This window comes from Delphinus delphis, chromosome Y, assembly GCF_949987515.2.
Source record: "Delphinus delphis chromosome Y, mDelDel1.2, whole genome shotgun sequence".
NCBI lineage: Eukaryota > Metazoa > Chordata > Mammalia > Artiodactyla > Delphinidae > Delphinus > Delphinus delphis.
In genome coordinates this window covers 870,328-920,919 of record NC_082705.1, presented here as the reverse complement: position 1 = coordinate 920,919, position 50,592 = coordinate 870,328, and the positions used below count along the sequence as shown (strand labels likewise).

The 50,592-nt window shown below is 36.4% G+C and overlaps 1 protein-coding gene across 2 annotated transcripts; it reads right to left on the bottom strand.

The window, feature by feature from the left end:
• Positions 1–21,309: 21,309 nt before the first annotated feature.
• Positions 21,310–39,792, bottom strand: LOC132419253 (eukaryotic translation initiation factor 1A, X-chromosomal-like). 2 transcript variants are annotated; one of them, XM_060003242.1, is made up of 7 exons: positions 39,588–39,792; positions 35,465–35,548; positions 33,566–33,669; positions 32,459–32,509; positions 27,854–27,935; positions 26,549–26,640; positions 21,310–24,428 (listed from the first exon to the last, which is right to left on the bottom strand). In XM_060003242.1, exons 1-7 carry the CDS (start codon positions 39,601–39,603, stop codon positions 24,423–24,425), a joined length of 435 nt encoding a protein of 144 aa, XP_059859225.1. In that variant the 5' UTR covers positions 39,604–39,792; the 3' UTR covers positions 21,310–24,422. The 2 variants fall into 2 exon arrangements, with proteins under 2 accessions (XP_059859225.1, XP_059859224.1); XM_060003241.1 differs by lacking the exon at positions 27,854–27,935.
• Between the last annotated feature and the right edge of the window lie 10,800 nt (positions 39,793–50,592).

Genomic DNA, 50,592 nt, shown 5'->3' with positions numbered 1-50,592 from the left:
AGTAATTAAGGAAGATTATCAATAGAAATGCAGATTACTGTAACAAGAAAGTAGACATTATAAAGTGGAACCAATAAAGGGTAGACAACTCAACTGCCAAGATAAAAATTGAGCTAAAAGTAATAAATAGCAGACTAAATAATGTAGAAGAAAAAATAAGTGGTCTTGAAGATAGAATAATGGGAATTACCCAATCAGAACATCAGACAGAAAGACAAGTGAAAAAAAAGAAAAGAAAAGAAAGAAAGCAATATACAATAACATGGGATAATATAAAGCATACAACCTATACATAATAGGGGTTCTAGTATAGAAGGAAATGAAAAGGGGCTTGAAAATGTACTTGAAGAAATTGTGGCTGAAAACTTCTCAAACTTAAAGAAGGAAAGATATCCAGGTATGAAAAGCACAGTGTCCCAAATAAGATGAACTTAAACAGACCCACACCAAGACACACCATAAATAAAATGGCAAAAGTTAAAGATAAAGAGAGGATCCTAAAAGCAGCAAGAGAAAAACAAAGAGTCAGTTACAAGTGAACCCCCCTCAAGGCTATCAGCTGATTTTTCAACAGGAAATTTGCAGGCCAGAAGGGAGTGACATGATGTATACAAAGTCCTGAAAGCAAAAAACTCTTAAACTAGGATACTCTATACAGCAAAATTATCATTTAGAATAGAAGGAGAAACTAAGAATTTCCCAGACAAGCAAAACTCAAAAGAATACAGCAATGCTAAAATTATCCTAAAAGAAATATTGAAAAGTCTTCTGTAAGTAGAAAGAAGCAAGAATCTATAGAAAAGGGAATAACACAATAGGAAAGGCAAAACTACAAAAGGATTGATCACTTAAATAAGTCAGTTCATAGAGTAAAAAAAAAAACAGAAAATTGTCAATGTGATTATAATTACAACTAACAACAAAAGAATAAACATGAAGATGTAGACAAGGACATCAAAATCGCAAAATGTGGGGAAAGGGAGTTAAAAAATGTACTCCTTTAGAATGTATTTGAGCTTATGTGGCTATCAGTCTAAAGCAAGAAGATACAGTTATGGGTTAACATAGTTAAAAACCAGGGTAACCTCAAATCAAAAAACATACAATAGATTCACAAAAAAAAAAAAAAAGAAATGAACTCAATAATATTACAAAAGAAAAGCATTAAACCACAAAAAAGAAAAACAGAAGCAGAAAGGAACAAAGAGCTACAAAATCAACTGGAAAAAAGTTTAAAATGGTAATAAATATATATTTATCAATAATTACTTCCAATATCAATGGACTAAATGCTCTGATCAATGGACTAAATGCTCTGATCAAAAGAAATTATTTTAAGCATCTTTTCTGACCACAGTGCTATGAAACTAGAAATCAACCATAGAAAGAAAAACAAGAAAGAAAAAAAAAAGATTACATAGAGACTAAACAACATGCTACTGAAAAACCAGTGGGTCAATGCTTAAATCAAAGAGGAAATCAGAAAATACTCTGAGACAAATGATAATGAAAACACAACCTTAGAAAATCTATGGGATACAGCAAAACAGTTATAAGAGGGAATAGCAACACAGGACTTCCTCAACAAAGAAGAAAACTCTCAAATAAACAACCTAACCTGTTACCTAAAAGAATTAGAAAAAGAAGAAAAAACAAAACCCCCAGTCAGCAGAAGGAAGGAAGTAATAAATATCAGAGAGGAAATAAAACAGAGATAAAACTAGAAAAGGTCACTAAAACAAGAGCTGATATTTGAAAGGATAAAAAAATTTTTTTTGAAAGTTCTGGCCAGGATCACCAAGAAGAAAAGAGAGAGGACCCAAATAAAATAACAAATAAAACAACATATACCAGAGAAATATAAAAAGAAAGAAAGAGAGAGAGAGAGAAAGAAAGGAAGAAAGGAAGGAAGGAAGGAAGGAAGGAAGGAAGGAAGGAAGGAAGGATGGAAGGAAGGAAGGAAGGAAAGAAAGAAAGAAAGAAAGAAAATACTACAAACAATTACATGCCAACAAATTGGACAACCTAGAAGAAATGGTCAAGTTTCTAGAAACACACAGCCTGCCAAAATTGAGTCAAGATTAAACAGATCATTTGAACAGATCAATCACTAGAAGTGAACTAGAATGTGTAAGGAAAAACTCCCTGCAAAGTCCAGCATGGGATGGCTATACTGGGGAATTCTACCAAACATACAAAGAAGTCCTAACTAACTTTCTCAGACTATTCCAAAAGACTGAAGACAAAGAAACACTCCCAAAGTCACTCTATGAAACCACCATCACCCTGATAGGTATACCAGACAAAGACGCTGCAAAAAGAGAAAATTACAGGCCAGTATCTTTGATAAACATAGATGCAAAAGCCTCAACAAAATATTAGCAAACTGAATCCAACAATAATAAAAAGGATTATGCACCATGATCAAGTTGGATTGATTCCAGGATCACAAGGATGGCTTAACATATGCAAATTAATTAGTGTAATACACCACATCAACAAAAGAAAAGAATAAGCCACATGATCATCACAATAGATGCAGAAAAACCATTTGATAAATTTGAACATCCATTCAGGGACCATATCTCAATCCAATAAAAGTCATTTATGACAAATCCAGAGCCAACATAATACTCAACAGTGAGAAATGACATCCTTCTTGCTGAATTCTGGAAGAAGACCAGGATGCCCACGCTTACCACTTCTGTTCAACATAGCATTGGAAGACTTAGCCACAGCAATCAGGCAAGGAAAAAAAAAAAAAGAAAGAAAAGAAAAGAAATAAAATAAAAATAAATAAGTAAAATCCAGATTGGAAGGAAAGAGATAAAACTATCATTACATGCAGGTGGCATGATAACCTTTATAGAAAACCCTAAAGACTCACACAAAAACTAATAAAATAATTCAACAATGTAGCAGGATAAAAAATTAATATACAGAAATAAGTTGCATTTATTTACACTAACAATGAAATATCAGAAAGAGAAAGTAAAAAAGCAATCCCATTTCAAATTGCATTAAAAAACATACCTAAGAATAAACATAACCAAGGAGGTTGAAGACCTAGATACTGAGAACTGTAAAACATTGTTACGGGAAATTGAAGATGATTCAAAGAAATGGAAAGATATCCCATGGTGTTGGATTGGAAGAACTAATATTGCTAAGATGGCCACATTACCCAAAGCAACCTACAGACTTAATGTGATCCCTATCAAATTACCCATTACTCTTTTCACAGAACTAGAACAAGTAATCCTAAAATTTACATAGAACCACAAAAGATCCAGAATTGCCAAAGCAATCCTGAGGAAAAAGAATAAAGCTAGAGGCATAACCCTCCCAGACCTCAGACAATACTACCAAGCTACATTAATCAAAATGGCATGGTACTGGCACAAAAACAAAAATATAGATCAATGGAACAGAATAGGGAGCCCACAAATAAGCTCATACACCTATGGTTAATTAATCCTTGACCAAGGAGGGAATATATGCAATGGAGATAAGACAGTCTCTTCAGCAAGTGGTGTTGAAAAATCTGGACAGCTGCATGTAAATCAATGAAGTTAGAACATACTGCATACAAAAATAAACTCAAAGTATTTTAGAGAACTAAATATAATACATAACACCATAAAAGTCCTAGAAGAGAACAAAGGCAAAATATTCTTGGACATAAATTGTAGCAATATTATCTGAGATCAGTCTCCCAAGGCAAAAGAAACAAATGCAAAAGCAAACAAGTGGAACCTAATCAAACTTAAAAACTTGCACTGCAAAGGAAATCATCAACAAAATGAAAAGACAACCTATGGAATGGGAGAAAATATTTGCAAACAATGCAATTAACAAAGGATTAATTTCCAAAATACACAAATAGCTCATTCAACTCAGTATCAAAAAAAACCCCAACACAATCAAAACATGAGCAGAAAACCTAAACAGACATTTCTCTGAAGAAGTCATACAGATGGCCACACAATTGTCAACAATGAAAATTATTAAAGAAATCAAAACCACAATGAGGTATCACCTTACCCTGGTTAGAATGGGTACCACTGAGAAAATCTACAAACAACAAATGCTGGAGAGGGTGTGGAGAAAAGGGAACCCTCCTACACTGTTGGTGGTAACAGTAAACTGGTGCAGCACTATGGAGGACAGTATGGAAGTTACTTAAAAAACTAAAGTGAAAGCTACCATATAATTCAGCAATCCACTCCTGGGTATATATCTGGAAAAGATAAAAACTCTAATTCAAAAAGATACATGCGGGCTTCCCTGGTGGCTCATTGGTTGAGAGTCCGCCTGCCGATGCAGGGGACACGGGTTCGTGCCCCGGTCCAGGAAGATCCCACATGCCGCGGAGCGGCTGGGCCCGTGAGCCATGGCCACTGAGCCTGCGCGTCCGGAGCCTGTGCTCCGCAACAAGAGAGGCCCCAACAGGCCTGCGTACCAAAAAAAAAAAAAAAAAAAAAAAGATACATGCACCCCTATGTTCATACCAGCACTATTTACAATAGCCAAGACATGAAAACAACCCAATTGCCCATCAACGGATAATTGGCTTAAGAAGATGTGATATATAATACATAATATATATTATATATAATGAAATACTACTCAGCCATTAAAACGAATGAAATAATGTCATTTGCAGCAACATGGATGAACATAGAGATTGTCATGCTAAGTGAAGTAAGTCTGACAAAGACAAATATCATATAATATCACTTATATGTGGACTCTAAAAAATAATACCAATGAATTTATTTACAAACCAGAAACAATCTCATAGACACAAAAAACAAAGTTATGGTTACCAAAGAGGAAAGGTCGGGGCGGGTGGAAAAGGAATATATTAGGAGTATGAGATTAACAGATACCAGCACCATGTATAAAATAGATAAACAACAAAGATTTACTGTATAGCACAAGGAAATTACATTCAATACTACAGTCAAAAAGAAAAAACCCAGTTATTGATATACTAGATTTGTGTTTATCTCTTAAACAGTTCTAGTTTCCACCTTACACAGAATAATCAGGGTGAGTGGAAAAACTCTAAAGTGAAATAAAGAATTTTATCAGTTAAAAAAACATTTTTGTAATAACCTATAATGGAAAATAATCTGATATATATATATCTGAATCACTTTGCTCTACACGAGAAACTAACACTACTGTACTTCCAGTTAAAAAATATATAGAAGATGTAGTACTTCTTTTCTCTTTTCTTCTTAGTTTCGAGTATTCTCTCCCTCTTTTTTTTTTTTTTTTTTTTTTTGCGGTACACGGGCCTCTCACTGCCGTGGCCTCTCCCGTTGCGGAGCACAGGCTCCGGACGCGCAAGCTCAGCGGCCATGGCTCACCGGCCCAGCTGCTCCACGGCATGTGGGATCCTCCCAGACTGGGGCACGAACCCGTGTCCCCTGCAACGGCAGGCAGACTCTCAACCACTGCGCCACCAGGGAAGCCCCCTCTTTTTTTTTTGAGAGAGAGAAGATAAAATGTAGAGAATTTTATATATATAGATATATATAATTCAGTGATATATATATTCATTTCAAGTTAATTTTTGTGATTGTATGTCATACGTATATACAATAATACACATACATACAATCAAAACCTACATACAAATACATATGACACACAATCACAAAAATTAACTTGAAATGAATTAAGAACTGAAAAATTAAACTTAAAGTAAGAAAACTCTTACAAGAAAATATAGGGAAAAAAGCATTAAACATTAGACTTGGTAATGACTTCTTGGATATAACACCCAAGGTACCAGCAACAAATTAAAACTACTAGATAAAAGAGAAAACATCAAACTAAAAATGTTCTGCATAGTGAAAGACGCAACAATATAAAAAGGCAACTTGACAAGTGGAGAAATATTTTCAAAACACATATCTAATAAGGGATTAATATACAAAATATGTAAGGAACTCAATAGCAAAAAACAAAAATAACCCAGATTTTAAAATGGGAAAAGTATGTGAATGGACGTTTTACCAAATAAAACATACAAATGGTCAACGGAGACATGAAAAAGTGCTCAACATCACTAAAGAGGGAAATGCAAATTGTAACTACAATGATATATCCCCTCACAGTTGTCAAACGGTTATTGTGAATAGAACAAAACAATAGTTGGTGAGGATATAGAGAAATTGTAAGCCAGGGACACTGTTGGTGGGAATGTAAAAGGTGCAGCATTATGAAAAACAGTATGGGGATTCTCAAAAATGAAAAATACAACTATCATATGATACAGCAATCCCACATCTGGATATATGTCCCAAGGAATTGAAATCAGAATCTTGAAGACATATATGTACTCCCATGTTTATTGCAGCATTATTCACAACAGCCAAGATACAAAAACAACCTAAATGTCCATCAGTGGTTAAATGGATGTGTTACATACACATAATTGAATATTATATTTAGCCTTCAAACAGAAGAAATTTATGTTTCATATTTATGTGAAGACATGCATTACTGTGGCTAGTGAAATAAACCAGTCACAGAAGGACTAATATTGCATGATTGTGCTTATATGAGGTATCTATAGTCTAAGTCATAGAAACAGAGTAAAATGGTGGTTTCCTTGGACTGGAAGAATGGAAAATGCAGAGCTGCTATTCAGCTATACCAGTTGTCAGTGATGTAAGATGCACAAATTCTAGAGATCTGCTGCACAGCATTGTGTCTATAGTAACAATATGACATTGTATACTTAAAATTTTGTTGAGGTTGATTTAGTTATTTTTACTGCAATAAAAAATAGAATAAAATAATATTTATGCAGAAATCCATAGGCCTTAGAATGGCTAAGATAATCTTGAAATGATTAATAAAGTGAAAGGAACTATACTTTTGATATTAAGCCTTATAATTTTATTAAAAATAGAGGATATAGTTCCATCCATGCTGCTCCACACAGATCCAAAGAGCTTCTTTAGTCTCACCAAGTGCACATCCTGTTGCTCCTAATTCTAAAAGTTCTTGTGGTGGTTATGACCATTGTTTTGTAAGGCTTAATCCCAGCCCAGGATGCCTCAGACATGTCCAGTGCCTCCAGAATAAATGGAGAGAGTTTAGAACATCCAGGAGGAAAAATTCCTTTATCAAACACTGACGTGTATAATTCCGGAGCTGGTTTTCTGCGACAATTCAGAATTGCCTTCTGCATGCAAAGAGTGCCATCATACTATTGTTGCTGCACCCTTGGAGAGGCCTCTGAAATTTCTCATGTCACGGCCTCAATGCCAATAATCCCCTTCATGAACCTCCATCACTCTGCACTAACAATGTCCTTTCAAATAATAATAAAATTTAAAAGAATAAATAGAAATAACTCCAAAAAATGCTTAACTGATTTTTTTTTTTAGTATTGCAAAACCACCTCCAATTGAATGGAGTTAAGTCTTCAGCAGATAGTGCTAGAGCAGTTGGGTGTCCATAAGGAAAATTATTGTCCCTCCAAATCTCACACCTTACTAAAAATTAGCTCAAAATAGATCACATAATTAAATGTAAAACTATACATTTCTAGAAAATAAAATGGGAAGAAAAATCTTTGCCAACAAGAGCTATGAATTCTTGACACCAAATTATTCATTAAGAAAAAATTGGACCTCATCCAAATGAACTTTTGATCTGCAAAGGACTATATGAAGAGGTAAAGACAAATTACAAGCTGGGAGAAAATATTTGCAGATCACATATCTAACAAAGGACTAGTGTCTAGAAAATATAAAGAGCACTTAGCACTCAATAAAAATATCAAATTAAACAATGATTGTAATTATATTAATTATGCTTGCATGGTTTCTGTAAATTGATGTTTTATCATGCTTTAACATTTAAAGATGGCTGTCAATTTTATTAGGGACATGAGATGTTCACCTGGTCTTCCCCACACTATTATTCAAGTATGAGTTCACAGGAGCACTACTTTTAAAGAGTGCTAAATAATCCAGAGCATCTTTTCTTTCTTCGCCTCCTTTTTCCTGTGGAAATGATAGCAAAGTGCTTGCCCATAGTTTTCCCTCTCTCTCTCTCTTTCTCTCCTTCTGCGTCATGACTGACCCCAGTGTTTTCCCACTTTGTTCTGCATGGTAAACTGTTTTCCCTGGGGAGCTGTGTGTGGGAAACTTCTAAGATTTCAAGAGAACATAGATCAAATCAAGATTTCTCCTTGATCTATATTTGGGCTCCCTATATCTTAATCAAACTTCAACTATGATGAAACCAACTGGCATAGTGAACTTGAAGGAGTGGCCCTAGACAGAGAAGAGAATGCCGGTATACTGCTCTTACTTTTTATGTGGGTTTGCCAGACAACAGATGCCACTTGCACAGGCACCACTGTTTGCTGCCATTTTTGTGCTTTGACTACTGCTTGTTTGTTTGTACAGCTATTGCCTCACCGTCTCACTCAAAATCGTGAAACTTTTAATAAGAGTTTTCCCCATGTGTTCCTCTGAGACAACCCTTCTTGTTACTGGTAACTTTGAGATCAGGGTGGACAAAATTCTGAGACACTTCATCTTGTTACTGATACCCAAAAGGGAGTGGAGTGGTACTTCTCTCCAAGTGTCTTATGACAGGCTTAATGAGCCAACCACACAGCACTATCTGGACTATGCGTCACTTTACTCAGACAACCTGTGATGATTTATCTTTGTAAAAGTACTGAGACAATTTATAGACTGGTGCAGAAATGGTGGGAGAGTATCCTCTGGGTTGTTTAGGACTCCCAAACAGAATTAGTATAAGGATACTCCCCTCACAGACTAGCAATGACACACCAGCAGGGACATGGTGTCATAGCTGCCATCTGTTATGTTGTTGATTTGCCTGTTTCAATGTGCCCCATCCCCTGGTCTGGTGTGACATGTGGGATTCCATCCATGGAGACTAGAGGCACAAAAACTCACGGAGAGAAAAGAAGTAGGAGGCCTTCTCCTAAAATTAGTTCCTCCAAAAGCATGTGCTCAAGTTATAAACTCCCCGAGGAGTGCAAAAAATTCAAGCCAATGTGTCTGGAATTTACTGCTGCTGCATATTAGAGTGCCAGGGATCTTCTGCTAAAATCTAAGGGGATCAAAGATATTACCAAAACAGAGGGTATCTTGACTCTCCTGATGTTGAGCCAAATCTCTCTTAGGTTGACTGGGACAATCTAAAGAAGTGAAGCAGCCAGCTGTGAGCAGAGCCACAGAAGACTACTAGTTAATCTGATATCTTTTTCACGTGTTAAAACTGTTGAGGACAGGCCAGAGATACAGAGATGAATTTCACCCATCTTGAGACTTCATTATCTGGGATTTTCTTTAAAAAGACAATTGAAAATGAGTCTGTACTCTTCTTTACCATGTAGCCTGAATCATGGCTCTCAGATCATGAAGTGAGACTAACAGCCAGTCTAAACCAAAACCCTAAAATGTGCACCTTACTAAGGCAGTCATGAAGTTTCCTCTGTCAATTCTTACACAAAAGTGTATCCTGCTCACGTGGGCTGACCCTGTAAAAGCAGAGCCAAACCCCAGGAGGAAGGTGAAACTGAGGAGATAGAGAAGAGTGTCAGAGCATTACAAGGCAGAGCCTCTAACCTTCAATTATTTTGCTTTCAGCTTTTATGTCACTGGAGATGGTCTATCCTACTATTATTATTACCACTGAAAGAGATGCTCCCTAGAACACTCTCCAGGTTGCCGGTGCACAGGACATCCCGAAGACTCTGAAGCCTAATTTTCAAAGCCTAACACAGACATCTCAACACAGAGTAAGAATTGTTTCTCCAGGGTGCCCCACCGAATTACGGTGCTGTTCTACTCTCCCATATTGCGTCCTTTCACATTTTCAAGGAAGACTTGGGGCCCATGAAAGAGATCCTGATCAGACTCTGAAGTACACACTTACCACCTTCCCCCTCATTAATTCTTAGAATGCCAATCTTGAGGTGGCCCAAAGAATTCTTGGCCTCTCTTCTGAGGCAATAAACCAAAGCTCATGTAGTAATTGAGAGAAGTCTGAGACTGCCTAACAATTTAATTTCTGGCCTGCCAGCTTCGATGGTCTAACAATTAAACAAGGTGCTATATAAATTTCAACTCAATCCAGATCACAGCTCCCTTGGGCCATGGCCTCAGCCATGACGAGGGTATGAGGTGTTCCTGCAAAAGGAGAACCCCAGCCTAGTATCCCTTATCCTGACTTACTGCTAGGAAAATGGTGGTTTTCCAGTGTGGTTTTCCAATGTATGTCCTACCACCTAGGAAACTTCCCCTAGGAAAATGGTGGTTTTCCAGTGTATGTCCTACCATCTAGGGCCAATCACTCAGACACAAATTTGGTGCTTCATTGGAGCCAACTAATGATGAATATTTTATTGGTCTTTTAAACATGGGCATCCAAGTTACAGTTATTCCCACACATTGTGCTCTCTTTATAAAACAGGGGACACACACCCAATTTACTACAGGCATACTTGAATGCACCATTAAAGGAATCTAAATTAGCCCTACATTTAACCACTGGGACAATTAAACTTACTAAGTTGCTTATGTGTGATGGTCCGTTTCTTGCCATTTTATGCACAGAACTCTTATTATCAGACAAGTTCTTCACTGGAGCAAAATAAAATCCTCAGTTCTCATGGTGCGATCAAATAGGAAACTGTGTCAACACTTTGTAATCTCTTCTGAAGCAAAGTACTATGGCAATTTGGGCCCACTCTCATTAAAGAGCTGATTCCTGAGAATGTTCTAATTCCTACTACCCTCCCTCCCAGTTGCCATATTTGACCTATGCTAAAAATACATGTGAATGACACCTTCAGTAAACCATCACAATTTACAGTGGATCCACCAACTAAAGCACCAGAATCCAATATTATCTGAGAATACTGAAGACATCCAGAGAATTCTGCATGATTACCTTGTAGTCACAGAATATGCTTTTTTTGGTGCAGAGTAACGCGGGCCTCTCACTGTTGTGACCACTCCCGTTGCAGAGCACAGGCTCCGGACGTGCAAGCTCAGCAGCCATGGCTCACGGACCCACCCGCTCCGTGGCATGTGGGATCCCCCCGGACCAGGGCACGAACCCGTGTTCCCTGCATCGGCAGGTGGACTCTCAACCACTGCGTCACAAGGGAAGCCCTAGTCAATATGTTTTATTCAGTTCTTATCTCCAAGTCCTCAGAGCCACAGTTAACCTTCACATTTGAAGGCACGCGTTCATTTGCTTTACAATAAGTTATGTAATAGTCTGGTTGTGGCACATAACATCTGCCAACAGAACCTTAATTCACTGCTCCTTCACATATACACCTGTGGTACTATGCAGACGATATTCTTTTAAAAGTACTCATGTAGAAGGCAGTGGTCCAACACCTTCACTCACTTTTTTTTTTTCATCTTTATTGGAGTATAATTGCTTTACAATGGTGTGTTAGTTTCTGCTTTATAACAAAGTGAATCAGTTAGACATATACATATGTTCCCATCTCTCTTCCCCTTGCGTCTCCCTCCCTCCCGCCCTCCCTATCCCACCCCTCTAGGCGGTCACAAAGCACCGAGTTGATCTCCCTGTGCTATGCGGCTGCTTCCCACTAGCTATCTATTTTACGTTTGGTAGTGTATATATGTCCATGCCTCTCTCTCGCTTTGTCACAGCTTACCCTTCCCCCTCCCCAAATCCTCAAGTCCATTCTCTAGTAGGGCTGTGTCTTTATTCCTGTCTTACTCCTAGGTTCTTCATGACTTTTTTTTTTCTTAAATTCCATATGTGTTAAAATACAGTATTTGTCTTTCTCTTTCTTACTTCACTCTGTATAACAGACTCTAGGTCCATCCACCTCACTACAAATAACTCAATTTCGTTTCTTTTTATGGCTGAGTAATATTCCATTGTATATATGCGCCCCATCTTCTTTATCCATTCATCCAATGTTGGACAATTAGGTTGTTTCCATCTCCAGGCTATTGTAGAGTTACAGTGAACATTGTGGTACATGACTCTTTTTGAATTATGGTTTTCTCAGGGTATATGCCCAGTAGTGGGATTGCTGGGTCATATGGTAGTTCTATTAGTAGTTTTATAAGGAACCTCCATACTATTCTCCATAGTGGCTGTACCAATTCACATTCCCACCAGCAGTGCAAGAATGTTCTCTTTTCTCCACACCCTCTCCAGCATTTATTGTTTCTAGATTTTTTTGATGATGGCCATTCTGACCAGTGTGAGATGATATCTCATTGTAGTTTTGATTTGCATTTCTCTAATGACTAATGATGTTGAGCATTCTTTCATGTGTTTCTTGGCAATCTGTATATCTTCTTTGGAGAAATGTCTATTTAGGTCTTCTGCCCATTTTTGGATTGGGTTGTTTGTTTTTTTGTTATTGAGCAGCATGAGCTACTTGTAAATTTTAGAGATTAATGCTTTGTCAGTTGCTTCATTTGCAAATATTTTCTACCATTCTGAGGGTTGTCTTTTGGTCTTGTTTATGGCTTCTTTTGCTGTGCAAAGCTTTGAAGTTTCATTAGGTCCCATTTGTTTATTTTTGTTTTTATTTCCATTTCTCTAGGAGGTGGGTCAAAAAGGATCTTGCTGTGACTTATATCATAGAGTTTTCTGCCTATGTTTTCCTCTAAGAGTTTGATAGTTTCTGGCCTTACATTTAGGTCTTCAATCCATTCTGAGCTTATTTTTGTGTATGGTGGTAGGGAGTGTTCTAATTTCATACTTTTATATGTACCTGAACACTTTTCCCTGCACCACTTATTGAAGAGGCTGTCTTTTCTCCACTTTATATTCTTGCCTCCTTTATCAAAGGTAAGGTGACCATATGTGTGTGGGTTTATCTCTGGGCTTTCTATCCTTTTCCATTGATCTATATTTCTGTTTTTGTGCCAGTAACATACTGTGTTGATGACTGTAGCTTTCTAGTAGAGTCTGAAGTCAGGGAGCCTGATTCCTCCAGCTCCGTTTTTTGTTCTCAAGATTGCTTTAGCTATTCAGGGTCTTTTGTGTTTCCATACAAATTGTGAAATTTTTTGTTCTCGTTCTGTGAAAAATGCCAGTGGTAGTTTGATAGGGATTGCATTGAATCTTTAGATTGCTTTGGGTAGTACAGTCATTTTCACAATGTTGATTCTTCCAATCCAAGAACAATGGTATATCTCTCCATCTATTTGTATCATCTTTAATTTCTTTCATCAGTGTCTTATAATTTTCTCCATACAGGTCTTTTGTCTCCTTAGATAGGTTTATTCCTAGGTATTTTATTCTTTTGTTGCAGTGGTACATGGGAGTGTTTTCTTGATTTCTCTTTCAGATTTTTCATCATTAGTGTATAGGAATGCCAGAGATTTCTGTGCATTAATTTTGTATCCTGCTACTTTACCAAATTCATTGATTAGCTCTAGTAATTTTCTGGTAGCATCTTTAGGATTCTCTATGTATAGTATCATGTCATCTGCAAACAGTGACCGCTTTACTTCTTCTTTTCCAATTTGGGTTCCTTTTATTTCTTTTTCTTCTCTGATTGCTGTGGCAAAAACTGCCAAAGCTATGTTGAGTAACACTGGTGAGAGTGGACAACCTTGTCTTGTTCCTGATCTTCGTGGAAACGGTTTCAGTTTTTCACCATTGACGACGATGTTGGCTGTGGGTTTTTCATATCTGTCCTTTATTATGTTGAGGAAAGTTCCCTCTATGCCTACTTACTGGAGGGTTTTTATCATAAATGGGTGTTGAATTTTGTCGAAAGCTTTCTCTGCATCTATTGAGATGATCATATGGTTTTTCTCCTTCAATTTGTTAATATGGTGTATCACGTTGATTGATTTGCGTATATTGAAGAATCTTTGCATTCATGGAATAAACCCCACTCAATCATGGTGTATGATCCTCTTAATGTGCTGTTGGATTCTGTTTGCTAGTATTTGTTGAGGATTTTTGCATCTATGTTCATCAGTGATATTGGCCTGTAGTTTTCTTTCCTTGTACATCCTTGTCTGGTTTTGGTATCAGGGCGAGGGTGGCCTCGTAGAATGAGTTTTGGAGTGTTCCTCCCTCTGCTATTTTTTGGAAGAGTTTGAGAAGGATAGGTGTTAGCTCTTCTGTAAATGTTTGATAGAATTCGCCGGTGAAGCCATCTGGTCCTGGGCTATTGTTTGTTGGAAGAAGATAAAAACCCACCTGACCTAACAAATGAAGAAGAAATAGGCAGTCTACCTGAAAAAGAGTTCAGAATAATGATAGTAAAGATAATCCAAAATCTTGGAAATAGAATAGAGAAAATGCAAGAAACATTTAACAAGGACCTAGAAGAACTAAAGATGAAACAAGCAACGATGAACAACGCAATAAATGAAATTAAAAATACCCTAGAAGGGATCAATAGCAGAATAACTGAGGTAGAAGAACGGATAAGTGACCTGGAAGATAAAATAATGGAAATAACTACTGCACAGAAGAATAAAAAGAATGAAAAGAACTGAGCACAGTCTTAGAGACCTCCGGGACAACATTAAACACCTCAACATTCGAATCATAGGGGTTCCAGAAGAAGATGAGAAAAAGAAAGGGACTAGAAAATATTTGAAGAGATTATGGTTGAAAAATTCCCTAATATGGGAAAGGAAATAGTTAAGTCCAGGAAGAACAGAGAGTCCCATACAGGGTAAATCCAAGAAGAAACACACCAAGGCACATATTAATCAAACTGTCAAAATTAAATACAAAAAAAATATATTAAAAGCATCAAGGGAAAAACAACAAATAACACACAAGGGAATCCCCGTAAGGTTAACAGCTCATCTTTCAGCAGAAACTCTGCAAACCAGAAGGGACTTGCAGGACGTATTTAAAGTGATGAAGGAGAAAAACCTACAACCAAGATTACTCTACCCAGCAAGGATCTCATTCAGATTTGATGGGGAAAATAAAACCTTCACAGACAAGCAAAAGCTGAGAGAGTTCAGCACCACCAAACCAGCTTTACAACAAATGCTAAAGGACCCTCTCTAAGCAAGAAACACAAGAGAAGGAAAAGACCTACAATAACAAACCTAAGACAATTAAGAAAATGGGAATAGGAACATACATATCAATAATTACCTTAAATGTAAATGGATTGAATGCTCCCACCAAAAGACACAGACTGGCTGAATGGATACAAAAACAAGACCCATATATATGCTGTCTACAAGAGACCCACTTCAGACCTAGAGACACATACAGACTGAAAGTAAGGGGATGGAAAAAGATATTCCATGCAAATGGAAACCAAAAGAAAGCTGGAGTAGCAATTCTCATATCAGACAAAATAGACTTTAAAATAAGGAGTATTAGAAGAGACAAAGAAGAACACTACATAATGATCAAGGTATTGATCCAAGAAGAAGATATAACAATTGTAAATATTTATGCACCTAACATAGGAACACCTCAATACATAAGGCAAATACTAACAGCCATAAAAGGTGAAATCGACAGTAACACATTCATAATAGGGGACTTTAACACCCCACTTTCACCAATGGACAGATCATCCAAAATGAAAATAAATAAGGAAACACAAGCTTTAAATGACAGATTAAAACAAGATGGACTTAATTGATATTTATAGGACATTCCATCCAAAAGCAACAGAATACACATTTTTCTCAAGTGCTCGTGGAACATTCTCCAGGATAGATTATATCTTCGGTCACAAATCAAGCCTTGGTAAATTTAAGAAAATTGAAATTGTATCAAGTATCTTTGCCAACCACAATGCTATGAGATTAGATATCAATTACAGGGAAAGATCTGTAAAAAATACAAACACATGGAGGCTAAACAATACACTACTTAATAACGAAGTGATCACTTAAGAAATCAAAGAGGAAATCAAAAAATACCTAGAAACAAATGACAATGGAGACATGATGTCCCAAAACCTATGGGATGCAGCAAAAGCCGTTCTAAGAAGGAAGTTTATAGCTATACAAGCCTACCTTAAGAAACAGGAAACATCTCGAATAAACAACCTAAACTTGCACCTAAAGCAATTAGAGATAGAAGAACAAAAAAACAAAAAAAATAGTTAGCAGAAGAAATCATAAAGATCAGATCAGAAATAAATGAAAAAGAAATGAAGGAAACGACAGCAAAGATCTATAAAACTAAAAGCTGGTTCTTTGAGAAGATAAACAAAATTGATAAAGCATTATCCAGACTCTTCACTCATTTCTGCAACACCTTCAAGACAGAGGCTGGGCTGTTAGCTTCCATATATACAAATACTTGGGCATTACGTGTCCTGAAGGTAAAAACAATTCCAAACACTAACAACTAACAACTCATATTATCAAAACCCCCGCAAACACTTAAATAGGCAAAGTCTCTAGAAATGTTTACCTTTAGGAAATAGTACATCACTAATGTATCTATTATTCTCTATCCATTATATCACATCACTAAAAAATAAATGCTTTCCACTGGGGATTTCTATAGCAGCACACCCTTGAATAAACACAAGCCACCCATCAGGATTTGTCTCTGGTCCTGCTGGAATCTGACTTCTGAATTAAGGCACTGGCCACCAACATATACCATGGCTATTGGAGTTTATGGACCAAGCAGAGTCCTAAATGGCTGCACAATAGGCATTAGCATAGTGACTGTTGTGTATTTATGTGGGAATCGGTTGTGGCAGGAAAGGGAGGTAAAACTGTGTTGGGTTAGAAGAGAACTCACATGGCAAATAAGAGGAGATGTGCCCAACTGACTTGCATGGCTGAACTTGGAAAAGATAAAATTTCTGCAATCAAGGAAAAACAAAAGTTTTTAGAGTATTCTTTTTACTTAACTGACAATTTTAGGGTTTAAACCACAAAATTTTCTTAAGTGGGAAAGTTCTTTAACACTTTTTAAGAAGAGTTTCAAATAGAGCTACCATATGATCCAGCAATCCTACTCCTGGGCATTCATCCAGAGACAAACATGTTTCCAAAGGATACACACACCCCAATGTTCACTGCAGCACTGTTCACAATAGCTAAGACACGGGAACAACCTAAGTGTTTAACAACAGATGAACGGATAAAGAAGATGTGGTACACACATACAATGGAATATTACTCAGCTACAAAAAAGAATGAAATAATGCCATTTGCAGCAACTTGGGTGGACCTACAGAATATTATGCTTAGTGAAATAAGTCAAACAAAGACAATTACTCTGTATTATCACTTATATGTGAAATCTAATCTAAAAACTAAAACAAATGAATACATAAAATAAAACAGAAACAGACTCACAGAGTGCAAACTAATGGTTACTAGTGGAAGGACGGGCGGGGCAAAATGGGGTATGAGGTTAAGAGACACCAACTACTGCATTTAAAATAAATCAGCAACAATGATATATGTACAACACAGGGAAATATAGCTGTCATTCTGTAATAACTTTAAATGGAGATTAATCTATAAAAACAGAGTCACTATGTTGAATACCTAAATCTAATATTATAAATCAACCACACTTCAATAAAATGTACTCAATGGAAGCAGCTATTTTATATTTTATTTTCTAATTGCAATTAGTTTGCGTTTGACTTTTGTTATATTATCCCAGATATAATATGAAAGAAAACATCCTATTAAATTGGTGCTAATTAGTTTTCATTAACTATAGTAAAAGGACTTAGTAAGAACTAGAGAATAACAGGCCAGAGCTATTAATATTAAATCCATAAGCTATTACTAAGCATATAACACAGTTGTATATCCCTCATAGCCATTTTATGTAACAAATTCAAGCAGCAGAGAGAACTCCATCTTCATATTCATCTTGAGTTGAACTAGATGAGATTGGTAGCAACTATTTTCAATATTGTCTTGACACAAATGTACAAATATATACTATACTATGTACATCAAATTGTAAGAATAAAAGATGTAAACAAAAGAATGGTCAGTGTATAATATAAAATGTGCATATATTACACAGACCAACATATCAAAATTGAAGAAATTCTAAAAGCAAAATTTAAACAACCAAAGGATCAAAGAACAAGAAAGTTACAAGATACTTGAAAACAAATAATTATAAAAACACAACGTGCCAAAAGTTGTGACACAAAGACAGCAGTGAAAAGAGGGAAATATAAAACTACAAATGCTTACATTACTAAACAAGATCTCAAATCAACAACCTAACTTCAAAACTTAAGAAACTAGAAAAAAAAGAAGCTAGGAAGAAACAAGAAAATAAAGATTAGAATACAGATAAAATACAAAATAGAAAAGCAATAGAGAAAATGTGGTTCTTCCAAGAGATCAATAAAATTGAGCAAACTTTAGCTATACAGACAAAAGAGAAAGATATAAGACTCAAATTCCTAAAATCAGAAATGAAGGTGGGAACATGATTATTGACTCCATGGGGGGAAAAAAAGATTATGAGAGTACTATGAACAATTGTATGCCAACAAATTGGGTAACCTAGATGAAATGAACAAGGTCCTAAAAACAGGAAACATATTAAGAATAACTAACAAAAAGCAGAAAATCTGAACAGAACTTTATGTAGTAAGATTGATTCAGTAAAAAAAGAAAAAAAAAAAACTCCCAAAATAGAAAACCTGATAACTTCACTGGAGAATTCTACCAAACAGTTAAAGATTAAAAACATCAATTCTTCTCAACACCCACCACTGAAAATGAAGTGTGGGGACCACTTCCTACCCTATTCTATAAGACCAGCATCACCCTGATACCAAAGCCAAACAAAGACACAAGAAAACTATAGAACACTATTCCTTATGAATGTTAATGACAAAATTCTCAACAACATACTAGCAAAACAAATGCAGCAGCATTTAAAAAGGATTGTGTCCCATGACCAAATGGAATTTAGACATGGAATGCAAGGATGGTTAAATATACAAAAAAAAAAAAATCAATGTAATACACCACATCAACAGAATAAAGGGTAAAAAACACATGATCAATTGATGCTGAAAAAGGATTTGACAAAATTCAACACTTTTTCACACAAGAAAATAGGAATAGAAGGACACTGCCTCAATATAATAAAAGCCATAGATGTAAAACCTGCAGTATACATCAATCATACTCAATGGTAAAAGACTAAAAAACTTCACTCTAAGATCAGGAACAAGGCATGGACACCCACTTTCACCACTTTAGTTCAACCTAGTACTGGAAGTTCTAGTCAGAGAATTTAGTAACAAACAAAATAAAAGGTATCCAAATTGGAAAGGAAGAAGTAAAACTATCTCTTTGCAGATGACACGATCTTATATGTAGAAAACCCTAAAGATTCCACAAACACAAACAAATGTTAGAACTAACAAATGAATCCAGCAAGGTAGCAAGATACATGTCAACACAGAGGTATCAGTTGCATTCCTATGCACAGTGAACAATCTGAAAAAGAAATTACAAAAACAATTCGATTTATAATAGCATTTAAAAAAAACTCAGTAATTAAAGAAGTAAAAGACTCACACAATTAAAACTACAAAACACTGCTGAAAGAAGTAAAGACAAAAATAAATCAAAATACACCCCATGTTCATGGATTGGAAGACAGTATCTTTTAGATGCCAAATACTACCCAAAGTCATCTGTAGATTCACGGCAATCCCTATAAAACTCCCAACAAATGTATCTGCAGAAACAGAAAAAACCATCCTAAAATTCATATAGAATCTCAAAGGACCTTGAAAAGCTGAAGCCATCCTAAAAAAACAAAACAAAACAAAAAATCCAGAACTGGAGGACTCACACTTTCTGATTTCAAAACTTACTACATAGCTACTATAATCTAAACAGCACAAAGAGAGTTATATACACCAGAAGAGAATAGATCCCAGAAATAATCATTTGCAAAATGGTCAAATAATTTTTGACAAGGGTGTCAATATTATTCAATGAAGAAAGAACAGTCTTTCCAATAAATAGTGGTGAAGAACTGGATATCCACATTCAAAAGAATGAAGTTACACCCTTACCCAACACCACACACAAAAATTGAATTAAAATGCATCAAGGACTTAAATCTAAGACCTAAAACACTTACAAGAAAACATGGAAAAAGTTTCACAACACTGGATTTGGAAATGATTTCTTGGGTATGACACCAACAGCACAGGTGGCAAAAACAGACAAATCATGCTTCATGAATATTTTAAAATTTGTGCATTAGGAAACATTATTAACAGAATAAGAGTGTAATCCACAGAAAGGAAGAAAACATTTGGAAATCATATATCTGATAAGAGGTTAATATCCAGAATATACAGAGAACTCCTAAAACTTAGCAATGAAAAACAACCCAATTCAAAAAGAAGCAAAGGAACTCCATAGACATTTCCAAGAAGATACACACATGGTCAATAAGGATATGAAAAGATGCTCACCATCACTAATCATTAAGGAAATACAAATCAAAACTATAATGATACCACCTCACACATATTAGCATGACTAATATACTTATTAAAAAAGACACACACCACACGGTACTCACACCAAAAATCAGCAAGCATTGGGGAAGATGTGGAGACATTGGAAACTTTGTGCACTGTTGGTGGGAATTCAAAATGGTACAGCCCATGTGAAAAACAGAGTGGTTCCTCAAAAAAATTAAAAACAAAATTACTGTTAAGTTCCAGCAACTCATTTTGGTTATATATCCAAAAGAATTGAAAACAGAGCTTCAAAGATACCTATCTGTATACCCATGTTAATGGTAGTATTATTCACAACAGCTAAAATGTGGACATAAGCTATGCGTCCTTTGATGAACGAACAGATAAGCAAAATGTGGCGTTTACGTAGAATGGAATATTATAGACCCTTAAAAAGAAATTCTCACATATACTATTACATGGATTAAAACTTGAGGATATCATTTTACCTGCATGATGCATTTGGAGTATACAGAATCACAGATAGAACTCTAATGGTGGTTGCTAGGGGGTTGGGTTGGGAGGGGAGAATGGTATCACTGTTTGATGAGTACAGAGTTTCAGTTTTACAAGATGGAAAGTGTTAAGGGTGGTGGTGATAGCTGCTCAACAATGTGGATATATTTGATACCCCTGGACTGTATATTTTTAAATAGTGATGATGGTAAAAATTTTATGTGCATTTTACCACAATAATAAAAAAGAAAAAAGAACTTCATTGTTATTTTATGTCAACCAAAACCTAATGCTGAATGTGATTAAAACATGTATAAAATACAAATAAAAGTATCAACAATGTGTTTTATTCAAAACATGTGTTTACTCATTTGTGAATACTGACAGCATATAACTAATGAAGGAACACTTACTCAACATAGCTAGGATTAAGTTAAACCAATCACAAGTTTTGTAAGCAAGTATATTTTTAGTTATGATACCAAGATATGGCAAGAAAATCAATGGTCATTCCTTAATAAAATACAAGACTGTCCACAATGCAGTTTATAGGTTCCTTAAGGCTCAAAGAAACGATAGCCAACTAATTATATGTTGCCAGCCTTCTTACACAAAAGCTTATGCATTTATTAACCACCTTAATAACACAACATATTTATACTGTATATACATATGTCCTATAAGTAGAATAAACAATGCATCAAAATGCAACCCTACCAAATTTACTATACAAAAAGTTAATCAGTACCCCATCACTATAGTCAGCTGTTCCTTGGTATCTCCTGAAGATTCCAGGATTCCCCCCAGTTGTCAGAATCTAAGAACATAAAATTCCTTACATAAAGTGGCATAGAATCTCTAGATTACTTACAATACCTAATACAATGTAAATACTATGCAGTTGTAAATAGAATAATAATAGTGTGTATACAGTTGCCAGTATGTGGCAAATTCAAGCTTTGCTTTTTGGAACTTTCTGGAATTATTTTAATATTTTAGATCCACAGTTCAATTCATGGATGCAGAACCCACAAATATGTAGGACTGACTAAAAAGGTTACTTTTCTTGGCTTTCAAACATTTTGATTTCCTTTCGAGACACAGTTTATGTGACTGTATTGTGGTTATCAAAGAATGTAACAAGTTTTTCTTCCTTTCATTCGTTATTTGAAATATTATCAAAACAACAAATCTATAAAATTTCTAATAATGTGTATCAAAATAATTCCATGGGAAAATGCACATAAGCTACATCTTCGATCCAACTCAAGATGAAACACTATGCTGCACTGGTACTAAATAGCAAGAAAAAAGTATGTTACCAGTATCTTACTTCATTCAGACTGCTGTAACAAAACAGTACAGATTGGGTGGTTTAAAAACAACAGAAATTTCTCACAATTCTGGACATTGGAAGTATAGGATCAGGGTGCTGGTATGGTTAGAGTTCTGGTGAAGGTTCTCCTTTGATCTGCACACTGCTGAGTTCTTGCTCTGTCTTCTCATGGCAGAAGAACCCTAGGAGGTTCCCTTCATAAAAGCAGTGACCACATTTGTAAGAGTTCCTCCTTGGTGCCTGATGACCTCCTAAAGGCCCCACTTGCCAATATCATCGTCTTTAGGGGTTGGGATTTCAACATACAAATTTTCAAAGGACATAATCAGACCACAACAACTAGCAAACACAAACTGGGAGTAGAGCAAATCTTGGGACAAACCATATTTATTTGAGGAAGTCAAGAGAAAAGCTTTTTAAGTAGGTTCTCTACCTACAATGAACTGTATCACATATGCAGATTCTGATATTTTTGGCAAAATGTTGAAGATATGTAAACTTAATATACCTTTATGTACAAAAGACTAGTTGACTGCCCATGAAGACAACCACTAAGTCACCTTTTCAAGCTTGTTTCTTAAGATTATTAAAAACTAGTCCTTAGTCTCAAACACATTCATCACCTAGGTAAGTGTTCAGGAACTCACAGATTAAGAAACACAAACCACATCTGTGAAACTTCTCTTCTTCTTAGATTTAATTATGTACATATTCTGGCCTCAGATTTTGAACCTAGAGTTTTCACACTTGGGAAGTAAAATTAGAGCAAAGTGAGATGAAACCATATGAAGGTTTATTTTATCCCCCTTAGTTATATTTATATTACTGAAACCAGGTAAAGGCGTATTCCCTGTATATTAATTTTCACTGCTGAAAAATTCTCAGACAAAAAATATGTTTCACAAATTACCTGATGAATCTTTTCTTACTAAAGTTGTATAAAATTTAACTGAGGCTGTTTAACTAGCCTTGCCCTTAATTTCATCTTACTATAGTTGATAACTTCAAAACAAAACGTTAAAAAAGGTTATGATCTAAACTCCTAGTAAAATATAAACACAAAAAAATTGGAACGCACATAAAAATACACCAGTAACACAAAGTAAGGCCAAGATATACTCAATGCAACATTTTATTGTATTTCTTAGCTGTGGTTCCTTCCTTTCCCTTATCTCAGCTAAGGGATAGTTTAAGAAAGACTTAGCTTATAGAATTTTTTATGAAATTAGATTTTCATTTATACATTGTAATTTAATTTTTCATAAAACTCAAAACTATGGGTTACAATGTATGACTTTTGACAATGAAAAAACATACACAATCTACTTTGTATAGTAAAGAATAATCTACTTATTTTACCATTAAAAGTTGTCTTACTTGAGTAAAAACACTGTCAACAAATACATCAAAACTTTCAACGTTAAGAAAATTGAGTATTACCTAGAATAGAGTTTTTTCAACTACTAATCTTACAAATTCAAAATTACTGCTCAAACCTGTATTCTAAAAACTGCATTTTGGAAATCCTTTTATTATGATGGTGGCAACATAAAATGATGAAAAGAATACACAAGTTACCAAAATTAGTACATAAAAATACACATGGCTACATATATCTGAAAATAGCCCCTTTTCTTGACTTCAAATGCAGATTTCTGCTTTCCTTAAATTTTATCAAAAATCTCAGGAGACCATCTAGGTAACTGGAACATACAGAAAGACTCTGTAAACAGACTAGTTGGAACTAGGGCTTATCACAGTCTACAATAATAAGGCAATTTATTCAAAACATCCATTAACTGGAAGTAAAGTAATCACAGTGGGGAAGGCATCTCTCTTCTTCTTTCTTTCTTCCCACTGTTTTAACAGCAGATATTGTGATCTTCTACCCCTAAGTTCCATCACATTAAAAGAACAAAGTGTTAACATTTTACTTAATATAATTCAGTTTCATCAGTTTTTTATACAAATATAATAAATACTTTAAAACAATGAAAATAAATCAGTGTGCCTTAAACTACATTCATGCTGAATGAAGTTTTATTCTTCTTAACAGGTGATGACCAAAATTCAAACTGTAGAACAATCCTCAGAAACTTTGAGTTCACTTTAGATCTGTTAAGTGAAAAGAACATCAGATCAATGGAAAAAATAATTCTTACAATACTGCATATAGGACCCCCTTAGACTTTCTGGAAAATAAATCCTTGAACAAAAATTCTGTATACCAACCAGATTTTTTCTCAATTCCTGTCTGTTGTCAGTAAAGCTCTACGAGAACATTCGATGTTATGCAGCCTATTCTTAATAAAGTTTAGCATCTCATTCTTTCCTTTCATGCTAGTAATCAGAGACTTTTTGTTTTGGAACTGGGAACAGACATGGGGAAGTATAATTCCCTTAAGAATGACAGAAGTGTGGTACTAAACCAAATTCTTCTCTGAGTCAACTTAATCATAGGAGTGAAACAAGTAAATCACCTGGCAAAATGACTCTGGAAAAAGTAAGACTGAGAGGTAATAAACATAAACCTAACCAAAGTATTCAAAATAACACAAATTCTTTTAATCACCATTGTCTTTAGTTTCTTTCCCAACAAGGCTGCTTAGACACAGTACCAAAGAAAGTGTTGGCATAGATCCAGAAATGTGTTTTCTTTTTCTTCTGAGAGAAGACTTAATTCTGTGGCTGGGTATTCAAGCATTCACTCTGGTTATATTCCTAGCCTTCAACTCCGGCTCAGTTGTCAAAACGTTCAAGTCTCTGTTAATATACTACACAACTGTTGCATTTTACATTCTTGCCACAGAAAATAATTGTCAGTTCTACTGTCAAAGTATTAATTGAGCCACAAAAACTCTCTGACAAAACTAACAAAATGTTAGTTAAATAGAGAGAACAGCATTTCTAAGAAATCTGTTGTCAGCATTAGAGACCACCTATGCTACAAAGATGTCATTAAACAGAATTTATTCAATTACTGGATTTTTTTCTTCTTATATGATCAGTTTATAGAACTTCCGATTTGTAACTCTGATTCATAAAACTGGGACTTCAATTTTCGAAAACACAGCTAACTGATTTTTTTTTCAGCCACAATTTAGCAGACTTGAGATGCTCATTTTAGCATTTACATAATTTATAATCACAAACATATAACAGACAATGACAAAAGCCTCATAAATAAATAATGCAAACTGGAACAGTTACGTCAAAATTTTGGACCTTCTGATAGGAAAAGTATAATGTAAAAAATATTTAAAAACATTAGAACAATATTTTTCTAATCATTTTTCATTTTCTATTTCTGGATAATTGTTCACTTCAATTTCAAATTCTCTGTCTGAAAATGCTCTTAATAAAGATGTTGGTGATTGAAAGATTGTGAATCTTTTCTTCTTGAAAAACTTGGCTAATTGTGCTGCACAATCTTTGTCAGGAACAAATACTCTAGGTATTCTAAAATCTCACCTTCGTATCCAATAAAACACTAATATTTTTGGACTTTTTGTTTCTAAACTACACTTTTAATACAGAGTTACAAAAAAAAAAAAATGGCCTAATAAGCTTGACTGGAGGTAAGCTTGATGGTGGTAAGCCATACCACCATCCCAATTACTTAACATGCAATTTCAAGAAAATCAGGGCGAATTTCACGTAAATATAGTAACAGGAGAACAGTTAGGCATTTAACATTCTTACTCTCACTGTTTTATTACTAAGAAAAACAACCTTTTTCCACAAACTCCAAATGAAGAGTTTGGCCAACAGTGATATATGACAAATAAAATCATGTAACCTCTAAATACATAGGCAACACGCCTCCGTTTTAAGGCTTTGGAGAATATTGCAAGTTCAATGCTTCAGCAAGTTGGCTTAAACATGATTTTCTTCTTTTAACATACTTGGGAGATGGCATATTTTTTAAAGCTGTCTGCTAAACTTAATAGCTATCACTGTAGACATTCTTATCCAGTAAGCTATCATTATGGAGTACCCACTGTCAAAGCTAACTGATCGTTTCAAAGAAAGAAGAGTTTCAAGAATTACAAGGTTTCTCAAAGTTTAAAAAGTCTGACTAGAGGGTTTCTGAATACTAATGAATATTCAAATTTATGGATAAGTCTCAAAATATATTCAATTTAAGTGTTCAACATTCTGAGATTAAAAGTAAACATCTGATTACCTTCATAAACAAAACAATCAAAAAACCACAAGGTTCATCCACTACTTACATCATCAATGTCTTCATCATCATCTCCAATGTCATCAAACTGGATTTCGTCATCATCTCCAGCACCAAAGGTATCTGTTTCATTAATTTTTGCTAAAAACACAGTAACAATATACTCATATATATAAAATCAAGATGTTACTAGGTGGATTGCCTACTAAAAGAAATAATACTGAAACAGTAAAGAATACTAAAACACTTAACTATACAACAAGACTCTTATAAGTAGTCTTCAATTCAACCATTTCATTTGAAGAAAAATCTTCCTACAAACAACTCATCACACAACGCAAATTCACACTGAAACCTCCAGAAGTTTACTGCAAAGTCATTACAATGAAGAGTATATGCACTATAATTTTATTTTGTTCAAAAAGATATAAGTAAGGCAGGCTGGCTCTAATTACACTAACTTAGTAGCTATTATATTTCTGAAGTATGCTTCAAAAAGGGCTTGTACACGTTAACAACTTACCCTTGGCATCTATAAACTTCTAAGAACATCCACTTCACCAACCATTGGATAACTAACCAAATGAGTGTTAACCACTGGATAGACTTAGCAAATCAGTCAGAAAAACATTCAAATCATGCTTATTCCTAAGCAACAAAAGTAACAAAGTATTGATCTGATTTCCAGATATCTTATTATTTCTTAAAAGGCCAATAATTTCATCAGAAGTTTCATGCTTATTCAAAAATCTCATAATTTTATAATAAAATGCAATGGAGTAAAGTAAATCAAATAAAATAGCTTCCAAGTTAAAAATGTGAGCTTATTATATTGCCTCTTTTATGTTACTAGAAATTTACTTTAATCTTTTCAAGTTTACTACAGTAAGAATGCAATACTTTTTCCTTTAAGAAATAAAAGGAGTATCTGTTAAAAACACACACACTCCACAAAACTCTCTGGGATAGTACTATGCTAAGTGAAACTGAACATTGTTTTCTATAAAAATCAATACAAGTACCATAACTGTTGCCCTCATTTAGCTGAAGACAGATCATCTCTTAAGAACTGTTTAAAACACTGTAACTAATGTATACTTTTAATAGATATTACATACAAGTCCAGAGTTTATAAACTTTTACACTCCCCACCAAAAGAACATTTATTAGGAAGAGAATTCAATTTATTACTAAATTATTAATATTTTGAAGGATATACATACTTAAAGCTAATTTAATCACATATGTAAAAAATATGTAAAAGAGATAATTCTGTCAAAACTGCTTCACCTAAACACTAACGAGCTAATATTACTGTAAGACAGGGAAACGTAATAACTTTAACATTAATTACCATGTTCTGGAAGCTCGCCATAAGCCTTCAGACTTCTAGCTTCATCTGCATTGTACTTTAAAATTACATCAGCTTTGTTATCCTTGGAGAATAACAAGTAACCAACAAAACCGGTTATGCCAAAATATCATCAGTTGTCTCATAAATTACTTTCTAATTAAACACACTAAGAGAAAACTCACTGTTCCATTACAAATTCTCTGTTTTTCTTCACCTTCCCTCTATCTTCTTTAAAAAAAAACCTTGTCAAGAAGTTTGCATTCAAATAATGAATAGCCTAGAAGAATTACTTATAGAATTCACTTTAATAAAATAAAGAGAAAAAAGGAAAAAAAAGGGGAGCGGGGAGGAAAGAAAAAGAGAAAAAGATGCAATGTGGTCCTTGGCCACGCTATAATTCAAACTGCAAGTGGTATTATTACCCAAGAAAATCAATAAGCCTTTCTATAAACAGTGGTTCTTAGGGTACCTTACCTATTAGAATTGTTTGTGGAACTTTAAAAAGATAACCGTATCTCCTGAAAATTGACAGACCTGAGGTAAAGTCCAAAAATCTGTATTTAAAAAGCTCTTTTGGGTGTTTCTGAGGCAAATATCCCTCAGAACTACTGCCCTAAAATGTTCACGTTTCTCCATTTTAAAGAATCTGAGTCATTTACGGAAGAAAAAATGAGTTTGAATGCTGACAATTAACCTAGAAAAGACCTCAAGAAAGGCAACTGAAATCATCACAATGATGCAACTGCAATGTAATATAAACCAACACTTCTCAAACTGTAATGTGCACACAAAACACACAGGGATTGTGTTAAAATTCTCATACTGACTCAGTAGATATAAGATCGGGCTAATAACCTGTTAACTTGCTTCCAGATGGTGGTGATGCTGCTATTATTTTTGGATTACTTTGAATAGCAAGGATATGTAATTATTCGCAAAAGATTAAGAATCAGAAGAGCTGTTCGTAGCTACCACATTAATGTTAGAATAGGAATCCCTTAAGAATTGTGGTTTCACTGTTCACAAAACAGAATTAAACTGGGAATTAATAACTGTTCTCTCCACTTTGGGGGTTTATATAAAGTTAAACCAAGAAAATGGACATGAAAATGATATATTTTTATGGACAAATTAACAAGTTTTTATTGTAGAATATTAAAAAAGAAAAGACTATCAATGTATGATCCAGTTCATAAAAATAGATACACGAAGCAAATTCAGTAAAGTTTCAGGTTATAAAGTCAACACAAAAATCAGTTATGTCTGTATAAACTAGTAATGAACTATCTAAAAAAGAAATCAAGAAAACCTCATTTATAGCATCGATTTATAGCATCGAACACAAATACTCAGAAATAAATTCAACCAAGGAGGTAAAAGATGTATACACTGACAACTATAAGATACTGATGAAAGAAACTGAAGACACAAACGGAAATGTATCCCACATTCTTGAACTGAAATAATTAATACTACTAAAGTGTCCATATTACCCAAAGTAATTTACAGATTCAACGTAATTCCTATAAAAATTTCAGTGGCATTTTTTTTCACAGACAGATAAAGTTATATGGAACCACAAACACTCCAAATCGCCAAAGCAGTCTTGAGAAAGTACAAAGCTGGAGGCATCACACTTCCTGATTTCAAAATACAGTTGTCAAAACAGTAAGGCACTGGCATTAAAAGAGTCCTGTTGACTAATGGAAGAGAATTGAGAACCAAGCAATAAAATTTTGCAAAAATGGTCAACTAATTCTTAACAAAGGAACCAAGACAATACAGTGTAGAAAAGACACTCTTCAATAAATAGGATTGGGAAAACTGAATACTTACATGAAATTGACCCCTTTCTTACACCAAAAACTGCCTGAAATTAACCTGAAATAGATCAAAGACTTAAACACAAGCCCTGAAGCCATAAAACTACTGAAAGAGAACAAAGAAAGGGTACTTGATATTTATCTTGGCAACTGTTTTATGGATATGACACCAAAGGCATAAGCAACAAAAGCAAAAAACCCACAAGTGGAACTACATCACTCTAAAAAGCTTTTGCACAGCAGAGGAAATCATCAACAAAATTAAAAGACAACCTACTAGATACGAGAAAATATTTGCAAATGATATGACCAAAAAGGGATTAATATCCAACATATATAAATCCTGCCATTTGCAACAACATGTATGAACCTGGAGGGCAGTTAGCTAAGAGAAATAAAAAATAAGTCAGACAAAGAAAGACAAATACTGTATGATCTCACTCATATGTGGAATCTGGGCTGTGCATAAACTCATCAAGGATCTGGAAAGGTCCTAATCTCCCAGTTCTGAGTGACCCTGAAATTCTGCACAAGCATGAAATTAAGAATAAGAGAGTATTACTGCCTGGATGAGTGTTAGAAGGTATGCTCCAACATGCACAGATTCCATATGCAAAAGCTGGGAGGCTCACTGGTTTTAATGAAATCTCACACATGGGCTGTTTGCTAAGATAAACAAGCATTCAGTGACCACACACAAGAAAAAGATACAGACCATACAGAATGTGTTTCAGAAAAATCCCTCAACAAACAACAGGATGAACAAACCCTGCGAGAAGAAATCTAATTTCCAGTCTTGCCATGTTATATTTGCATTTTCTAGTTTTCAACAAAAAAATTATCAGACAGAAAGAAATAAGAAAGGGTGGTCGCACACAAGAAAAGAAGTCATTACTAACTGTTGCTGAGAAAACCCAGAAGTTTTACTTAACAAAGACTTTACATCGGTTACTATAAATATATTTAAAGAACTAAAAGAAACCATGTCAAAAAAACTTTGTCAGAATATTTCACTAAATAGAGAAAATCAAGAGATACGGATTATTTTAAAAAATAAAAATTATGGCAATGAGAAGTATATTAATTGACCTCAAAATGCCGCTTTCAATCACAAACAGATCATGTAAAAAATCAACAAGGAAGAAGACTGAAACTTTACAAACCAGTTAGACCCAACCGATTATCTATGAAAAACTTGACCTGATAATAGAGACAGCAATCATTTCACTCACAACAAATTAAACACAGATGATGGGTGCGATAGAAATCAGATGAATTTCAGACTCACAATGCATATATAGTCTGAAGGCTGACATCATAGAGGGCAACTATCATGTTCTTTTCTAAGTGTTCATCTCAAATTTATAACATACACTTAAAAAATAGTTTGTACAGTAACTACTGAGTGCATGTCTTATCCTTCTACTATACAACTGTAAAAACCCTTTTGGAGATTGGAAGGTTTGACTTATTCAGCTGCATCATCTAGAATAGTGGTTTACCAAACTTGGACTTGAGACCTCTAAATTTTAAAATAAAATAGTAATTGGGACGCCGCCATAAAATTACTAAATTTTTGTTTTGATGAGTAAGAACATAATAAAAACCACCATCATATACTACTGTTCTTATTTCACAAAAGGTAATTTTAAAAAATATATTTAACAAGCAAAATGGAGGGGAGTTCCCCAGTGGTGCAGTGGTTAGTACTCAGCACTTTCACTACAGTAGCATGGGTACAATCCATTAAGAGCCTCAAGCTGCAGCACAGCCAAGAAAAAAAAAAAAAAAGGAAAGGAAAATGGATAATTTAGCTATGTGAAAAACACCATACAAAACGTGCATATCTTCTCATTTCACTACAGAACAGTGAACAAATCAGCCTGCACCAATAAATATTTCACTGACTGACATTTGGGAACCATAACCCCTGAATATCTAGCACAATGCCTAGAATACAACTGAACATTAAATGAATGAGGACACGGGACTTCCCTGGTGGTGCAGCGGCTAAGACTCTGTGCTCCCAATGCAGGTGGCCAGGTTCGATCCCTGGTTAGGGAACTAGATCCCACATGGCACAACTAAGAGGTCGCGTGCCACAACTAAAAAAAGATCCTGCATGCCACAACGGAGATCCCCCACGTGGCAACAAAGATCCCACCTGCCACAACTAAGACCCGACGCAGCCAAATAAAATATAAATAAATATTAAAAAATAATAATAACAACAGGGGCTTCCCTGGTGGCGCAGTGGTTGAGAGTCCACCTGCCAGGGCAGGAGACACAGGTTCACGCCCCGCTCCGGGAAGATCCCATATGCCGCAGAGCAGTTAGGCCCGTGAGCCATGGCCGCTTAGTCTGCGCGTCCAGATCCTGTGCTCCGCAATGGGAGAGGCCACAACAGTGAGAGGCCCACGCGTACCGCAAAAACAAAAAAAAATAGTAATAATCATAAAATAAATGAATGAGGACAGAATGATGGTCTATGGTATTTATCCAAAATTATAAGAGAATACTTACTGCACATGATATTTAAAATAAAAACAGTACTAACCAGTTTTCCCACAAAACACATGTATCATTTAATCAGTCATGGGAACTATCCCAAACAAGGTATATCCTATAGTCTTGAATACAACTGGACCTTAATAAATTTTGACGACAGAATGGTGAGAAGTCATAATTGGCTAGGACTGCTTAAATATGCTTTTATTGCATCTTCTAAATATTAACAACTTACTAAATACAAGGGCACTACAAATTTAAATGTGATTGTTACCTGATAGTCTCGAAGACCAACCAATATAATGTCTGAGGTATTTATCCAAACCTATAAAATAAAATTTATTGTATATTATATTCAAAATAAAAACAAGTTATAGAGTGCAATGTTAAACCATTCTTCCTACAAAAAATATGTACTATTCACCCAGTGTGGAAAACGTATTTACTAGGAAATAGGGAAAAACTATAGAATATAGTATACTGTGGGTGTGTGTGTGTACACATGCGTGTGTGAGACAGACTCCAGTTATAGTTACAGTATATTAAGAAAAAGCTATAGTATACAGTTTGTGTCAAATTTTCTATTTTAGGATGTTAAAAATACATAATTATTTTATTTCAATTACCTGAGAGTTTAAAAATTACAAAAACATCATTATTTGTCAGGTAAATGAAAGACCTTTAATCACAAATCACTCCTGAGATATTTAGTTATTTAACATATATGAAAATCAGTCACCTACACAAATACAGCCACCCAGTCACCAATCTACATAAATACAGGACCAAATCCCACCATTAATTGGAAAAGAACGACTTAACAGACCAAATATATTTTTTAAATAAAAAAATTAGCGTTGAAGGAACTTTTAAACAATGTGATCAATAAACCCGCCTGAACTACTAAAAACTATGATCTAACATATTCCAAATTTTCCTAATATCATGTACAGCTGTTTCCCCCAAACCAAAATCTTAACCAAGGAACACGTACTATATTTAATTAGCAATTACTTTAGTCTCCTTTAATCTTAAAACAATTCTCCAGCTTTTGTTGTTTCTTTCATGGCATAACATTTAAGAGTCTACATCATTTGTTTTATAGACTGAATCTGTCTAATTGTTTCCTCAATAGTATACATTTCTGGCATAAATCCAACATAGGTGAAGCAAATAATTCTTTGTAAATATAATCCTCTATTATGAAAGTTATCACGGATCTTCTATAATTTTATGTATTTAGATTGCCATATAAATCACTATTTTTGAAGTCTTCGGGAACTCACAAAAATGAGTCGCTTGGCCCATATATTATCTAAAGCAGAGCCAAGTTTTTAAAAGGTAAATTTTGTATTAAAGTAAAATAAACCTCCATACCTACCTTTTTCCTCAATTTTCCTCTTATATGACATAACCTCTTCACACCATCAAAACACATTGCTTCCAATCTTCCATTTCCCAACATTTTGATTACCTGAGCATATTCTTAGGGAGGAAAAAAAACAAAAGAAAAAACTGTAAAATACTGTTTAATTTTTCTTAAAATGTAACAATTGATATTAAGTTGGTAATTTCACTTTTACTGCTAACTTTGGATCAAACCATAATTTTTTTAAAAAGAAAGGCTTGTTCAGTGAAAATTTTAAGTATTCTACCACGTGAGAGCTATCTGAAAGAGACATATAATAATCTTATCCAAGAAAATGAGACCACACTTCATTTGTTGAACCATTTCTATAGCCTTTTCCAGCTATGCTTATATAGTTTACCCTCTTATTTTTAGAGCAAATAAAAACCTACAGAAGTTGAAAACACTGATATAAGCATTAGCCAGTATGGAGCAATCTCTTCTAGATTTAAATGACAAAAGCAGGCATGGGAGTAAGGAGAAAGAAACAGGTAATTAATATAAAACCTTCACACTACTAAATTTCTTCTAAGGACTAACATCACAGAGACCCTGGACTATTTATAATTACACTGAGAGGTAAATGAGATCTACACTGTGGGGCTGATAAGTTGAGTCCCTTTCACCACAGGCCAATGAACCTAGCTTTACTGCTCAGCTCTTCTTCAACATGGGAGAAAATGAGAGAGAAAAGAATTTAAAAATTGGCCCTGAAAACAAACTTCTAATGTAAGGAGACACTGTGAAGGCTAAGTAACTGATTATCTTTAGCCAGACAACATGTTTTCATATAATTAATAAAGATGCTGATTTTCTAGTGGCTTGCAGTATGGCATGAATAAGTACACAGTTTTTTAATAAAGTGCTGGAAATTACTAAAACAAACGGAGAAATGTGAATGTAGATTATACACTAGGTCAGCAATATTCAGTAGAATTTTTCCATTGAGGGAAAATTATATATCTGAATTAAACAATATGTTCATTGATAGCTCAAAATTTAATTTCAATTCATTTCAATAGCCACACATGGCTAGTGGCTACCATAAAAAACAGTACTTACTAAATAACAGTATAATCTTAAGGTTAAATTTCTAGTGACCATTCTACTGTAGCTATGCAGGAGAAAGCCCTTGTTCTTAGGAGACACATGCTGAAGGACTTAGGGCTAAAGTCTGTAACTGTATATAACTATATCTGCTAATAAGAAAGTTAAAAAGGTTAGTAAAAATTTTCATGTACATATACAAAGAGAAAATAAATACACAAAGAAAACTTTAAAAACTAGTGAATCTAGGTAAAGAATAGATGGGAGTTTGGTGTACTCATATTCCAACTTTTCTGTAGGCTTAACTTTTCTTTTAAAAGGAAAAAACTGCTTCAGTCAATTTAGTTTACTCATTTTTAATTTTAGTCTGCACTTACTTAAAAAGTCAGTCAACAATTATCAGTTGTTTTACTAAATTTTATGATCGTGTGCTAGCAGCAGTGGAGTAGTGAGGGTCTGATAGTCTTGGATGTATTTGTCATACTCTACTAAATAATGTATAACATTACCCACTATTACACTAGAGTAGGAAATTTTCAGTGTTGGCAGCCACCCTTACTCTGCTCTAAACCCTGAAATTCACTCTCACTTATATAATGCTTTTCCACATAGAACAAAGAAAACTATGTTTACAGAAATGCCACCAATTAATCCTCTATCAGAAATAGTATACAATGGGTTATTCAATAGACAAATTCTGAAGAAGTGTGGGGTACTATAAATGAATAAAAGCAACTCTTCTGGATTGTGACTAAGATCCATTTTAGGTTAAAGACTGGAATTCATATTATCAAAAAAAGACATTAATAACTTCAAAATTCTTACCTTGTCCATCTTCTTTAAACACTAATTCTCTTTTTTCAGATTCATTCTCATTCTTACCCCTGCGCCTGTTTTTACCTCCTTTACCTAATTGATTTAAAAAGTGAATAAAAAATTAAGTGTAATTATCTATATAATATCTTACAAACTAAACTTGAAACAAGCTAAAATAAGACTTTAAACTTTATAAAAACAGAAAAGTAAAAAAAAATATCATTTAAAGAGCAGTACAATATTAACAGAACTCTAAGTAAGATTTTTAAAATTTAACCTAATTTGGTTACCCAATAATTACAATTTGTCAAAGGTTTTCTTTTAAATCCCTTACCAGATAAACATATTATCAAGCACATATCTTACTTTGACATTTAGATTTGGATTTTTCTGATATAAAACTACTTCTTATACGGAAGTAGAGAGAACAAAAATCCCATTAACAGGGATAACTATTAACATTTTATTGTCCATGCTTTCAAATTAAAGTTGTATTCCGTATAGTCTCTTCTACAACTTATTTTAATCCCACTCAATAATTTGTTTTGCATGACTTTTCATGTCAATTGAACAATAGAATAAGATGAACATTTTAACAGAGTAAACTTAATTCTTTATTTTGGTTACTTCTAATATTTTACTGTAATTTAGTAAGGCTGAGTTGAGATTATCCTACAAACAAGTGCCTTAGGATAAATTTATAGAAGTAGAATTTCCAGGATAAAGGTTATGTATCCACCTCCTTAGACTTCTGATAAGTATATTCACTTATACTACCATCAGCAAAGAACTATTATCTAGCCCTCTGCTACAACCATATCATGCTAAAGATTTAAAATCATACTTAGCTGTACTTTTGAATTTTTACTTTCACTAAAATTTAATGTATTCTACTATAACATTATTTCCTTGTGAAACTTCCTACTACATAATCAAGGAATTAGGCTACTTCTTCATAGCATTTTATTCCCATTCCAAAACCTATGCAAGAGCACCCATTTCCAATAGATGGGAGAAAGGCTGTGACAGATAGTAATAAGGGACCCATGAGAAGTGTTTGAAACAAAAATCCCAAACAGAATTTAAAATGTGCACCTGGCACTGTAAAAACTGACATCTATCTTCTTGAACGCACCCTCTACCTGCTGGGGCAGCCTCACATTGCTGTGCTATACTAAAAGGTAGGTGGTCTTCACAATTCCCTGATGTATCTGGATTCACTATCCTATACATTAAGGACACATCATTCAAGAGGGAAAAAAGTGTTTATTTCAAGATATAAAACATGCCAGAACTTCAAAATACACTGGAAGCTCTGTTAGGACAAGGGTAATATCTGCTTTGCTTACTTAGTTATATATCACAGTTTGCCAGTTTTTCACATAAACCAAGAGTAGTTCCTATATTTCTAAATGAATGAAAATTTAAAAATCTTATGTCCTTAGTTTGGCATAATGCTTCAATAAAATGTAGATTTCCTGGAAGTATTAAAAAAAAAAAAAAACCCTGGTGGTGCAGTGGTTAAGAATCCGCCTGCCAGTGCAGGGTTCACGGGTTCAATCCCTGATCCAGGAATATCCCACGTGCCACAGAGCAACTAAGCTGTGCACCACAACTAACTACTCAGCCTGTGCTCTAGAGCCTGCGAGCCACAACACTGAGCCCACACACCACAACTACTGAAGCCCGCGGGCTCTAGGGCCTGCGGGCTGCAACTACTGAGCCTGCATGCTCCAACTACCGAATCCATGCGCCTAGAGCCCATGCTCTGCAACAAGAGAAGCCACCACAGTGAGAAGACTGCGCACCACAATGAAGAGCAGCCCCCACTCACTGCAACTAGAGAAAGCCCGCGCGCAGCCATGAAGACCCAACGCCGTCAGAAATAAGATATAATAAAATAAATTTTTTTAAAAAAAAGAAAAAAGTGATGTCTTTAAAGGGTAGGAGCATCTTACCCCAAATGTTCTTCTTAAGTGGGTCAGAGGATGTGTTGTTTTTTTTTCTGATTTAAGAATGGATTTCTAAGATTTCTAAAGAAAACAAGCCACATGAGTAAAGCAAAAGTTATTCAACATATGGTCCAAAGTAATTTTATATTCTTACTTGGGTAACCTTCACTGACACTATGTTCACCGGGTTTTTGAATTTTCAAATGAAGAAAAAATATCTATAGAGTTTTATTTCTACATTACTGAACTTCACCTCAAAAATTCAGGAGTCCTAACAACAGGTTTCAACTAAGTAACCTAGAAAATAACAGATTGGTTTTACATACACAGATTGAAATATCAAATTCAGGATGATTATCTCCAGAAAGAGAGGAAGAAAGGAGATTTCAGAGAGGTACACAGATGTCTTTAACTGAAGGTACGTTGTAATTCTTAAATTCAGAAGTATAATTTCCAGGAGTTTAGTCTATATTAACCATACCTTAAAAACCCCTTATTTTACTATCAAGTAATAAAATCCATTTAAAATTGTCTTTTGAAAGAACTGAGAATACAACAATGTATTATTGTATTCAATACAGATACTGAATATTTCAATATCAATATTGATACTGAAAGATAGTTCATCTTTCTTTCTAAAACTAAGTTCAGGCAAATTTCACAGATCTCTTCCTTAAATCAGATGTTGTAAATCAACTCTAATTAAAATTTCTAATAAAAAATCAGATGTGATTTGCAGATATTCTCTGATGTGATCTTACTTAGGCATCAGTTAGTTTAAAAGTCTTACAGAAGGAGGGAACTTACTATCTAAGTTCCTAAGGATGGAGAAAAGCATAGGAAGACAACATTAACAAAAATTTATTAGACATACAATAAGTGCCAAGTTGTAGTAATCCAAGATTCATAAAACAGGTATTATTCCCTTTAGAATATACAATCTAGTGAGGGAGGCTGAAACTTCATTACTAGAAATACGGGTGGAAACAAGATATTTTTTGAAATGTACTGTTATTTGTGAGATAATCATGAATTATATACATAAGGAAAACACTGGTATAAGCCTTATCTAATTTACCGAACATATGGTTAGAAAGACAACCCTACTGTTGCACTGAATAATTAGCAGGAAAACACTTGCTAGAAAAACAATCCGTGAGCTGGTTTGTGGGCCACAGAGAGCAGTGAACTCAACAGGGCAAGCAAAGAGCTGTGACCAAGTATCGCAAGGCAAAGTAAGTGGTGACAGCTACAAAGAGAAAATGAAGTAGAATCCGTGCAGCAAGCGGTTAAGTAGAAAGGAGACACAGTAGATATGAGTGTCAAGAATGAATAATGAAGGGACATTTCTTGTAGACTGTGAAATGTGGTGCTATGCTGCCTTCTTTGCCCTTATAGTTTCCTAGGAGACGCTGTAGAGATTAAAAATGACAGAACTCAGGTCTCTAGAAAGGAAAACTTCTTTAAGGAGTGACGGTCCGACTGCTCTGCTTTACTTAGGTTAGGACTCCCATTTTGGAAGTTCCAAGCAACGTTATTGTCGAATGTGATAATTCGTGAACGGTTTGCCTCAGAATAACGATGGGTAGAAATATTTACTACCAGAATCTATGCTATGAGAAAAGAAGGCTGAAAACTTTTGTAAATGTATAACATACCTTGTAAACAAGAATGTTCAAGTTTGTGACGGAAGGAGGAAAGTAAACAGGCAGAGCTGAACCTAAATACCTCACAAGCTTTCACCTAGTGTTTACACAGAAGCAATGTCTTCACCAACAGTCCACAAAGAGAATATGTACGAAGATTTAACGGTCACAAAAGCAAGAATCACTGGTTAAAAAGTGGTCCTGGTCAGTCCTGGGAAGGGCCCAACGCCGGAGAGGCCAGGCGGCCCAGGAGAGGCTCTCCAGGTTCGTGACGTGCCGCTAGTTAGCCTGCCGTGAACCAGGAACAAATTTTACACTCTCCGTCTAGAGGCCCTTAGAATAATGGCGTCGGTTGTATAGCAACGTGAGCAAAGTGGGAGGGAGATAGGAGTCGCTTCCCAGCTCCTGTCCCGACAACAGATTCCCACTCAGAGACACCAAACAAGCACGAGAAGGAAGAACTACCACCGCCGCGAGTCACTGCCAACGACACCAAGCCGAGCAAAACCATGGTTTCGGAAGCCAAGGCGTTACCTTTATTCTTGGGCATGGCGGTAACTAAGACCTCAGCGTTTCCAACTGGGTTCCGGTGTTGGTGGCGCTGCCAGGTAATCCTCCGAGGTGCCGAAAGAAATTAGTAGTTGCAGACTCCGAACAGACAACTAAAGCGAGCTCCGCAGGCAGCCACGCTTACTGGCAAGCAAACGGCTGCGCAGGTGGCTTCACGACTTCCCCATCCCCCAAGCTCGACCGCTCCCCTCCGTCCCCGCGACTGCGCAGGCGTAGCCCACAGCTAGTGACTTCCCGCTGCTAGAGAAAGTGAGACACACTGGGGGCGGTTCCGGTAGGAAAATGGAATCTTTAGAGCGCCAGGCCCTGCGCTGACAAGAGGAGGAATCAAGTATAGAGTAGGCCCACGACGTTATCCTACTTGGAAATCACCCGAGCTGTCTCCTGCTCTTGAATACACTTCTGCTACTCTGTAATAATTGCCTTTTCCAGAAAATTTCTTGACTGTTAACTTTTATGTTACCTGTCTTCCTTTTCAGAGAAACAAATTCCAGCATGATGCTCCTGTAAGAAGTCTCTGCCTAATACATGAAAAGCGGTGGAGGAAGCAGTGAGAAAAGGGTGTGTGTCTCTCAAAGCTCCCGAACAAAAGGGCATAGGTTCAGAGACAGGAACCTCTTGAGGTTCATTAGAGATCCCACTCTGAAAGATTTCAGTGATCCAAGGCAGGGGCTCTTGGTAGTAGAGGGGTAGAGCACCAAGAGTGTGACTCCAGTGCCAGTTAGGGCCGGAAGCAGGTTCATCCTGAGTGAGGAGAACTGCTTCCCCAAGCTGCTTAACAGGGAGGAGTGGGAAGAGCCCCTGTAGTTCCTCAGAGCTCCATCACTGAGAACTGGGAGGACGTGAAAGGCTGGTTACTGGGTCAAGGTGCCTGAAATGCCTAAATTAACAATCTCTTTTTCAATCTCTGCCTCTTGGCAAAAACAGTAGAAACTAGAAGGATTTTTTTTTTTTTTTTTTTTTTTTCATTTAGGAGACTTCATTTGCTGGAGTTGAAGATGAAGAATTTCAGCAGTGTTCCTTTTAGGTGGCTTACCTAGAAGGTGAGAGAGCTGGTTTACCAGATTAACTAAATCTGCGTGGACATAGTTTCCCATTCCATCCTGGTCCTTTTAACCACAAGGGGAAAACAATCCTTATTTAGTCCATTAGTAAACAAGAGTTAAAAGCTACCCAGGGGAATCAACATTTAAAGGAAGAACAAGAATTCAACAATTATTTGAAGTCAATTGTAATAGTCATGAACAGGTTCATCAGATTTTGTGTGCGAGCCTGAATTTCGTTACAACCAGCAGGCTTTGGAAAAGCCCTAGGAATTTCTCCATGAAGTTGCCTGATGACCGTCTGAGCGTGATCATATAATAAGTTAGTGGGCTCATCTCCCAGTTGTAATTCTAGAGACCTTTGAGGACTTTCCCAATTAGGGGTTTTCATCTGAGGCTGGGCATGCCCTTCACAGCACATTATCAGCTGATATAAATCAGAGAAACTAGGTTGGTAAGTTTGAATGAATATATTAATTTCGTTAACAAATCTATGAGAGTCTTTGGTTATGTTAGGAAAATCTTTGACTATGGCTTGCAGTTCAGCTTTAGTCCAGTGAGAATAAGAAATTAAGGGTTTAGCTTCTGGATCTTTAGAAGGCTTAATTTTAAAGGGACAAGTTCCGATGGGTACAGAGGAAAAGGGGGTGGGGAGAGTTTCAGGGAAAAAGGAAGTTTGGTTAATAGAATTAGTATAGAGGATTTGAGGGTATAGGGGAGGCATAGGTACAAGAAAAGGAGGAAGATGGCACGGAGGCAGAGCCTGAGACAAAGAAGCCAAGGAAGAGAAGCCTGAGGCTTTGGAAACCATTTTATCTGTCTTTATCATTTCCTTGCCTCAGTTAATCTTAAAAATCTTGTTTTGCAGAAAGAAAATTTTAGACTGCTGATAATGTTCAGAAGCTTCAAAACACCAATCAAAACAAGCAATCCACTTTAGTTCTGGAAATTTTTGAGCCACTGTAGCCCAATGCAGTTTTAAGGAAATTAAGTTAAACTGAACTTTTTATTAGTTGTTCATATTGTTATCTGGGCAAGCCAGATCTAGCATTGGATGAAAACTGCTAAATGAAAAAATTCGGAAATGTCTCTAGAATTATAACCTGAGACCAGCTCACAAACTTAGTATATGATCAGGCTCAGGCAGTCACCAGGCAACTTAATGGAGAAATTCTTAGGGCTTTTCTAAAGCCTGTTGATTGGAACAATATTCAGGCTTGCACACAAAATCTGAAAAACCTGTTTATGAATATTACAATCAACTTCAGACTCTTTTTTTAAAGAAAATTCTGTTCTTCTTTCAGATACTGATTCCATTTGGGTAGATTTAAACTCTATGTTTAATAATGGACTGAATGAGAATTGTTTTCCCCTTCTTTTAAAAAGGACTAGGATGGAATGGGAAACTATGTCCACCCAGATTTAGTTAATCTGGTAAGCCAGCTCTCTCACCTTCTAGGTAAGTCACCTAAAAGCAACACTGCTGAAATTCTTCATCTTCAACTCCAGCAAATGAAGTATTCTACATGAAACAAAAATCCCCCTAGTTTCTACTGTTTTTGCAAAGAGGCAGGAGATTGAAAAAGAGGTTGTTAATTTAAGTATTTCAGGAGGCACTTTGACCCTGTAATCAGCCTTTCACATCCTCCTGAGGCAGGAGATAAGATGGGCCCCCAGATAAGATAAGATAGACATTTACAACTGGCCTCCTGTTTGTATTTCATAGGGCAGGAAAAGTGGGCTTCAGGCCAGACACAACTAGCCTCCTGTTTGCATTTCCTGAGGCAGGAGACAGGTGGGCTCCAGCTTAGGCATTTACAATCAGCCTGCTGTTTGCTCTCTAGAATGGAAGTTACTACAGAAACAGGGTAAACAATCAGGCTTTGTCTTTTGCAGATGCCTTAAGATAACAGTCATGGCTGGAACAGAGAGGGGCAAAACCTTGTTTGAGTAAAAGCCAAGGGATCTCCGGGACTCCCCTCCTTGGGGCAAGGGAGACACTACGCATGTGCAGAAAGACTCCTTGGGGGTTAAAAGTCAGGGAACAACTCCAGGCTATGGTGACTCTTGCTTCTCCCAGATGCCTGCGCGTCAGGGTCCATCTTGGCTGAGAGGTGCGTGCACACCTAGGGGAAAGGTCCTGAGACAAATTAGCCAGGGCTGGGGTGGGAGTAGGGGGACAAAACAAGACGACTGGCAAGAAGGAAGACAAAGACCTGGAAGAGCTGCCCTTTTATAAAGAATTTAAGAGTTTCCCAAAGGCATGACTCTCTGAGTTCGCCCATGCACCTTTCTGCAAGTACTTTGCTTTTCCAATAAATTTTTACTTTTCTCTTTACCTTCTGCCTTCTCACCTGAATTCATTCTCGAGTAGGCAGGCAACAACTAGGGATCCAGGCCCTAGCCGCTGGCCCCTGTGGTTAGGACTCCTGGTCTGGAAGCTGAGATCTTGCTGTAAGCTTCCACTTACTGTTGCCTGCATCCAAAATCAATCCCAGTTCTCAGTGATGGAGCTCTGAGGAACTACAGGGGCTCTTCCCACTCCTCCCTGTTAAGCAGCTTGGGGAAGCAGTTCTCCTCACTCAGGATGAACCTGCTTCCGGCCCTAACTGGCACTGGAGCCACACTCTTGGTGCTCTACCCCTCTACTACCAAGAGCCCCTGCCTTGGATCACTGAAATCTTTCAGAGTGGGATCTCTAATGAACCTCAAGAGGTTCCTGTCTCTGAACCTATGCCCTTTTGTTCGGGCGCTTTGAGAGACACACACCCTTTTCTCACTGCTTCCTCCACCACTTTTCACGTATTAGGCAGAGGACTTCTTACAGGAGCATCATGCTGGGATTGCTCCTCCCCAAAATGGAAACTAATTATAGAATTGACAGTAGTCATCAAAGTCATCAACCAGGTGAATTAAATGACCCTTTGACATCTTTTATGTGTTGCGTCTCTGTCAGTACGAGAGCACATTCTGGAAAAGCTGATCATTTGTCCCTATTGAATCAGCTACCACCTTTCCTACAGGCAAAAATCTTCAACTGATGTTGGCAAAATTTACAGCAAACTTTCCAAAAAGATTCAAATAAACCCCTCAATACCTCTTCCCATAAAAGGGTTAATAAAGAGGTGCTTCAAAACATAAAGGCCATTACAGAAGACTATGAGACTCAGGATCTTATTATCTCTTGTAATAGCTCCTGTAACACTCTCATATTATCAGTAAGAAAACCTAAGGGCCAGGCTTCCCTGGTGGCACAGTGGTTGAGAGTCTGCCTGCCGATGCAGGGAACACAGGTTCGTGCCCCAGTCTGGGAGGATCCCACATGCCACGGAGTGGCTGGGCCCATGAGCCATGGCTGCTGAGCCTGAAAAAAAAAAAAAAAAAAAAAGTAAGGGCCAAGAATGGAGGATTTTTAGGACCTGGGAGCAATGAATAACATTGTTATCCCTTGACATCCTGTCGTTGATACTACGGGGCCCTGTGGGGTTCCTGGGCACAAAGGCCTTTCTGTGTTCCCATTTCTTGATTACAGGAATTAGGCTTCATTCAGCCTCCGTGATTTTTCTTGAGTTCCAAGGAGCAGTTGAAACGGTTGCTAATTAGGGGAGGGAGGGGATGCAGAGACAAAGGAGGAACAGTCAAGGAACAACAGTGCAGCCTTGGGGCAGGGTCCTGGTTCCCCTCAAGGGATACACATAACAATATCTTTGAGCTGTTTTGCAGATGCTGAAACCCCCACCAGATGGGAGAAGTTTACTGTCTGCTGCCCACAAGCACACAGACCCCAGACCGGTTGGACCCATAAGGTGGATGGCTCTGACTACCACTTACCTCCCCACCAACCAATCAGAAGAATGTCCACGAGCTGATCACACCCTCTGTGAACCATTGCTATAAAACTCCTCACTACCCCCTCCAGGGTGGGACATGCAGTTTTGAGGGCATGAGCCCACTCTGGCCCCCTTTGCCTGGCAAAGCAATAAAGCTCTTCTGTTCTGCTTCACCCAAACTCTGTCTCTGAGATTTAATTTGGTGTTGGGGTACAGAAGCCAGATTCGGCTTCATGGTTCCCAACCTTCTTTTTACTAACATTCATTCTCACCGGAAGTAAGTTCTTTGGGCTTGAGCAGAGGAAAATTCAACATAGAATTGGATCAACAGAGTCCAAGTTGATTGAAGTCAGGCGGGTCAATAAAGTTGAACTTCATCATTCCTTAGGTTCCGGTTAGTCTGGTGATTTAGCCCTAGAGGATCCTGTAGCTCAAGAATATGCTTCAGACTAATCCTTACCTTTGAAATAGAAAGGGGAACCTGTACAGCTGATATTTTGTCTCTGGTGTGGTTAAGTTATCTCTCTGCCCTGGTAGTACCTTTTATTTTTACATTCTTTTGTTCCCTTAAAATCATTAACTGATGAGACCTATTCTTCTGTAAGGACAAGTATTGGGTTCAGGCTTAGATCACAAAATGACAGGCCTAAAATGCCTTCTCTTACATCAAGAAAGGCATGCCTGATTCTCTTTGTATGGTGACACCCTAACCTATATGCCTACCATGCCTCAGAGTTTTATTGAGTCCTTATTTCTCACAAATTCTGAAGGCTGATCTGGATAATACAGGCTTCCCTAGAGGTTCCCTTTTGTTGCAGTTGTGGACAAAGAATGTCACCTGACATTTCAGTAGATGAAGGATGTTTCAGCCATAAAGTTATCAGCCACTGGGCTTCCCTGGTGGCGCAGTGGTTGAGAGTCCGCCAGGGGACACGGGTTCGTGCCCCGGTCCGGGAAGATCCCACATGCCGCGGAGCGGCTGGGCCTGTGAGCCGATGGCCGCTGAGCCTGCGTGTCCGGAGCCTGTGCTCCACAATGGGAGAGGCCACGACAGTGAGAGGCCCCCATACCGCAAAAAAAAGAAGTTATCAGCCACTGCAACTGCCCCAGTGATGCAACCTGAGGGGACTCAAGATAGAGAAAGACAGAATACTGGCCCTACATTGTTAAGGAATAACTTGAAAGGATTAATTCAGTGGAATTGAAATTCAAAGGAATAATTTCAGTGAGCCTGAGGCAGGAGGTAGATGGGCTCCAGGCTAGTCATTTACAACTAGCTTCCTGTTTACATATCTTGGGGTGAGAAAAAGATGAGCTTCAGACAGAACACTTAAAACTAGCCTCCTGTTTGCATTTTCTGAGGAAGGATGCAGATGGGTTCTAGGCTGGATATTTACAATCAGCCTCCTGTTTGCACTGTGAGATGGAAATAACAACAGAAACAGGGTAAATAGCTGGACTTCGTTTCCTGTGGACACTTTAAGATAACAGTTACAGCAGGGACAGAGGGGCTAAATGCTGTTTGAGAAATAGATCAAGAGGCCACATATTTCTCATCCTTGGGGCAAGGGAGACACTGCACATGCACATTCTCTCCTTCGGGCAAGGGAGATACTGCACATGCCAAGAAAGGCTCCTTGGAGGTGAAAAGGAGGGGTGTATCTCTGCCTTGCTTCAGTCTTAAATAAACAAACTGCTTCTCTGTGTGCTCTCCCACTTGTTGTTCTGTGCCTCTAATAATAAACTTCGCACCTGTTTTTAGAGCTTTTGCCTCCTTATAACATTCTTGCTTTCAAGTGGAGGCAAGAGCCAGGGAAACCTTGCTTCTAGCCTCTAGTCCTTGGTGTTCTAATGACTACGATTCCTGGTTTTCATCAAGGATACCCAGGTTCAATTCCTGGGCAGGGAACTAAGATCTCACTTCAAGCCACTGGTCACTGCTGCATCTCTGAGATCAAGCCCAGACATGCAATTTCACAGATAGAAAGGCATGAAAATTATTACCTTGAGATGTCTGTTTTTTACATGTTTGACTACATGTTTTTGGGTGTTTTTTTGTTTTTGTTTTTCAGCAAAAACTCCTTTATATCCTGGCTCCTCACTTACCTCTTTGGAGCCATACCTAAGAGCTGTCTGAGATGCTTTATCCCAGGCTATAGTCCTCAGTAAGTCCACCAAATAAAACATAATTCTCAACTATTAGGTTTGCTTTTTTTTTTTTTAACTTGACAGTTTTGGTGACCAAAAAAGGGACCCAGAGCAGACTTCTCTCCTTTACCTGAACTCTAGGAGGATCCAGAGCCTTGGTCCCAACAACAGAGTCCTCTTCTGCCCATCAGCCTCATCAGAGAGTCCAGACAAATTTGGGTGATTCTCTACTGATCCTTGGGTCTCCTGATTACTGGTTGACAATCCTGAGTTTTTTCAGGTGGTGTTAAACCACTCTCTGGAAGAATAAGTTATCCTCAAAACTTAATTTCAAGAAGAGGTACCTGGGTTATCCTCAGCTCAAAGACTGGGAAGACTTTGCTCAGCTGAAAGACACCAAGTAGAGGCTGGAGTAGGTAGTTAGGTGGGAGAATGACCTGTCATTTTTCCCTTGAATTGGCTTTTTTAATAGAGTTTGTTGGAATAAAAGTGAAGATATCTCATGAAACTTGCAGCTCTGATGAAGGGACATCTCCTCCTGGCTTTCTCAGGCAACTGGGAAACTTGTGGGAGATCTGGAGACAAGACCCTATATCATGCAGCCATCCCTATAGGGTAACCCACTCATTTTAATTAAAAACTTGCTGCACTGGGGACCCACATAAGAGCTGGCCACTCAATGATCTGAACACCCACATAGTCTCAGGCTACTGAAGGGAAAAACTGAAATAGGTAAGAGAGCTGAAAAAACTCAGGGGTAAAACCTAGAGGTGTCAGCTTTCACTGCAGGTCTGAAGGCTTAAAGCCTGGAGGATTTTCTTGCACAGTAGCTTACACACATGATTGGAAAATTGTTACTGTGTGTGTGTGTGTGTGTGAGAGACAGCGCTTACTTTCTGCCCATGCAGATCTCTTCTCAAGTTTCTCCAGTGACCGTATGATAAAATGGTTTTCTTCCTCCAGAGTAAGAAGTCTAAAAGACGAAGGCTGAAGTAGGATGTTTCTTATAGCCTCACCTCAGACACCACACATAATAATTTCTGCTGCTTTCTGTTGGTAACACGGAAAAATTCTGCTGCAGTGTGGAAAGGGACTATACAAAGCCATGAATATCAGGTAAGGATAACTGGCACCTTCCTTCAATACTACAAAGGACACTGAAGAAATGATTTCACTGAAGGATATGCACCTTAGTCTACTTTCTGCCCATAAAACATTTAAGTTTCAAGTCTCTTCTATTGAGAAAGGTAGGTCTTTGGTAATGCAACTATCAAAAACTTACAAGCCCTGAACTTATCCCTTATCCCTCTACCACCCAAATAAGAACTACTTCAACATGAGAAATACATAATAAGATAGAGAAAATATATTTTTTTAATAACTAAATGAACAGAAGTAAAAGGAAGCTGCCACAACATAACTAAAGCCATATGTGAATTCCCACAGCTTGCCTTAGAAGCATAACAAAAATGTCTTTTGCCACTTCTATTCAACATAGCTCTGGAGGTCTGAGATGGAGCAATAATGCAACGAAACTAAACAAAAAATATCTAAATTGGATAAATAAAATGAAAATATTTCTGTTAATAGATTACAAAATTTATTTGTAGAAAATCTAAAAATTCTGCAGAAAAACTGTTAAGCCAAATAGAAAACTCAGCAAAGTTGCAAATTAACATTGAAAATCAGTTGCGTTTCTATACACTAAAAATACAGAATTCTAAGAAAGATTAAGAAAATAATTCCAGTTACAACAGCATAAAAGGAATATTATTCTTAGTTGTAAGTTTAATCAAAGAGGTGAAAACATACATTTAAAACTATAGAACATTGTTAAATTAATTAAAGACATAAATAAATAAAAATATTCCTTGTATTCATGAATTGGAAGTCTTACTGTAATTATGATGCCACTACTACCTGAAGCAATTGACAAATTTATTCAATCCCTCTCAAAATCCCAAAGGTGTCTTGAAAAAAAAATCCTACATTTATATGAAATGTCAAGGGACTCTCAATTGCAAAATAATCATTTAAAAATAATAAATTTGGAAGTCTTACATTTCCTGTTTTTAAAAATTATTATAAACTTACAGTAATCAAGACAATGTGGTATTGGCATAAAGACAGACATACTGACCAAAGGAATATAATAGAGAACTCAGAAATGAATCCTCATTAATAAATCCTCATATATATGGTCCAGTGATGATTCAATAGGGAAAGGACAGTGTTTGCAACAAGTGGTGTTGGGAAAACTGTATATTCACATTTAAAAGAATGAAGTTGGATGAATTAAATCAAAATGTATAAAGACCTAAACATAGTACCTAAAACTATAAAACTCTCTGAGGAAAACATAGTGGAAAAGTTTTTATGACACCAGCAATAATTTTTGTGTGTGTGACACCAAAAGCACATGCAACAAAAGCAAAAATAAAGAAACTACATCAAAATGTAATACTTCTGTGCACCAAAGACCATAGTCAACAAGGCAGACTAAGGAACTGAAGAAAGTATTTGCCAATCATATATCTAATAATGATTCAATTTCTGGAATATATAAAGAACTCCTAACTCAACAAAAACAAGCAACCCAATTCAAAAATGGACACATGATTTAAATGGACGTTTCTTCAAAGAAGTATGTGAAAAGATGCTCAACACCAATAAATACTAGGAAAATTAACACAAAAAAACAAAATGAGGGGACTTCCCTGGTGGCACAGTGGTTAAGACTCCATGCTCCCAATGCAGGGGGCCTGGGTTCGGTCCCTAGTCAGACAAGGATATCCCACATACATGCCACAACTAAGAGTTCACATGCTTCAACTAAGGAGCCCGCAAGATGCAACTAAAGGAGCCCACCTGCCACAACTAAGACCTGGCACAACAAAATAAATAAATATTTTAAAAAACCACATTGAGAAATGACCTCATACCCATTAAGATCGTTATTTTAAAACAATTATAAGAGAAAATAAAAGTGTTGGCAATAATGTGGAGAAATTGGAACACTTGTGCACTATTGATTGGAAATGTAAAATGGTATAGCCAAAATGGAAAACACTATCGTAGTTCTTAAAATTAAACTTACAAATTTCATATGATCTAGCAATACCACCTCTCAGTACACAACCCAAAGAATTAAAATCAGTGTCTCAAATAGATATTTGTACACCCCTAAACACAGCATCATTATTCACAATAACCAAAAGGTGGGAGCAATCCAAATATCAATTGATAAATGAATGAATGATATGTAGTAAATACATACAATGGAATATTATACAGCCAAAAAAAGAAGGAAATCATGTGTAATGTTACAACATGAATTGGCCCTGTGGACAGTATGCAAAGTGAAATAAGCATCACAAAAGAAAAAACTGTATGATTCACCTATATGAAGTACCTAAGGTAGTAAAATTTACAAAATCAGAGCAGCAGATTAATGGTTACCAGGAGGTGAGAAGAAAAGGGAAATAGGCTGTTGTGTAATGAGCGTGAGATTTCAGATTTGCAAGAAGAAAGTTCTTGAGATCTGTTTCACAATAATGTAAACATATTTAACACTACCAAACTGTACATCTAAAGATGGTTAAAATATAAATATTATGTGCTTTATCATAATCAAAAAGTGTTCACCAACAGGTGGATAAATAGAATCTGTTATATGCATACGAAGAAATATTCAGTTTTAAAAAGGAAAAAAATCTGAGACCTTTCCTGGTGGCACAGTGGTTGAGAATCTGCCTGCTAATGCAGGGGACATGGGTTCAAGCCCTGGTCTGGGAAGATCCCACATACCGCAGAGCAACTAGGCCCGTGAGCCACAACTACTGAGACTGCGCGTCTGGACCCTGTGCTCTGCAACAAGAGAGGCCGCGATAGTGAGAGGCCTGCGCACCGCGATGAAGAGTGGTCCCCACTTGCCACAACTAGAGAAAG

Bases quoted from the DNA above. Each gene is read 5' to 3' on its own strand.
- LOC132419253 (XM_060003241.1), bottom strand. The intron at 32,510-33,565 runs GTAGGTATGGAG...TTTATTTTATAG, and splicing joins GAGGAAAATTGAGGAAAAAG to GTTTGGATAAATACCTCAGA. The intron at 26,641-32,458 runs GTAACAATCACA...CTGTGTTTTTAG, and splicing joins TTGGTCTTCGAGACTATCAG to CAAAAATTAATGAAACAGAT.